The sequence below is a fragment of the Pteropus medius genome, unplaced genomic scaffold, assembly GCF_902729225.1.
Source record: "Pteropus medius unplaced genomic scaffold, Ma_sr-lr_union100, whole genome shotgun sequence".
Taxonomy (NCBI): Eukaryota; Metazoa; Chordata; class Mammalia; order Chiroptera; family Pteropodidae; genus Pteropus; species Pteropus medius.
This window is the reverse complement of record NW_024352785.1, coordinates 20,559,921-20,632,009: the sequence shown is the minus strand read 5'-3', so window position 1 is coordinate 20,632,009 and position 72,089 is coordinate 20,559,921. Positions and strand designations below refer to the sequence as shown.

General features: G+C 40.1%; 3 protein-coding genes and 2 pseudogenes across 16 annotated transcripts in view; 3 read left to right on the top strand and 2 right to left on the bottom strand.

The window, feature by feature from the left end:
- Positions 1–23,503: 23,503 nt before the first annotated feature.
- On the top strand, positions 23,504–24,448 carry LOC120590946 (olfactory receptor 1361-like). Its single transcript, XM_039848665.1, has one exon. The coding sequence runs from the start codon at positions 23,504–23,506 to the stop codon at positions 24,446–24,448; it is 945 nt and encodes a 314-aa protein (XP_039704599.1).
- Positions 24,449–35,820: 11,372 nt separating this feature from the next.
- On the bottom strand, positions 35,821–46,568 carry ZSCAN25 (zinc finger and SCAN domain containing 25). 13 transcript variants are annotated; one of them, XM_039848650.1, is made up of 8 exons: positions 46,468–46,549; positions 45,273–45,384; positions 43,963–44,383; positions 43,644–43,726; positions 42,817–43,018; positions 42,125–42,216; positions 40,779–40,905; positions 35,821–37,637 (listed from the first exon to the last, which is right to left on the bottom strand). In XM_039848650.1, the coding sequence occupies exons 3-8, from the start codon at positions 44,351–44,353 to the stop codon at positions 36,805–36,807; spliced, it is 1,728 nt and encodes a 575-aa protein (XP_039704584.1). In that variant the 5' UTR covers positions 44,354–44,383; positions 45,273–45,384; positions 46,468–46,549; the 3' UTR covers positions 35,821–36,804. The 13 variants fall into 13 exon arrangements, with proteins under 13 accessions (XP_039704584.1, XP_039704587.1, XP_039704583.1 ...); XM_039848653.1 differs by having other exon boundaries at positions 46,458–46,475; XM_039848651.1 differs by lacking the exon at positions 46,468–46,549 and adding an exon at positions 46,267–46,402 and having other exon boundaries at positions 35,926–37,637.
- Positions 46,569–53,698: 7,130 nt separating this feature from the next.
- On the top strand, positions 53,699–53,817 carry LOC120590976 (uncharacterized; annotated as a pseudogene).
- Positions 53,818–54,334: 517 nt separating this feature from the next.
- Positions 54,335–72,089, bottom strand: part of TMEM225B (transmembrane protein 225B) — a 45,614-nt gene continuing 27,859 nt past the window's right edge. For both annotated transcript variants that reach the window (XM_039848667.1, XM_039848666.1), the window contains exons 2-8: positions 68,780–68,970; positions 67,283–67,361; positions 64,641–64,851; positions 63,017–63,163; positions 62,043–62,180; positions 54,737–54,943; positions 54,335–54,533 (exon numbers count right to left, since the gene is read on the bottom strand). In XM_039848667.1, the coding sequence (XP_039704601.1) occupies positions 54,774–54,943; positions 62,043–62,180; positions 63,017–63,163; positions 64,641–64,851; positions 67,283–67,294 (678 nt within the window). In that variant the 5' untranslated portion in view covers positions 67,295–67,361; positions 68,780–68,970 and the 3' untranslated portion in view covers positions 54,335–54,533; positions 54,737–54,773. The remainder of the gene's footprint in view (positions 54,534–54,736; positions 54,944–62,042; positions 62,181–63,016; positions 63,164–64,640; positions 64,852–67,282; positions 67,362–68,779; positions 68,971–72,089) is intronic.
- On the top strand, positions 71,084–71,202 carry LOC120590975 (uncharacterized; annotated as a pseudogene).

Sequence of the window (72,089 nt, the reverse complement as noted above, 5' to 3'; positions counted from 1 at the left end):
GTTGGAACAGAGGATATATTTAGAGGGATGAAAGAGCAGGAAGGAACAGGGCAATAGCTTGAGTGAGCACTCCAAGAGAAGTCAAAGAGTCAAGTCTGATTCTGGATTATCTCTTTGCAATCAGGGGCCACCTCCAGAGGTAGAAAACAGGTGTCAGAAGATCACAATGCCAAATGAATAAGACCCAGGCCTCCCATCAGCTTTACCCAGAACAGCTTTGTAAACTAGGCTAAGCATTCCCACTAAGAATGCAGTCAAGGGCCACAGGGGGTCTCTGAATCACAGAGTAACCTATGGACCTCCTATGCATTGAAAGCATGGAATAGAAAGCAGGAAATGGCAGATCAGACTAAACATACCATTATAGAGAAAATGAAGAGACAATTGGAACAGTAGTTTGGGGAAGAAGTCATTACAGGAGTCTAGACCCCAGGGTCCCACTCCAATCTGTCATTTACTTACTTGACTGTGGACGAGACCTGTCCACTCTCAACTCCCTGTCTGTCACATAGGGTCATTGTACTACATGTTCCCAGTGCCCAGGTACTAGGTTTCTATAAACTAGTCCAAAACTTCCAAGGTTGCAGACCTAGTAGACAGAGATAGAAGGCAGGGTGCTAGCCAAAATCAATAGCTAGATAGAACATGTTGCAAATCAAATTAACTCGCCAATGACATTATCTTATGTTTTCCTACAACACTGCCTTGCTGGCATAATCTTTGTTAAATATTAAACAATGACCTCAGTGTGGCACATAAACCTTAGGAAGTTTATGTTATAATCGGGCTAGTTAAGAGAGGTTGAGAATATGAACTCAGCATACTCAAGGAACACACTATTATGAGGCAACTCTAATGCCTGCTGCTAAGAGTCAAGATTTCTTTGGCAGTATCAATTCTCTCAGAATATATACATTAAGTAGAACATAAAAGATTGTTACTTGCATGCCCAGAAATTATATTCACCAAAGAAAAGGCCCTATAGAAGCTGACTGAAACATGACTAATTGATACCCATTAAATTATCTGGGGGACTTTAATCAATAAAACCTAGTACTGGTGAAGTTGCTTTATCAATGACAGAAGCCAGAATTTTTCAAATACCTCTCTGGAAGGGGGCAGGGACTGTGTAACATTTCCTTAGTACTGGGATAAGCTGGTAGAAATAGATTCTCCCTTTTTTTCTATACAGTAACTCAAAACCATATAAAAATATATGGTTTTCCAGTAAAGATAAATATATGAACAAATATTAAAAACCTGTATTATTGTAATTTGGGTTTGTAACCTCACATTTTATTCTATTATAGGATTTAAAAGACAAACATATAGAACTCAGCTTGAGGAAGTCACTCATTCAACAGCCACTCCTCTCATTATGTTTTTCCCCTTATGAAAACTGATTATGTATATGTATATGTGTGTGTGTGTGTGTGTGTGTGTATAATCAGTTTTATATGTGCACATACACACATATACATACATACAATGACTGAAAGGAATTAATTTACTGCATCCACTGCCTGTGTTCATTTACAGCTCTTTTTTATAAAGGAACTTAACCTTTAGCTGTCTTTTCAAGGACTCAGATGTCACACTGCAATCCAGTTATGTTTAAAGAATCTAAGTTCAATACAAAAAGAAATTTTTAAAAATATTAAGCATATTGATGAATATATGAACAAAAAGTAGTGACTCAGAACTGTTATTTTTCTCCCCATCAGAAATGTAGTAATCAATCTAGGCAGTTATATCTTCAGATCCTCAGGTTTTAATAAAGCATCTCATCACTATGGTGAGGATGATCAAAAATATTTGAGAGAAGGGGGGTTCAAGTTGATGGCATAGGAAGACCCTGAACTTACCTCCTCCCAGGAACACAACAAATTTACAATTTCATATGGAAAAATTTTCCTCTGAAAATGACCTGAGAACTAGAGGAATAACAAAAGACAAAAGAGATGCATTGAGAAGGGTAGGAGAGGCAGAGACATGGCCTCACCCAAGACTCTATCTCAGATGCTTATGTGACCCACAAGCTAAGGGATCCTTTATTCAAAGGAATTCTCTCTCGAGAATTGAAGGGATTGTGCCTCACATCAGGTACTCCAATCCTGAGGGCTGGCACTGGAGAAACAAGTCCCCAAAACATCTGGTTTTGGAAAACAATGGGGATTAGACCAGGAGAAATAAAACTCTAGGGAATGGAGGAACTTCTCTTAAAACTTGCACATAAACCCACTCCTCCTGAGATCCAGCATAAAAACAGCAGTATGAAAAGCTCATAGACCGTAAGTGAGGGAGCCGTACTTACTAACTTCAAAAAAACGCTGAAAAGGCAGGAACTTTCAGGGACTTTATCCCACCAGGGATAAAAGTGCTGGTGGGATACATTTTTGACACATTTTTGCAATTTCATCCTAACCTTCTGGTAACAGAGATGATAGGCACCGCATTTGAAGCCCTTCCTCTGGCCTGCTAGCACCAGATGGTGTGCTCCATCCAGCCTGAAGTAATGGGGCTGGATGAGCATCCCACACCTCAGTCATCTCACATAGCACCCTGGTTGAAACCTGACCAGGTGAGTGCTGCAAATCTTGCTGTTCTTGCGTAGGGTGATTTCCAGAACTCAGCCTGGAAATCACCCTGAGCCTTGCTCTCTCCCTTGCAGGGTGGGGCCCTGAATCTCACCCATTCCATGCAGAGACTGTGCTATAGGCAGGGATGAGCAAGTGTCCCCAGACACCCTCTACACGCAGCAGTAGCATCATAACAGGGCCAGATGAGCACCCTGAGATCCACCATCCATGTGCAAGAGCCAAGCCTCAGCTGGACTGGGTGAGCACCCTAAGCCCTGCCCTCACTATGCAGTGGTCTAGCCACAATCTTCTGGGTGAGCATCTAGAGCCCTGACCTCCCCACATAGCAGCCATAACTCTACCACAGCTGGTGGGTACATGCAGTACACATGAGTGAAGCTCAGAGAGTGCCTGGCTCTGGTGGACAGGGAATATTGTGCTTCTAGGATATACAGAACAGCTTCTACACAAGATCACTCCTTCAAGACTAAGGGAGGTAGCCATTTCACCTTGTACATATAGTCAAACACAGAGAAATAAGCAAAATGAAGAGACAGAGGAATATGTTCCAAATCAGAAAAGAAAGCAAATCCCCAGGGGATTTAAAAAAAAAAAGGACCTTAATGAAACAAAAGTAAGCAACCTACCTGATAAAAAGTTCAAAGTAATAGTTATAAAGATGTTTGGGAGAATCCAATCTTGGAAGAAGAATGGATGATCACAGTGAAAACTTCAACAAAGAGATAGAAAATATAAGAAGGTACCAAGCAGAAGTTATAACTAAACAAAAAATATATACTAAAGGGGGAGTTCAACAGTAGAATGGATTAAATAAAAGCAGGAATCAATGAGCTAGAGGACAAAGCAATGGAAAATATCCAAACTAAACAGCAAAATTTAAAAAAAAAGAATTAAAAGAAGCAAGATACCTTAAGAGATCTGTGGGATAACACCAAGCAAAATAACATAGAGGTCCCAGAAGTAGAAGAGAAAAAGGTTGGGAAAAATTATTTGAAGAAATAATGGCTGAAAACTTCCCTAATCTGGGGAAGGAAATAATATCCAGGTCAAGGAGGCACAGATAGTTCCAAATAAGATGAATCCAAAGAGAAACACACTGAGACACATTATAATTAAAATGATAAAAGTTAAGGATAAAAAGAATTTCAAAAGCAGCAAGAAAAAAAAATGATGTATTATGTACAAAGGAAACACCATAAAGTTATCAGCAGATTTTTCAGCAGACACTTTACAGGCTAGAAGAGAGCAGCATGACATATTCAGAGTGCTGAAAGGGGAAATTTTCCAATGAAGAATTCTCAACCTAGCAAGGTTATCATTCAGAATTGAAGGAGATATTGAAAGTTTGCCAGATAAGCAAAAGCCAAAGGAATTCATTACCACAAAGCAAGCCTCAAAAGAAATGTTAAAGTAACTTCTCTAAGCTAGAAAGACAAGATATTAGTTAATAATAAGAAAACATACAAAAATAAAAACCACATTGGAAAAGGTAAATAAATAATACAGCTAGTAAATCAATCACTTATAAAGCAAGTATGAAGAAAAAAAGAAAAAAGTGGTAAAATTAATTAAAAATACAATTATTAGTTGAAGGATATGTAAAATAATAAGATGTAAAATGTGTCATCAAAAAAAAATAAAACATGGGAGAGAATGAAAATGTAAAGTTTTGGAATGTGTCCAAATTTAAGTTACTATCTACTTAAAATAGATTGTTATACACGTAGGATGTTATATGTAAACTCAATGATAGCCATACACACACACACACACACACACACACACACACACACACACACACAGAGGAGTGACATCAGAAGCATGGCAGAGTGAGAGAGTCCCTGAATCTCTCCCCTTGAAGTAACGATAAGCTGAACATCTAAAACTCAACAAATAACATCCAACCTGCACACAAGCACATCTGAGCAAGTGATCTTGCTCAGAAGTGGGAGTCAGGATGTAGATTGGGAGGAACAAAGAAGCTACCTCTTGCACCCAGAACTCCCTACAGGAGGAGCAGTTGCAGCCAGTTCCTGCCAGAGAAATCTATGAGCTCCACGCAGCAGAGCCCAGGGAGCAGAGCAGAAAGCAGAGCAGAAACTAACTGCAGAGCAGTGACAGCTGGTTCTTAGCAGCCACTGTTGCGAAGCACTAGGCTGAGACACAGAGATAGTAGCAACTCCCACCCACCAACCCAGAGGGCACCCTCACCCCCCATATCCTCCAAGACAGAACACCGCAGAGCCCAAGGGGAATTTGAGCAAATGCTACCAAAACTGTCACTAACATTGACAGGATATTCTGTGTTCATAGATGATTTTTTGTTCTATCTCTTTAAAAAATTACATTGGGGTTTTGATGGGGATTGCATTAAGTCTATATATTGCTCTGGATAATATGACCATTTTAACTATGTTGATTCCTCCAATCCATGAACACAGAATATCTTTCTATTTATTTGTGTCTTCTTCCATTTCTTTTAATAATGTCTTGTAGTTTTCAGTGTATAGGTCCATCACAAAAGACCCCCAAATACCCAAAACAATCCTAAGAAAAAAGAACAAGTCCAGAGGTATACACTGCCTGACTTCAAAGTATAGTACAAAGTGACAATAATCAAAACAGCATGTCTATTGACAAAGAAGACAGTAGGGTCAGCCCATGCACAAAAAAAAGCTCCTCCACTGGTCATGGCCAGTCATCACAACCAATCATCCCAAGGTTCAATCCCTCCCATTGATGAGCAAACAGCAACCAAGGCTCAGCTACAACAAGAGGTCACATGCCAGATAAGCAAAAGCCATACAAGGGACATACATGGAACTTGGCTTTGGTAACCAGGGAAGTCTATGCCACTGGAACCCACAGGATACCTATTACATAAGGCCACTCTACTAAGACTGGAAGTCCTACCTAATACATAGAAACAAACACAGGGAGGCAGCCAAGATGAGGAGACAAAGAAACATGTCCCAACGAAAGAACAGAACAAAGCTCCAGAAAAAGTACTAAACACAAGCTACTAGATGCCAAGTTTAAAACACTTGTTGTAAGGAAGTTCAATGAACTTAGAGGAAGAGTAGAGAAACTCCATGAGAACTTTAACAAAGAGATAGAAAACATAAAAGTGGAGACAGAAAACATAAAAAAGAAACAGTCAAAAGTGAAGAATACAATAACTGAAATGAAGAATATCTTAGGAGGAAATAATAGTAGATTAGATGAAGCAGAGGATCAAATCAGTGATTTAAAAGATAAGGTTGCAGAAAACAGCCAATCAGAACAGCAACAAGAAAAAAGAATCCAAAAAATGAGGATAGTTTAAGGAGCTTCTGGGACAGCATCAAACATAACAACATTTGCATCATTGGGGTACTATAATGAGAAGAGAGAGAGCAAGGAATTCAAACCTATTTCAAGAAATAATGACTGAAAACTTCTCTAACCTGGAGAAAGAAATAGACATACAAGCCCAAGAGGCACAGAGAATTTCAAACAAGGCGAACTCAAAGAGGCCCACACCAAGGCACACCATAACTTAAATGCCAAAGGTTAAAGACAAAGAATCTTAAAAGCAATAGAAGAAAAGCAGTTAGTTACCTACAAAGGAGTTCCCATAAGACTATCAGCTGATTTTTCAATAGATACTTTGCAGGCCAGAAGGACTGGCAGGAAATAGTCAAAGTAATGGAAGGCAAGGACCTACAACCAAGATTACTCTACCCAGCAAAGCTATCATTCAGAATAGAAGGACAGATAAAGAGCTTCACAGAAAAGAAAAAGCTTAAAGAGTTCATCAACACCAAGCCAGTATTATAGGAAATGTTGGAGAGATTCTTTAAGAAGAATAAAGAAGAGAAAAGATAAAAAATATGAATAATAAAATGGCAATAACTACATAGCTAGCAACAATTACTTTAAATGTAAATGAGTTAAATGCTCCAATCAAAAGATAGGGCAGATGAATGTATAAGAAAACAAGACCCTTATATGTGCTGCATGCAAGAGAATCACTTCAGAATGAAAGATACACACAGACTAAAAGTAAATGGATGAAAAATGATGTTTTATGAAAATGAAAGAAACAAAAAAATGCCGGGGTAGCAATACTTATACAAGACAAAATAGACTTTAGAACAAAGGCTATAGCAAAAGACAAAGAAGGACCTAGTAATCCCAATTCTGGGTATTTATCCAAAGAAACCCAAAACACTACTTTGAAGGGACATGTGAATCCATACGTTCATTGTAGCATTATTTACAATAATCAAGATATGGAGACCACCTGGGTGTCTGTCCATCAGTAGATGAATGGATAAAGAAGAGGTGGTACATATGCACAACGGAATGTTACTCGGTCATAAAAAAGAAGGAAATCTTGCCACCTGCAACAACATTGATGTACTTAGAGGTTATCATGCTGAGTGGTGTAAGTCAAATAGAGAAAGACAAAAGCCCTATGTGGAATCTAGAGAACAGAATAAACAAACAAACAGAAACAAGCTCATATTTACAGAGAGCATTTTGATGGTTGTCAGATTCAGGAGTGAAGGGATAAGTGAAATGGGGAGGGGATTAAGAGGTACAAATAGGTAGTTACAAAATAGTCATGGGGAAAATAATCAGTAGTATTGTAAATAACTATGTATGGTGTCAGATGGAACTGGATTTATCAGAATGATCACTTATAAGTTATATAAATGTCTAATCACTGTGTCATACACATGAAACTAATATAATATTATATGTCAATTATAATTGAAAAATAAAAATATAAAAATTTTAATAATCTAAAAAAATAGAGAGAGCCCAAATAAATAAAATCAGAAATGAAAGAAGAAATTACAATTCATTTCACAGAAACACAAAGGGTCTTCAGAGGATACTATGAAATTATACACCAACAAATCAGACATTCTAGAATACATGGATAAATTTCTAGAAACATACAATTTTCCAAGAGTTAATCATGAAGAAATTGAAAATATGAAAAGACCAATTACTAGTAATGAAATTGAATCAAAAATCAAAACACTGCCAACAAACAAAAACCCAGGTCTAGATGGCTGCATTTGTGAATTCTACCAAACATTTAAAGAAGTTAATACCTATCCTTCTCAAATTATTCCAAAAAATTAAAAAATAAGGAACACTTACAAACTCATTTTATGAGGTCAGAATTACCCTGATTCCAAAACCAATATCCTTAATGAACAAAGATGCAAATATCCTCAACAAAATACTAGCAAATCAAATTCAATGATACATTAAAAAGATCATACACATGATTAATTGGGTACAAGAATGGTTTAACATTCTCAAATCAATCAGTGTAGTATACCATATTAACAAAATGAAGGATAAAAATCATGTAATCATCTCAATAGATGCTGAAAATCACTTGACGAAATTCAACATCCATTTATGATAAAAATTCTCAACAAAGTGGGTATAAAAGGAACATATTTCAACATAATAAAAGTCATATATGACAAACCAACAGCTAACATAATACTCAACAGGGAAATGCTGAAAGGGTTTTCCTTAAGACCATGAACGAAACAAGAATTTCTGCTTTTATCACTTCTATCCAACAAAGTCCTAGCCACAGCAATCAGACAAGAAAAAAAATAAAGGGCATCCAAATAGGAAAGGAAGAAGTAAAGCTGTCATTATTTGCAGTTGACATAATACTACCTATAGAGAACCCTAAAGAGTCCACCAAAAAACTAAATAATTAAGTAAAAAAGCAGGATACAAAATTAATATTCAAAATTGGTTACATTTTTATATACCAATAACAAACTATCAGAAAGAGAAATTTAAAGAAAACGATCCTATTTACAATTGCATCAAAAAATGCTTAGGAATAAATTTAACCAAGGAGGTAAAAAATCTGTACTTGGAAAATTCTAAGACATTGAAGAAAAAAATTGAAGAAGATACAAATAAATGAGATCATCTATCATGCTCATGGATAGGAAGAATTGACATTATTGAAATGTCCATACTACCCAAAGCAATCTATAGATTCAGTACAATCCCTATCGAAATACAAATGGCATTTTTCACAAAACTGGAACAAATAATTCTAAAATTTGTAGAAAACCATAAATGACCCTGAATAGCTATGGAAATCTTGAAAGGAAAAAAAAAAGAAAGTTGGAAGTATCATGGTACATGATATCAAACTATACTACAAAGCTATAGTAATCAAAACGGCATGGTACTGGCATAAAAACAGACATGTAGATCAATAGAACAGAATAGAGAACCAGAAATAAATGCATTGACTATATGATCAATTAATCTACGACAAAGGAGGAAAGAATACACAATAAGGTAAAAACAGTCTCTTCAATAAATGATATTGGAAAAACTGGGCAGATATATGCAAAAAAATAAAACCAGCCAACCTTTTTACACCATATACAAGAATAAACTCAAAATGGATTAAAGATTTAAATGTAAGACTAAAAATCATAAAACTCCTAGAAGAAAACATAGGCAGGAAACTCTATTGCTCTTAGTAATATTTTTTGGACATGTCTCCTCAGGCAAGGGAAACAAAAGAAAAAATAAACAAATGGGTCAACCTCAAACTAAAAAGGTTTTGTACGGCAAAGGAAACCATGAATGAAACAAAAAGACAATCTACTGAATGAGAAAAAGATGTCACCAATGAAGCACCCAATTATGGGTTAATATCCAAAATATATAAGGAATTCATGCAACTTATCACCAAAAAAATCACACAATCCAATTAAAAAATGGGCAGAGGACCTGAACTGACATTTCTCCAAAAAGTACATACATATGTCCAATAGACATATGAAAAGATGCTCGATGTCACTAATCATCAGAGAAATGCAAATTAAAACTACAATGAGATATTACCTCACACCTGTCAGAAAGGCTATCACCAAAAAATCAACAAACAAGTGTTAGCAAGGCTGTGGAGAAAAGGGAACCCTCATGCACTATTGGAGAAGTTCCAAATTAGTGCAGCTGCTCCAGAAAACAGTATGGAGGTTCCTCAAAAATTTAAAAATAGAACTCCCATATTACCGAGCAATCCCATTTCTAGGTATTTATCCAAAGAAAACCAAAGTACTAATTCAAAATGACATATGCATTCCTATGTTCACTGCAGCACTATTTACAATAGCCAAGATATGGAAGCAACCTAAGTGTTCATCGATAGATGACTGGATAAAGAAGATGTGGTACAAGGCATATGTAGGAGATTCTAGAAAAAATGGTGGAGATGATAGAGGCTATGTTCATCCCTTTTGCAACCAAATCAAAATTGTGACAGAAACACGAACAGCAAGCAAAGTCACCAGGGATCTAGATGGACAAAAGCAGTATGAGTAGGTAGAAAAATAATTAATCAACCTGCGATAGTAGAAGATAGGAGGGGATGAAGACATGAGGTTGCCTGGTCCCTAACGGCTGAGTGGGACAGAGGCAGCGGCAGCCAGCAGCTGCAGATGCCTCTTAAAGGGGCCATGTCTGCAAGCAGACTTTTGCGGTAAGGGACCTGCTCGCTCTGAGCACCAGTGCCAGGAGGGGCACAGGCTGGGGCTAAATTTAGCCTGCAGCTGAACTCCTCTCAGGACTGTGCCACTGGATACCTACTACACAAAGTTATGCTAATAAGACGGGGGGAGACTTAGGAGCTTTGCTCAGTACATAGAAACAAACACAGAAAGGCAGCCAAAATGGGAAGACAAAGAAGCAGAAACCATAAGAGAGAACAGAACAGAAATCCAGGAATAATGGAGTCACACAATCTAATAGGTGCCAAGTTCAAAGCGCTGGTTATAAAGATGCTCAGGGAACTTAGAGGAAGTGTAGATGAACTCAGTGAGAACTTTAACAAAGAGATAAAAAAAATAAAAATAGAAATGGAAATTATGAAAGAGAACCAGTCAGAAATGAAGAAAACATTATCTGAGATGAAGAATATGTTACAGGGAATAAACAGAATGGATAAATAAGAGGATCGAACCACTGATATAGACAAGGACACTCAATCAGAATGGCAAGAAAAAAGAAGCCAAGACTATAAATAATTTAAGGAGCCTATGGGACAAATTAAATGTAAAAATATCTGTGTCATGGGAGTACCTGAAGGAAAACAAGACATTGACGAGCTATTTGAACAAATAAGGATGGAAAACTTTCCTAACCCAGTGAAGGAAATAGACATACTCTAGGAAGCTCAGAGAGTCCCAAGAAAGAGGAATCAAAGGAGGCCCATACCAAGACATATCATAATTAAAATGCCAAAGGTTAAATACAAAGAGATTATCTTAAAAGCAGCAAGAAAAGCAGTTAGTTACCTTCAAGGGAGCACCCATAAGATCAGCAGTTGACTTCTCAAAAGAAACTATGCAGGACAGAAGGGCTTGATACAAAATATTCAATGTGATGAAAACCCAGGATCTACCACAAAGAATACTTTATCCAGCAAAGCTATCATTTAGAGTTGAAGGACAGATAAAGAGCTTCCTACACAAAAAAATAACCTAAACCTAAAGGAATTTATCAACATCAAGCCAGTATTACAGGAAATGTTGGAGGAATTTCTTTAAGAAGAAAAAATATGTATCAAAACCATGAATAAAGAATGGTAGTGACTACATTCCTATCAACAAGTACCTCACATGGAAAAGAATTAAGTGCTCCAACCAAAAGATAGAGTGACTGAATAGATAAGAAAAACAAAACCTCTACATATGCTTCCTAGAAGAGAATCACTCCCGATTAAAAGACACACACAGACTAAAAGGAAAGAGATGGAAAAAGATATTGCCTTGATGGACCTAGAGGGTATTGCGCTGAATGAAATGGGTCAGATAGAAAAAGACAAATATCGCATGATTTCATGTACATGTAGAATCTAAAGAACAAAATAAACAATAACAACAACAAAAATGGACATAGACTCATAGTTACAGAGAATATTTTGAGGGCTACTAGATGGGAAGGGGAGGACAGTAAAAAAGGGGCAAAGGGATTAAGAAGTACAAATGGATAGTTACAAAATAGACATGGAGATATAAAGTGTAGCATAAGGAAAATAGTTTATAATATTGTAATAAACATGTAAGGGGGAAGAGGAGTACTAGATTCAGTGGGGTGATCACTTTGTGAGTTATATAGATCTCTTATCACTATGCTGTATAACTGAAACATATATTATTGTATGCCAACTATAAAAAAACTCACCGAATTGTACGATGTAAATATGAGCAACTAATTGTCTATTATATTTCAATAAAACCAGAGGGGAAAAAAAGAAAAGATGTGGTACATGTATACAAGGGAATATTACTCGGCCTTAAAAAAATAAAATCTTACCATGTGCAACAACATGAATGGACCTAGAGAGTATTATGTTAAGTGAAATAGAGAAAGACAAATACCGTATGATTTCACTTATATGTGGAATCCAAAAAACAAAATAAACAAATAAACAAAACAGAAACATACTCACAGATACAGAGAACAAACTGATTGGTACCAGGTGGGAAGAGGGTTGAGGGGTTGGGTGAAAAGTTGAAGGGATTAAGAAGTACAAATTGGCAGTTGCAAAGTAATATCGGGGTTGTAAAATACAGCATAGGGAATATAGTTAATAATATTGTAATAACTATCTATAGTGTCAAGGGGTTCTAGACTTACCAGGGGGATTGCTTCATAATTTAAGAAGGAAGGAAATAACAAAGATCAGAGCAAAAGTAAATGAAATAAGGACCAAAGGACAATAGAAAAATGAACAAAACTAAAAGTTGATCTTCTGAAAAGCTAAACAAAATTGACAAATTTATAGCAAGACTAAGAAGGAAATAGGTCCTAAAGAAGTAAAATCAGAAATGAAAGAGGAGACATCACAACTGATACCGCATAAATTCAAAGGTTCCTAAGAGACTACTATGAACAACTATACACCAGCAAACTAGATAACCTAGAAAAAATGGATAAATTTCTAAAAATATACAACCTTCAAAAGACTGAATCATGAAGAAATAGAAAATCAGAATAGACCTATAACTAGTAAAATGATCGAATCAATAATCAAAAATCTCTAAACAAAGAAAAGTCTAAGACGAAATGGCTTCACTGGTGAACTCTATTAAACATTAAGGAGAAATTAATACCAATCCTACTCAAATTCTTCAAAAAAATGAAGAGGAGTGACTACTTCCAAACTCATTTTATGAGGCCAGCATTACCCTGATAAGAAAATTACAGGCCAATATACCTGATCAATATAGATGTAAAATTTCTCAACAAAACACTAGCAACCCAAATTTAATAGCATATTAAAAGAATTATACACCATGATCAAGTGGGATTTAACCCTAGAATGCAAGGATGGCTCAACATATGCAAATCAATCAATGTGATACCCCATATTAACAGAATGAAGAAGGGAAATAATTTGATCATCTCAACAGATGCAGAAAAATCACTTGACAAAACTTAATATGCTTTCATGATAAAAACTCTCAACAACTTATGTACAAAAGGAATGTACCTCAATGTAATAAAGGCCATGTATGACAAGGCCACAACTAACATTGTACTCAACAGTGAAAGACTGAAAGCTTTTCCTCTAAGATCTGGAACAAGGCAAGGATGTCTACTTTCACCACTTCTATTCAACATTATACTAAAAGTCTAAGCCAGAGCAATTAGGCAAGAAAAAGAAATAAAAGGTATCTAAATTAAAAAGAAAGACATAAAATTATCTCTTTTCACAGACAAAAGAATCTTATATGTTGTAAACCCTAAAGATATTACACAAAAAATATAAGAACTCATTAACAAAATTATAGGATACAAAATCAAAATAAAAATCAGTTATGTTTCTATATATTAACAATGAATAGTCTGTAAAGGAAATGAGAGGACAATTTCATTTACAAGTGCATGATAAAGAATAAAATACTTAGGAATAAACTTAACCAGAAAGGCAGAAAAAAATTATATACTAAAAACTATTAAAAAGTTCCTGAAAGAAATTATAAACACCAATAAATGGAAAGAGACCCAATATTCATTAATTGGAAGACTTATTGCTAAAACGTCAATACTACTCAAAGCAATCTATAGATTTAATTCAATTTCTATTAAATTCCCAATGGCATTTCTTTTCAGAAATAGAAAAATCCATCCTAAAATTTATAAGGAATCTGAAAGTACCCTGAATAGCAAAAATAATCTTGAAAAAGAAGAAGAAATTTGAAGGTCTCACACTTTTTTACTTTAAACTTACTACAAAGCTACAGTAATGAAAACAGTGTAGTACTAGTATAAAGATAGACATATAGATCAATGAGACAGAATAGAGAATCCAGAAATAAACCCTCACATATATTGTCAAATGATTTTCTACAAGAGTGCCAAGAATATTCAATGGGGGGCGGGGAACAGTCTTGTCAACTAATGATGCTAGGAAACTGGATATCCACATGTAAAATAATGCAATTGGACCCTACCCTACATCATATAAAAAATTCACCAAAAATGGATCAAAGGCTTAAATGGAGGAACTAAACCTATAAAACTATTAGGGAAAAAATCAGGGGAAAATCTTCATGACATCGGATTTGGCAATAATTTCTTAGATATGATACCAAAAGCACAGAAAACAAAAGAAAAAATAGATCTCAATATCAAAATTTAAAACATCTGTGCATCAAAGATCATAATCAACAGAGTGAAAAAGAAACATATGGAATGACAGAAAATATCTACAGATAATATGATAAGAGGTTAATATACAAAATATATTAAAACTTCCTACAACAATATTTTAAAAACCTGATTTAAAAATTGACAAAGGATTTAAATAGAAATTTCTCCAAAGAAATACAAATGGCCAACAAGCACATGTCAAAATGTTCAAAAGAATTAATTGTTGGGGAAATGCGAATCGAAGCCACAATGAGATACCACTTCACATCTATTAAGATGGTTACCAATATATACATTATATATTAATATATAATAATATATTAATTTAGAATAATATAATATATTAATATATATATAAAATATCCACTCCACCTCCTTCCAAGTTGTATAAAATAATTACAAGGGTTTTAATTATGACTAAAAACACCCTAGACAAAAGTAATTCCACCTTCAGATTAGACTGCCTGTCCTAATGAGGTGTTTATACATTCATGTTCAACGCCACTAGAATAAAAATTAAAAATTAAATTATTCGCAGAGGGAAAGAATAAGCAGAAACCAAAAATCACAACTAGGGAGAAATTTCAGGAATCTAGCATTACATCTCTCCTGGTGACCCACCACTGAATTCATGTCCTTTGAACTCATGCTGGTGCACTGAGTTCCCTTTGGTAGGACAAAGGTTTAGCTCCTTGACCATAAACTCATATATAGAGGCATTCAAGTCTTAACAACCCTACTATCCTCACATATTCCTGCTGACACTGTGATCTGTGACTCTCCCAACGTTTCACATGTATTTTATATTTATTAATGTTTCCTCCACAGATTCATTTCTTTCTGCCTAATTATCTTTAATAAGAAAAAAAAAGAAAATAATAAGTGTTGGTGAGCATGTGAACAAATTGGAACCCTGTGTAGTATTGGTAGGAATGTAAAATGGTGCGTCTGCTATGGAAAACAGTATGGCAGTTTTCTCAAAAAATTAAAAATAGAACAATTACATGATCTAGAAAGTCCACTTCTGGGTATATACCCAAAATAATTAAAAGCAAGGACTTGAACAGATATTTGTACACCCATGTTCATAGTAGCATTATTCACAATAACCAAAATGTGGGGACAACCCATGTCCATCAAGAGATGAATAGATAAACATAATGTAATATATATACATATATATATTCTAATATATATATACACACACATATATATATATATATAAAAGAATATTATTCAGCCTTAAAATGAAAGGAAATCCTGGAATATGCTACAACATTGATGTACCTTGAGGACATTATGCTAAGTAAAATAATCCAGTCACAAAAGGACAAATACTGTATAATTCTGCTTATATGAAGTACCAAAAGTTGTCAAATTCATAGAAACAGAAAGTAGAATGGTAGTTGTCTGGGGCTGGGGGGAGTGAGGAATGGGGAGTTGTTTAATAGATACAGGGTTTCAGTTTGGGAAGATGAAAAGAGTTTTGGAGATTAGTTGCATATAATACGAATGTACTTAATACTACTGAACTACACACTTTAAAATGGTTAAGATGGTAAATTTGATGTTATGTGCATTTTATCACAATTTTTTAAATGACCATCAACATAAACCTTGGAGTTCTGATCTAATAGAATAAACAAGATAAATTCCCTGGAAAGAAAATTAAAAGTAAAAAAATATTAATATTTCCCTGTAGACAAGAGTGACAAATTAAACCATGGAAGGCAAGAACTTTCCAGTAGAAAAACCCTAAAGAGATGATGTGTCTGGAGCCCAGGAGATTTGGGTCCAGCCAGACCCAAGGCAATTACTACACATTTATTTTTAACAATGCCCATTGGGTATTGCTCCCTAGAGGCCAAGAGTAGCCCTGAAAATCACCTAAGTGTGAGGCCCATACACCTCTCCTTGGCCCAAGAATCAGGGGATGGAGCCCTGCTCTCTCAGCCTCCTTGCTCTCCCTGCCTTCTACCCACAGACTTGCTCCTATTCTTGGTTGGGCCCCAGGGTAGAGTCTCTGACTCTAGGCTGCTTATGACCCATCTTCCCCTCCTTATCAAGAAAAAGCAACTCAGGAAGAAGCAGTTTCTTTGGGCGGGATTGGCAGAAATCAGACTAATTGGACAGGTCAGTGCCAACATGGGTGTAGGTGGAGACACTCCTCTCTCAATGCCCCAAATACAAGCATAAAGACACCTGCCCCTCCTCCACTTCTCAAAGACAAACAGAGCCAGAGACTTGTAGGAGACCTTGGAAATCATGTAGGGACCTAATCTCATCACTCTAAGGACAAGAAAGCAGAGTACAGACTTCCTAAAATCACACGGGATTAAATTCCCAGACAACCCTTCTCAGCCCTGCCCTCATTCCTGACTATGGAATTTCAAACTTTTCTAATGCTTATCCTTGGCAAAGACATCTGAAAATGTTTGCCAGTGCTAAGACAGGCTCAGAAGCAAAGCAGCTGACTGCATACAATGGCCTAATTTTTATATCATGTCAAACGTAAGCAATTTAGCAAGGAAAAACTAGTGAAATTAAACCTCAAACTGTTCTTACTTTCCAAATTAACATTTTTGTTAACAGATGTACAAACATTCTGGCATAGATGTCATCTATATGTATATGCTAACTAATGTTCTGCTTTTAAAATCTATATCATAGACAAATATCCAGAAATCGACACTTTCATTTTTAATATCTGTATAGTGTTCCATTTCATTGATACATTATAGTTGCAAAGCTAACATTCTATTATTTGAACATTTCCTTGTTTTAAATCTTTTTTTAAATTTAGGAATAATGTTTCAACAAATATCTTTGAACAGATTATCTTCTTTTTCTATCTGATTTGCTTCCTGCTCTAAGGCCTCGAATGTAAAATTCCTACATTTATATATTTACTTAATTTCTATAAAGCTCTGTAAGTTAGATTATAGTACCTACCTATAGAGTTTTGGGTAAAATTTAAAAGCTAATATTTAAGTACTTAGTACAGTGCCCTCTATAGAGTGCATATTAATTAATTTATTATTAATAATAACATCTATACGCTTACTGGGAAAGCATGATCATCTGAATATATTTAAACCTTTCAATTAGAATCCATATCTTATACAGTCCTTTATTTTATACATTATAATTTTCTTTGAAAAAATATTTTCACTTTCCAAGTTCAGTTAAAATCCAAATATTCAGTCAGCTTCTTCATCAAGGACAATGAAATTACCTTTTCATTCCTTTTTTTTGAAGGAGGGTATTTATTTTTGATATATCAGCAAGCAATTTACTAATTTTTGTGTGATATATCCTGCAACCTTGCTCGGCTAACTTTATTTTTAACAACAACTTCATTTCTTTTAATAGCTTAGTTATAGATAAATGTTTTGCAAAAAGTTATGTTTTTATTTCTTTTTTTCTTTTCAGGTAGCCATCGCCAGCATTTCTAGTGAAATATTAAATAAAGAATGATGACAGAGGCCACTCATATCTTGTTCTTCCTTTTCGGAGAAAGTTTAAGTCATCAATAAATATGATGTTGACTCTCGTATTTTAAATACACAGTTGATCGTATGAAGGAAAAATATTCCTAATGTTTTAATCTATAATAAGATGATAAATTTATCTGGATGCTTTATTTGGATTTAATTACATTATTTTTGACATTTTGTTTGTGATAAACTAGATTAATAGGTGTCTGAGTCCAGGTATTTATAGGTTACTGCAATTTTTCCTGGGTTATAGAGCCTGTCCTATACAATTAGCACAGAGTCTGAAAGTTGGCTGTAGGTGCTTTACAGAGATGGAGACAAATAGCATCAAATCACATGGTAAGAAGGGAATTCCCTTTTAATGTGTCATTTTCTTAGTTTGCAGATATTTTATTTGAGATATTTGCATCTATGTCTATAAATCAAATTGGTCTAAAATATTCCTTTTATTGTTTTTGTTTAGTTTGGGTTTAAAATCACATTTGCTTCTAAAAATGAATTGCATAATAATAATAGCCAAGTTATCTGGGTGCTTACTATGCACAATGCACTGTTCTAAATACATTATGAATATTTATTTCCTCATTTAATCCTCACAACAACCCCTTTAAGCAGATATTATTACTCTACCCATTTTTATAGATTATTAATATGTTATAATTCTCTGTTTTTAAATTTTTTATTACTGAATTAATTATTGGTTCTTGGAAATTCAGATTTTCTTCATTGGTGTCAGATGCCCTTTTAAAAACCACTTTATAACTTTACATTTCTTTCTCTATTAGCATTATATTTACATTCTCTAATTCTTTGGGTGGATATTTTATATATTTGTAAATAGTTTATATATTTGTAAATAGTTATCTATTTTATTTGATAAAATGTATTAGCTCATACTTGAAAATAATATTCAACTTAAATTGTGAATTTTTTACATTAGTTATTTTCCAAATCCTGACTTCATTTTAATTTTCATTCTCATTTGTTTACCGAAGTTAATATTGTTTATCAATTCTTTTTCAAAGAATCAATTATCAGATTTTTGACTAATTATTTTTTCTTTTTCTACATCATTTGTTCTATTTTTAGTTTTATATCTATATCTTAATTTGTTGTTTCCCCTTCCAAATTATTTAAGCAGAGTTAATTATGGCTCTATCATTTATACAAAAATACAGAAGATAATTAAACATGAGGACCCCAAAGTCAAAGGCAAGCATTTTATCCGCCCCTTGGGCTTTCACAAAATAAGTCCAGTGTTTAAGCCAACACAAACTCCAGAGCTTTGAGAGTTACCAAAGAGAGATGTGGAATTGCTACCATTGAAGCAAGAAAACAAGGTTAATCGTATGTTGGCTGTCCAACGATCAGGAACAGAAATCAGACCTAAACGGATAGGTGTCTGAGTCCAGGTATGTATGAGTTACTGCAGTTTTTTCTAGGGTGTAGAGCCTGTCCTATACACTTAGCACAGGGTCTGAAAGTTAGCTGTAGGTGCTTTACAGAGATGGAGACAAATAGCATCAAATCACATGGTAAGAAAGTGATTCCCTTTTGAATTTTCTCCCAAGCCTTCTGACAATTTAAGAGAAATACTCAGATTGGTGCTATTTCCCTAATTCCTTTCTATGACTTTACATTCTTTTTATGTGTCGTGGTGTACGAAAATTTTTAATAGATGAATTTCAATTAACAAAGTTAGTGAATTAAACAACAGTATTAAGGACACAATAATATAGGTGATAAGTAAATATGATTGACTTTTGGGAGACATTAGATTAATAGCAGGTGAAGGAGAACTATCTTTAAGGTCTCACTCAACCTCAAAGACATAAGGTCACAAAGGGGAACATTAAGAACAGTTATCCATCCTGTCAACAACAACAGCATAAAAACACTGAGTGTCTCATGTAGTCCAGGCATGGTTCTAGAAACTGAGAATATAGTAATACCTGATCTCATGAACTTATATTCTAGAAAAATAGAAAAATAGTTAGATGACAGATGATAGACAGACAGACAGACCGACATAGATTGACAGACTAATATATAAATGGTGCTGAAAATAAAAACAAACCAAAAATAAGGAGGAAGACAGAGACAGGAGTACTATTTTAGATAGGTGGCAAGGGGAAACCCTGAACAGAGATGACATTGAACAGAAATCAGAATGAAGTAAAGGACTGAGGAAAGCAGAGTGGTAACAAGTGAAGAGGCCCTGAGACGGGAACGTGTTTGATGTGTCCAGAAGCAGTGAGGAGGCGATCGTGGCCAACATATGGAAAGTAAGGGGGCGATAGAAGGAGGAGAGAGCAGAGGTCTGGGTCCCGCATAGCCCTATAGAATCTGGCAAGGACTTTGGGTTTTGTTCTGAGCGAGATGGAAAGCCATTAGAGGATCTTGAACAGAGAAGGAACATGGTCTAACTTACGTTTCTTAACGTTCACTCTTGTTGCTACATAGAAACTAATCTCAGACCATTGGAGGTAGGGCAAGGATAGAAACAGCGAGCCCAATTAAAAGACTAAGGCAATAATCTGGATGGAAATAATCATTATTTGGCCCATCAAGATAGCAGTGGACATGGAGTGAAGGTGGTCCCATTCTTGACATATGTCAAAGGTAAAGATGACAAGATTTACCAACATACTGGATGAGGACAACAACAACATAAAAGAGTTAAGGGTGGTGCCAAAGTTTTAGCTTGAGCAATTAGAATAATAAGGTGAGATGACTGAGGAAGCAGCAGGTTTGAGGAGGGGATGGTCAACAAGACAGACTCAGACAAGTTTGAGGTGCCTCTTAGACATCCAAGTGGATGGAGGAGTAGGCAGTTAGACGTAAATAAGTTTGAACTTCAAGGTGAAAATCCCAAAATGGAGATAGAAATTTGGATGGTATTTAAAGCTTTGGGAGTATTGAGACCACTTAAAGAATGAGTGTAAATAGAGAAGAGCTAGGGCTTGAGGAGTCGATGAGGCATCCCAACAGCTGGAGATCAGAAGAATGAGGATGAGCAAAGGATGCTGAGAGCGAGCAACAGTGAGGCAGGAAAGGTGCCAACACAAAACTGTGCTTCAAAACCAAGTGAAGAACATGTCTGAAGGAGGGAGTGCCCCACTATGCCAACTCTGGTTCGTTGGTTTTAGTAAGATGGAGCCAGAGAACTAACCTCAGGTGTAGTAATGGCAGATTTGACAGGGGAAGTTTCATGGCTTAGCGGGGAAGCCTGAAAAGGGGGCTTCTTGAGAGAACAGGACGAAGAGAACTGGAGAATGAGTCCTGACCACATTCCGAGGACTTTTGTGGACAGGGGAAGTAGAGAAATGAGCTGACAGCTAAAAGGAAATGTGGGTGAAGGGTAGATTTTTAAAATTGAGAGATGTCTGCATGCTGACAGGAATGGTCCAGAAGCTAGAGGGAAAATCCTTTCAGTTTTAAATTAGACTCTCTTAGCTTCTGTTTTCTTAACATAGAAGTACTTGGAAAGAGTGTTTTCCTGAACAGTGAGAAGTAGTAACAAGAAAATTTTCTTCTCTCCTATCAGGGGAAGTGGGAGGATTGGAAGGAAAAGAGAGGATGGAGTCACTCTGGTTTGAAAGGAATATAGTGAAGGAAGGAATATAGTGAAGAGCCTTTGTTGCTACACACACTGCCACTCCCGTTCACATGCTTTAGTCAATCTCAGAATCTGCATGTAGCCACATGAACAGGTCCTTTCTCTCCAGACAGGACAGTACTTTTCCACCGCGCCCCTGCTTTACATTCCCTTTCTCTTGTCTCAACACTGGCCACTCCAGGAATCTCTGATCCTTTTACTCAGGTGACTCAAGTTTAAGCATGCCCACTTGTATGTACTTCTTAAGTCAAAGCAGTGAAATTGAAGGAATATTGCTTTGAAATCAGACTGACCTGGAATCAAATTGTGATGCCTTCGGGAAATTATTTAAACCCTCCCAGTCCCAGTTTACTTATCCATAAAATAAGAATAATAATGCCTCTTTATAGGTTGTTGTGAGGATTAAATTAAATACATGCACTTGCTTAGCCCCATAGCTCAGCAAATGTCAATTTCCTAGTCTAAGGGCGATTCCCTATGTGAACATTTTACATTTCATAGAAGTTTCTTGGGAATGAGAACGATGTCCTTTGTTGTTTCCTTATCTCTCACACCACCCAATAAAGAGCTCTTTTAATAAGAACTGATCAAATGAAAATCTCAGTAACATTAAATGTTTCCCTTCATTTTTACTTTTCACCAGATTTCCCTCCTCTTAGGTTCCCGTGCTCCTACAGTTGTCCTTTACCTGAAGATTTCTGCCTCTGGATTGTCAAACACTCGAATTCTTTTAAAAAAAAAAAAAATCAAATCAGTAAAACATTAATTCAAAATGAGCTATTTATCTTCCATGGTAAGGAATTGCTCTCCACACAGGCAAAGAATTCAGTTGGGACCTGCTACATAGCTGAAATCTCCATTCCCCTGTAACCTCCCCAGCTGCACTGGTAAGTTCCTTTGCTCCAGGCAGCCTCTACCTCAACAAAATGGCAGACTGGACAAAGTCCTCCCAAGACAATTCCCGTTTATTTCTCCCTACCCAGTTCCCAGGTGGGCCATCATCCTGTCCCCATAGCTTTTCCATACTGATTTTCCCCATCAGCTCTTCCCCGCAGCCCCAGGAAGCACACTAGCTCCAGTTCTTTCTTTCTCTCCTCCCTGTTTATGATTTATATTCTCATAGGACTCAAATCCCAACTATGTCTTATGAAGCAGTGAAAAATAATTTATATTATATCTAATAAAACTTCAGCTGAGCTTGCACCAAACGATTTTGAAATCCAATTTAGTGGGGTCCCTATGTTGTCCTGATGCTGACTCTGTTACTTTGGGAAATGTTATACCTGTGGTTTCTCTTTGTTATCTGCAGGGGCAACTCTTACCCTTCAGAAGCAAGTCCCTTCCTAAGTAAGCCCAGACAGAAGGGCTGGCTGAGCTGTCCCAGTCAGCAGGCTCTTCTGTCCAGGTTTGCTCTGACCTCCTCCATTGCACAGCATCATCACCAGGACCAAGGTGGCCCAGAGTCAGTGATGAGTGGCAGCTGGAGCACCCTGAGCTCTGGGCTCTAAGTGGGTGGGGAAACAAGAGCAGACAAAATATTCAAGGGGAAGGAAAGTATATAAAAATAATGTCCTATGGTTCTACATATGTGCCACTGTGGTTCCAGAATTCTGCAGAGAAAGGGCCTTCAGGTGGCAATCTTATCAAGAGTAGGAAGAAACTATGTTTCTATAGCTCTTTACTTAATATTGAGACATCAGTTCCTCATATCAGAGTGAGAGTATGACAGAAATTTGGGGGACAAAAACACCCTAAGCAGCCCTCTCGTTGTTGCCACCACTGAGTACCTTATCATATGTCACAAGGATTCTCCTTGGAGGAATGTGAGATGGGGCTCAGGACCAATAGCATTTTGGTGGTGAAATAATGAAAACCCTGACTTTGGGGTCTGTTGGAGCCATAGGACTTTCCTTTGATAGGTGGAAAACATTTTTTGAGGTTTGTACCAAATGAACACAGAGGTGAGGCCAGATGTGAGCTGAGAAACTGTGTAAAAGAAGAAGGGAGACACAAACACCTCTACTCTCTCTATAGCCTGTGCCTGGTCTGGATCTTCCAGCAGGACCAGTAGAGCCATGGAGAGAGGAAACCACACGAGTGCCTCTGAGTTCATTCTCCTAGGGCTCTCCAGCCAGCCTGAGAGGCAGGAGCTGATCTTCTGGCTTTTCCTGGTCATGTACCTGGTCGGAGTAGCAGGGAATTTGCTCATCATCCTTGCCATTGGCTCAGACTCTCACCTTCATACACCCATGTACTTCTTCCTCAGCAATCTCTCCCTGGTGGATTTCTGCTTCATCTCCACCACAGTCCCCCAAATGCTTGTGAACATCCAAATGCAGACTCAGTCCATTTCCTATGGTGGTTGCCTAGCTCAGATCTACTTCTGCATTTTGCTTGCCAACATGGACAACTTCCTCCTGATGGCAATGTCTTATGACCGTTATGTGGCCATCTGCCACCCCCTGCACTACTCCACTATGATGAGTATGCAAACCAGTGCCCTGATGCTGGGGAGCTCCTGGCTCATCGCCGGCTTTCATGCCTTGCTACACACCCTCCTCATGGCTCAGCTGGAGTTCTGTGCCAGCAACATCATCCCTTACTTCTTTTGTGACCTTGTTCCCCTGCTCCAACTCTCCTGTTCCAACACCCAACTCAACCAGCTCATGATTCTGCTGGTGGGAGGCTTGATCGTCCTCATTCCCTTCCTTGGCATTCTCATCTCCTACATCCACATTATGTCTGCTGTGCTCAAGGTCCCATCTGCCCGGGGCAAACAAAAGGCCTTTTCTACCTGTGGCTCCCACCTCACTATAGTCATCCTCTTCTATGGGACCATCATAGGGGTCTACCTGAATCCCTCATCCTCCAACTCAACTGACAAGGATTCACTGGCTTCTGTGATGTATATGGTGGTCACTCCCATGCTGAACCCCTTCATCTACTGCCTGAGAAACAAAGACATGAAGGGAGCTCTAAGGAAACTGTTTGGTGTGAAGATTTTATCCTGTGGGCTGTGACAGCAGAGTTCCCCCTCCGAGCCTTTGTGCTGGAAAAGGATGAACCCCAGGGACAAACTGCACATACAGAGGGCAAGAGGAACACAGACCTCATTATCCTGGGTTGTCACCATGGCCATGATTCCATAAGTAATTTGCAAGTAATTTCTTGGCCCCTGCAAAGACTGCTCAAACTACTGAGAAGGGAATAAACTCTCTCCTAAAGACAGAACCACATAAACAGATGCAAACTAGCTTTATCTGCAGACTTTCTGAAGAGAGCTGAAAAGGCTATACATTCCACATGAAAAAAGATGAACTCATAGAACTCTGTGACCTGTGCCAATACCTCTGTCAAAGGGATTCCCTCTGAAAGCCTCACTCACCCCCATGTTCTTTAAATCCTTAACCCTCATGTATCCCAATTTCCAAACTCTTCTGCTCCACCCCCACTTCCTCAACTATCATCCTCACATTCTGAGTTGAATCTAGCTCTGGGGACAGGCTAATCATCCTCCCCAAAGCTGTCCTACTATTGGCCCTGACCCCTGCTGGACAGAGTTCCATAGTTCTAGATACTTGTATCAGGAATGCCTATAGTGACTGTCTCATCTGAGCACCTAAGCAGACCCCACACTGTCCCACTCATGTGTTCTCTTTGTTTCTTATGAAAGAAAGCTCTGCCATCCACTTGGTAAAGAGAGAAGAGAGGCTAAACTTAGAGTTGATTCTCTGGGTATGAAAAACATGAAGGGAATAGGCCACCATAATCCTTATGAATGTGTTTCTCTACAAGTACATGGAGAAGGAGACAAAAAGGAAAAGCCTCGTAAAGAGGAATTTATGGCTGGAGAAGTTGCATGTGGCTTCCTGTCCAATAGGGTAATACCCTAGGCTACAAAAAGTATGGTAGAGATGAAGAGAACATTACACAGAAAGTTGTAACAACTAGCTTCTAGTCCTGGCCCCTGCAATTACTGGCCATCTAACTCTAGTCCATTTGAAATTCACCATTCCACCAAACACACTATGCTTTTGCAATTCCTACTTATGCTGTTCCAACAGGCTCATCTTTCCCATTTCTATCAAAATTCCAGTTGTCCTTCAGGCTCAGACAAAATAGCATGCCCTTCATGAAGCCACTTCAAGCCTTCCCAGCCAAAAGAATTTCTCTCCTCTGGAACTTCATATACTTCAAATTCTATTAAAATCCTTTTCATATTCTACTTTGCATGATTTATGTTCTCCTAACTCTACTCCAAGCAGGATTGTTGGGTCCTTTTTAAATTTTACAAAAGGTCCTGTTCATCTTAACAAACATATCCTCAGAAGACCTTATCACAGTGCCTGGGTTAAAACAATGACTCAATAAAATTATGCTGCTATAGATTATGATGGCAATTACAATGACAACAATGGCAAACCCCAGAGAAAAAACACTTACGGCTTTTCTCCCCATGATTTTGCCTTAACCAGTACCTTTTGTTTCCCCACCCTCCTCAGAGGAAGAAGGGTCGATATGATCAGAGCCCAAAGAGTTCACTGGCCCATATCTTACCAAGGGCAGTGTGCCCTGAAGGGATAGAACTCAGGGCCAGGCTGGAAGGAAGCTCCCTTCCTTCCAGCCTGGCCCTGATTAGTCTTCTTCTGTTTGTGTCTGGTTGGAGTCCCCACATGGGGTCCAAACACCTCTCCCCACCTCTACATCATGCCTGAACACACAGGTCCTCAATTTACATCTGGGGTTCTGAGAGGGAAACAAGGTAGGCCTAGATTATTTTCCAGCTCATTTTTTACCAGTGAGCCCATGATGGAATTTTATTGGGTGTAACTTTTACAAACGAAGTGGTACTTTGGGCTCAAAGTTTGCTGTTCTTCCTGGAGCACATTGTTTCCTTGGGAGCCCTCAGGAGTTGGGATGATGGACAGGGTAGAATTTAGGCTGCTCTGGGTCTGACATAAAATCACAATAAAAGCAACAAAATCTTCCCCCAAATGTATAAAAATGATGTGGAGAAAAATTGATGTCAACATGGAGAAGAGGTCTTCCTTAAATGTGCATTTGCTATAATCATAAAATATACAAGGACTCTCAGAACCAGAAGGAAGGACATAAGGTAAGGGAATTTTTCTCTTATGGAAAACACCTTTTCAGACTGGCTCTCACCCTGGCCCAGAAGCTGCTTGCTGATGAGTAAATGGAGAGAAATATTCTCTTCCTCATCCTGCACATACGTCAACTGTAAAAAGTTCAGAAGCTCAGCCACCCAGATTTGGTTGCATTAACCCTTCCTTTTCCTTCAACAAATCAGCACATTCCTTTATTTTAGTCAAGCACAGAAGAATTACATCTTAAGATATCTCACTAAGAAGCCATGGTAAAATAAAACAACACCTTATTCAAAAGAAAGCAATCAGGAAGTTTTGGGGGTTTGTTTGTTTGTTTGTTTGTTTTCTTGAACAGAGATTTCAAACAATCTAGAATCCAGTTCTGTCTTCTGTTGAATCCGGCTTCTGGATTGGGACTGATTCTCAATCAGTCACAGAGGCTGTGTTCTTTCAACCAAACTCTCCTGTATTATTTCAGTGTTCTCCTCATCAAATGCTCTCAACACCCTCTGAGTCCTCCTCTATAGTTATACAGAACAAAGAACTATCAGTTTACTTAAAAGAATATTGGTAAAAGGTAAATTTTACTGACACAGATTTCAAAACAACTTACAGATGTGGTTCTGTTAACCCCCTCCTATTGAACCCTTTGCAACACTCGACTCTCCCAGTTCCATCACACCTGCCTTGCTGTACTCTCCACACCCAGTCTAGCATCCAGATAAGCACAACCTTATCTATACCAGAATTCAAGTGTTTTCCATAGAGCTGCACTCTTGGGATGCCCAAAGGAAAGTGCTTATCTGCCTCCTCCACATAGGCACATGAAAATGGAGTAAAGCAATGACAACCAGGAAAATTAGAGAGGGGGCACCAGGCAGAGAAGAAGATAATAGTTAACCACTGTAAAAGGAATCTTTATTAAGCAGCCTTATTAAGCTGGGCCTTGTGCTGAGTACTGAGACATAGCAGTGAATGGAATTCAGATGAAATAAAATCAAAATCAAAGTCTTTTTCTAGTGAGAGATCAAGATGAAACTATCCTGAAGAGATTCACGTGTTGTGGCTACTAGCTGAAAGTCATAAAATAGCACTTGCTGTGAAGATCACACCTTGCCGTCCATGTAGAGGGCCATCTTTTATCTGCTTTGGGCTTGTGCGGGGAAACTTTATGATCTTTTCAAATGTTTGAATGAGTACTCTGATGAAGTCACAGTGTTTAACCAACAGAGCAATCATTCTCAAAATTTATGTGTATTATTAGCACCTGAAGAGTTGGGTAAAATGAAGATTCTTAAGTCCTAGTAGAAAACTGCTTTGTCCCCAAATACATTTTAAACAAGTTCCTCAGGTGATTTTGATGTAAGTGGTCTTCAGACAACGCTTTGAGAATCACTGCTGAAAAGCACTGTTAAAAGATAAACTGTGGCATACTTGAAAATGTTAAGAATTTATTTGAGCACAAATCGTAAATGGTTAACAGTGCTCCTCCCACATTATAGAGAATACACTGAAGTAAAGCAAGGAAATTATTTGGCTGTAGCTTAAGTTTGCCTTATATGGAAAAGCCTGTTGGCTGTTTGTGATTGCTTGCCCTTAGGTTTCCATTTCATAACCTTGAGGCATTTACAGGCTTAGTTTTTGGTTTGCCTATGTAGGCTGCCAAGGCATTAGAACCACTTCGGTCTAATGGCCTCCTTGTTTAATTAATTAACAGCATGAAGGACAAAATCTTGATCTAAAATATCCTAAGAGTAGCTTTCACTTGAGCAGTAAGTATGACAGAGACTTGCCAACTCCACCACTAGCAAATTTGTAAAAACTTATCAGCAAGCTGATAGAGCTGGTTTCACTGAGTCTTGAGTACCACCTAGAGGTAGCAATATCCTCTACAGTATCATAAAAAGCAGGGAAAAGTTCTAGGACAACAGAGCTGGATCCTATCTAGATCTACTACATTGAAAGTTTTGAGTCAGATGTCATTATTCTATGAGGAAATTATCTTCTAGAGCAGGGGTCCCCAACCCCGAACTACAGACCGGTACTGGTCCGTGGCCTGTTAGGAACCGAGCTACATAGCGGGAGGTGAGTGGTGGGCAAGTGAGCGAAGCTTCATCTGTATTTTCAGCCATTCCCCAGCACTAGCATCACTGCTTCATCTCCACCTCAGAGCCTCAGGCATTAGATTCTCAGAGGAGCACCGGTCCCTGGTGCCAAAAGTGTTGGGGACTGCTGTTCTAGAGTCAAACCCCACATGATCTAGTTACCTGCCCCACTGCTCCTTTGAATTACCTGAAGTATGAAGTACTTCAAAGTACAGGTATGATCAGAGCCATTGGGCACATTTGGAGTAGGGGAGGGCAGAGAAGCTAGAAACAGTGAGAACACTGGAATGTTATGGGTCTCTAGGTACAACAGCTCCTGCTGATCTAACAGTACATGAAAATATTAGATGTGGGCTACAGCTGAGTTCCTGCAAGGTTTCTTAGGGTCTGGTGTTCGGGGAGCTTCCAGATGTACACCCACAGTCACTGGGTGGTACATGAGCTCTATTACAAATGAGGGGTGTCAAGTTGATGCTTTCTGGGTACCTAATTCACAGTGTATCAGCTGAATTACACACACACACACACACACACACACACACACACACACACACGTATTTCAACCCTGACCTGCCTTAGGAAGACCAATTCTCAACATCTAACAACACTTCTGTTATTTAATATTCAACAATTTTAAAATTAAACTTCCCCCTTTAGTGTCTGCTGCTCAAATGTTACCCCTCCAGATTTCATTTATTTGACCATCAGTTTTGTTCTGTGCTAGAGTCTGTCATGAGTACCAAGTAACTCACAAATTGTGAAATAAATCATTCTAGAACATTGTGAGACTTAATTTCCACAGAGATATCTGCATGTATGCATTAACCATAACATAAATTAATTACCAAAGATGTTCACTGACACAATGGTCTGAAACCAGAGTTTTGAGGAAAATGCTGTCTAATTTGGGGCAGGAGCTATAACATGGCTGAAAGCACCTGTAGAGGCCATGAAGCCTTAAGCCTTAAGCAAATGATCATTCTAAAGGTTGTTGAGTTGAAAGTATTCTGTGAGGACACCAACATAAAACCAAGGCCAGGAATGAAGAAAGACACGGAAATGAAAGGAAGCTGCCAGAACCAGATGTCCTTTTTTAGTCAACATGTCAATGAGTTTGGCCAACCATGTACACAGTGATAACATTACGGGAATACATCTGCAGCTCTTGTGCAAGAGGAGGTGTGATTAAATCAGTACATCTTGTTAGTTACATGCTGCATCACACTCCCACTCCTACCTCAGGGCAATTATCATCTGACAAAGACTTGGAACACTTTTCCTCCCACACTCATAACTAGCAGATCCTGTTCTTTTTACACTTTTATATAAAAATAATTTCAACCTTACAAAAAAGTTGCTATATCCTTTATCCAGATTCACTTATCATTAATATTTTTATTTTTACCCCATTTCCTCTTCCCTCTTCTTTCTCTTCCTCCTCCTCCTCCTCCTCCTCCTCCCCTCCCCCTCCTCCCTTTCTCTCCTCCTCTCTCTCTCTACACACACACACACACACACACACACGCACGCACGCACGCGCGTGCACATGCCAAAGAAATTCACTTGGGCTTCCTACAATTTTGTATTCCTGTTTTTTTTCTTTATTATCTCAGTGAATATACACACACACGCAATAGTCCTTTATCCCTAAATACTTCGATGTATATTTCCTAAGGGTAGAAATATTCTTACATAACCAGCAGGGTTATCAATCTTTATGTTTAACATTAATAATTTTATCTAATCTAGATCCATATTTCAATTTTGTCAGTTGACCCAATAATACTTTTTTTAAGCTGCATGATAGTCCATTAAGTGTATGTGCCACAGTTTTTTCAATCACCTATCGTGGATATTTAGGCAGTTTCCAATATTTTTGCAGTTACAAAGAATGCTTTATGCATATGTATTTTCATATTGTTAGAGATGTATCTTCAAAGTATATTTTACATAATTTTGTTAGCTATTATTAAATTCCCCTCCACATGAGGTCGTACCATTTTTCATTCCATCAGCAATGCATAACATGAATTTTCCCACAAACTTATCAACAGCATGTATTGTCAAACTTTTATTTTTGGCCAATCTGATGGATAAGAAATATCTCAATGTAGTTTTAATTGGCACTTATTATGAGTGGTTATATTTCCATATGTTTAAGAGCTATTTTTATATCTTGTGAATTCATTTGTCTATTTTTCTATGAAATTTGGGGTCTGTTATCTTGGCTCATTTTTCAAAATAGTTTTTGGAATATTAGGAATATTAGACCCTTGTTTTATGTTGCAAATATTTTCTCCCAATCTGTCATTTGGCTTTGCTAATTTTTTTTGTAAGTTTTTAAAATTTTTTATGTAAGTATTCATCAATCTTTAATTGTAGCTTGATTTTGAGTCAGTTTGAAAGTCTTTCTCTGAACCCGCGTTTCAGAGGCATTCAACCACACTGTCTTCTAGTACTTGTATAATTTTTTCACATTTAGATACCCGATTCATTTGGAGTTTATTCTTGAAAATGGTGTGAGAAGTGGACCTATTTTTATATTTTTCCAAATGGTGACCCAATTATCCCAACACCATTTTTTAAAAAAAATCAATCTCTTCCGGTGACTTGAGATATTACCTTTATTATATTCTAGATTTCTATACAGAACCAAGTCTATCTGAACCTTTTTATTCTGTTCCATTGGAATATGTATGTGCTAGCACCACAGTTTTAACTGTCAGTTTTTTCACACTTATTTTTCATTTCTTCCATTAGCAGCACCTTAGTCCAGGCAGCAGGAGCCTTTAGAAATGGAGACTGGAAAAACCTAGTGAGAAGACTGGCTCTCAATAATAAACTATTTATCATTCATTCTACTTACATTGTTCATATGACATGTTGTGCCCTTTTGTGGGAGCCAATGAAATTTCTAGGATGATATATACCCTAGGTGAATTTTTCAGACACATAGTATAATACTCAAACAGCTTCTAGGTAGGAGTCAAGAAGGCAAACAGACTTCTTTTTTCTCCCAATCTCTATCTAAAAGCTAATCTACCACCTCTCAAGAGACTGAAGTTTTTACTGGGAAGGGAAAACATGAAATGAGCTCTTGGATTTGCTACCATTTCCTGGTTTCTGGCCACTTAGATGATGAAGCTGTGACTAGTACACATGGCAGTGATGGCAGCCCTTTTACTTGTCTTCATGACAAGTTTTTAGTGAAATTTTATTGATGTCAATACTGGGGATGGGTTGAACACAATGAATCTCTAGAAGTATGTCCTTCACTGAGATAATAAAGAAAAAAAGGCAAGATAGGAGTACAAACTTGTAGAAAGCCCAAATGAATTTCTTTGGCTTGTAGAATTTCTAAGTGAATTCAATTTAACTGCAATTAGTGGCACTATCAGAGATGGCTGCAGTTTGGGAAACCACTAGGGGGCAACCTGTTCCAGTGTTCCTTCCTACTAAGGCACCTGCATTGAGAGCCTTCTAGCTAACATGGTAGAAATCCAGGCCTTTCATTCAATTATTTACTGTCTACTGTGTACCTTGAAGACCTTATTATGGAAGAAAAAAGACTCAATAACTGAGTCTTTTAAACCAATCCACTGAGCTTAAGTTGTCCCCGCTACACACATGTGTTTACTGGGGAAGGTAAATCTAGGCACCAAGCAAGAGTTCTTTGTGATACAGAGGCTTCACGGCAGCTGCTCACCTGAAAGAAACCCAAAGCCACAATCCAGGTTGCCTGCACAGGAATCACGTGGGGTGTTTATTATAGATTTCCAGACCCCTATCCTGAGCTTCTACTTCAAGAGCTCTTGGCTCTGCTCAGCAATACTAAATTTAAACCAAGCGATCCCTAATAAAATTGTTTTCTAGAAAGTTGGGCTGGGGCTTTAAGCTTAGCAGGAAAATGCTCATCCTTGGTATGCCAGTCCTTTCTTTCAAGAGGTAAACCATCTAATTCACTTTAGCTATTATCCTGAGTGTTGAGAGTGTAATTCTCAGCTGGGTCAATTTTGCCCTCCATGCGGTATTTTGCAATGTCTGCAAACCCCTTTAGTTGTAACAGTTGGGGGATGCTACTGGCATCTAGTAGGTTGACGCCAGGGATGCTGCTAAAACATCCTACAAAGCACAAAATGGCCAGGACTGCCTCCAAAACAAAGAATTATCGGGCACAGAATGTCAATAGTGCCGAAGTTGAGTTTAAAAGAGCAAATAGATGCGAGAAACATAGTCTGCAAGTTACTGCTCCTGCCTCAGAAGCAGAGTAAGTCAACTTGTATCACAAGGTAGAGAGGGATGGGACTTGAAACAAGCCTATTTTTAAAAAAAACGAAGGTTCTACTTGCCCCTAAGCTGGGATAAAACAGGTACTAAAAGTATTTAAGCATAATTAATCAGCCCACAGACAATATTCATGACATACATTTTGAGAAAAAATAAATTTTAATGCAATTGCTCCCCAGGACAGAGCTTGAGCAGAAAGTTACCTTGTTCTGTCACCACCCAGGGGATAAAAAGAGGTTTCTCTTACAAAGATCATATCCCCAGAGTTGGCACTCTTCCTCATCATCACAGCAGCATGGTACATGGAGCCAGGCCCTGCAAGTGCACAGCATTACTCGGTGTGAGGCAACTGCAGGCACCTGATCATTACAATGAGGGCTGTAAGGTGACCAAATTGTGTCTGCCCTAACGTCCCAGTTTACACTATTGTCCTGACATAAATAGCACTTCCCTTCACTCTCAAAAGGGCAGGTGATGTACAGGAGGACCTTGTAATGCCTTGTCCCACCACAAAGCTTCAAAGAAGCTATCAAAGATGATTAAAGTTGTCAAAAGGAATCAGGAGCCTAGTTGAAGAGGTTCCCACAGGCCAAAGGTGAAGTTATTTGAGCGTCAGAAAGAATAATCGCAGTGGATTGGTTTAAATCCATGAATACATTTTGATTTTTAAAAAGCGATTGATCATTTTTACGGGAAGCAAAGAAACCAGATCGTTATTGTGAAAACAGGTTAATAAGAGGAAAAAAGAATTAAGCATTTCCTTTCCTCTATGAGCCATATCTTAGAGGAACCTAATAGTTAATGATGGGAAATTTCTTATAGCATCCCAGCTAATAAATGAAAAATCATTTATAGAATGAAATTGATCCTAACATTATGTAAAGAGAAACCACCAGACACACCACCATCTATATGTTCTTGCCACAAAGTGAAATATGAATGATTACACCTCTAAATCTGTAAGTTAATATAGAGGGCAGAGAACTATGTTAAATAATGCCATGGGTGTATAAACAACAAAATTCAAAATGTAAGAAACTCTACAGGATAAATAACCCAGTTGTTTCAATGAATGAATTTCAAGGGGGATAAAAAAGAATAAGAACTATAATTTGACTTAAAAGACAAAGCAACAAATTACAATTTATGAATCTTATTTGGATCTTGAAGTTTCTAAAAAAGTATGTGGATTTTTTAAAACACTGAGAATTAAAGAATTGTTAGTTTTTTTAGGTATAGCAGTATTATAATTTTTTTTTAGAGTCCTTACCCTTTAGAGGTAAACAATGAAATATTTATAAACATTTGGGATTTGCTTCGAAATATTTCAGTGAGGGAGAAATATGGGGAGGATGGGTTAGAGATAAAGACTGGCTATGAGTTTATAACAGTAAAGTTGAATAATGAATACATGAAGGTTCATTTATATACATGTTTGCAATTTTCTATTATAAAAAAATCTCTAAATAGAATATAAAAAATATTTAACACGAATATATATTAAAAAATAAGGCTACTACAATTACATGGAAAAATTCTCTTTTGAGACATTTCTGAAGTATCCATAAGCTTTGGTCTGAAAGCAGACAGGGAAGCCACCCACGGGAAAAACAGCAAGGCCCAACTCCTACTGAAGCTTCTCTCAAGAGATTCCAACCGGCTGAAAACTCAAGTGTCCTGTTTGGCTAAGCATATGATCAAAAAGAATCTACAATTTAGTTCAGGTAAACAGAAAGACCATTGATAAGGAACTCCCAGTTCATGATGGCCCCATGCTCCTGCCCAGCTTTGGAATATGGACCTCTTAGAGAAGGCTCAGCTAAAGACAGTTAGCCCCCAGGTCCTACAGACCAGAAGCCAGAGGATTAGGAAAAGCCTTCTACTGAGCCTGGCTGCCAGGTGGCCATAACCTTTGCCTGGCTTGTATGGGAAGTAGGGAAAAAAGAGCTGATTTTGCATCTGGACCTCGCTGTTGCTGAGAAGTAGCAGCAGCCCAGCACCTCAGACAGCGGACGTTTCAAGATACATTCTGATTAGTGCAGCCTCATGAAGACACCTGAGGGGCCAGTAGGGCATTTGCTAAACTGAAGTTAAACGCCATGGCTATCTACCAATAAATGACTGATAAAATGACGTGTTCCAAAGTAAACTGAGTAATGCAAATCTTTGAGTTAAAATCATTACAATTTCTTATTTACAATGAAATGGAAAGTGGGGGGAGGAGTCTCAGTAAAAAAATATTAAGAGGCGTCATGTGACAAATACATCTTGCAATTATAGTACACTGTCAAAAGACTAACTTACAGTACACTGTCAAGACTTACTCAGCAGCCAGTGTTCAGAGGCACAGCATTTACAATACCGCAGTGTAGTCCATGTGAGTTACGGTCTCCAGAATTTCAAAGAGAAATCCTTTAGTGATGGCAAAATAATATAAGAAAGCTTAAACACAGCTGCAAATACTGCCATCTTCTCATTTTTAAAGAAATGTATTATTTAAATGCCTATAAACATCTTTATTTTTCCTAAATTGGCATTCATGCAAAACAGACTGCTACCATCTCATCTCCAGCTGGCATTCAGGACCCCAAGCACCTCAGATGACAACAATCTAGATGCATTAAGGACAGAGATTACTAAGAAGTAGGTGGCAAACACATTTAAGGGCAAGAAGCTGACAGGACCAAGGCACAGGCTCAGATCCCAGGTCCAGAGGGCTCATGAGAGCATCCACGGGTTCCACCTTGGGTGATTCTGAAGATCAAATACATTCACTGAAATCCATCAAGTCATGAATTTTCCCATTTTGTTCACTGATATATGATCACCTAGAAGAATTCCTGGCACACTGCTGAGTGTCAATAAATATGTGTGGAATGAATCAAGTAAGGATACAGAGAAAAACATTTTATATACTATAAAGTGACATCAAATACAGAGTATTAATACTAGTTCATCTTTCAGACTCATCTAATTAGATCTTTATACAGAACTGAATGGTTTTTAAAATACTCTGTTTATTCAGTTGATCCATAACAAAATACTTATTTCCTAATACATGTGTAGACAGCTGTTACAGTATAAGGAATGGAATGAGGCAACTTTACAGATGAGGGCAGAATGTTACAAAGGGGACTACAAATAAAGTAAAATAAACGAGGCTGCCTGAGTGATCCCAATCAGGGAGGGAAAGATCCAGCACCCAAGCGGGCAGGGCAGAATGAGTGAGCATGAGAAAAGTACCCTCCCACACAACACTCATCACAAATGTAACTCAGAACACGAGAATTAGTGTTTTCATGTGTGCTTCCAATGCTAAATCACAAGCTCTGGGAGAACAAGGTCTCATTTGTCTAGTTAACCACTGTATTCCCAGTGCCAGGTGTATAGCAGATATTTCATAAATATTTGTTAAATGGAAAAGAGAGTGGGGTGGGGAGGGAGAATCTATCTTTGCAGGCAGGATACAGACCTCAGAAAAATTAAATTCAAGCTGCCAACACTGGACGAAATTTTGCCTTGACTACCACCGGACTTGCTCAGGAGGTGGATATGAATATTCCACCGAAAGAGAAAAACCTCAACCTGAATTGAAACTCAGAATATTGTTTCCCCAGAAGATGCTAAGAAAAACTGTTAGCACCACTTGCCTGAGAAGCTGGGGACTCAAAATAAATCAGGCCTCACCCTTTTCCCTTTGAACAAGAAGAAAATGGGTCCAAGGGCCTTTCTGCACCCCATCATCTCTCAGCGCCCAAAGCCCTTCAGTGAGTAAAGATGAATGACATTCTCCAGTGAGGTCTCCCTCTACTTGGAAGGTTCCACCTTCTCCAGCACCTTCCATCAGCAAAAAAGATGCATTTCCGCGGAGCACCCTTACTGCATTTGGATCTCCTGGCGATGCTGAGTTTTCTGGTGCCGGTTGAGGATGGACCTCTGGTTGAAGCTCCTCCCACAGGCAGGGCAGTGGTAAGGCTTCTCCCCAGTGTGGATCCTCTGGTGTCTGACCAGCCGCTCCCCTTTACTAAACCGCTTCCCACACACCTGGCACCCATAGGGCTTCTCCCCAGTGTGGGCCCGCCGGTGCACAGCCAGGTTAGCATTCCTGCTGAAGCTCTTGCCGCACTCACAGGTGTAGGGCTTTTCCCCCGTGTGAGTTCTCCGATGCACCTGGAGATGCTGCCTCCGGCTGAAGCTTTTCCAGCAGTCTCCACACTTGTAGGGCTTCTCCCCTGTGTGACTCCGCTGGTGGACTTCGAGGTGGTGCCTCTGACTGAAGGTTTTCCAGCACTCGATGCACACGTAGGGTCTCTTTCCCAGGTGGGTTCTCTGGTGCTTCATGAGGTACTCTCTCAGAGTAAACCCTTTCCCACACTCAACGCAGCCATAGGACTTCTCCTCTTCATGGGTTCGCTGGTGTCTGACGAGATTTGAGCTCCGACTGAAGCCTTTTCCACACTCGGGGCACTGAAAAGGCTTCCAGAAGGAGCCATGGGTCGTGAGGTCATCGGGCAGGGGTAGGATGCCACGCTGGGGAGGAGGCGGCCCTGGCACATTTCCCACAGAGCTACTGGATTCCTGCTCACAGGTTCTTCCAAGCTCAGGGCTCTGGAGAGCGGCTTCCCCAAACCTCTCTGACGTCCCCTGAGCAAGCGCCCCCTTGAGGTCTGCCGGCTGAGTTTTGGCCTCCTTTTCTTTGCTCCCACCGCCTATAGGATGAGATACAGACTGATTCTGTAGCAGCTATGAAAGTAAATTTATGTTAGAACTTGGCTTCTAAGGGTGTCCCATAACAATTCCTTCCTTCTTTTATCCTTTGACCAAAAACCTCAATACATTTTACTTTTACTGACCCTAAAGTCAGAATTTCCTTTACTTCCTTCCATTTCTGTCATGGACTGAATGTTTGTGTCTACCCCCCAACCAAATTCATAGCTTAAAGCCCTAAACCCCAATGTGATGCTATTAGGAGGGCCTTTGGCAAATAAATAAGGTCATGAGGGTGGATGCCCCACCTTTGATGGGATTAATGTCCTTATAAGAAAAGGAAGAAGGAACCAGAGAACCAGAGGAAGAGAGAACCAGAGTTCTCTCTGAATAAACACAAAGAGGTCGTGTGACTATGATCGCTCATGATGGGATTAGTACCCTTATAAAAAAAGAGACACACACACACATCTCTCTCTCTGTCATGTGAGGACAAGTCAAGAAGGTGGTTGTCTGCAAGCTAGGAACAGAGCCCTCACCAGACACCGAATCTGTTGGCACCTTGATCTTGGAATTCCCAGCCTCCAGAACTGTGAGAAATAAATGTGTTGTTTAAATCATTCAGCCTGTAGTATTCTGTTGTAGCAGCCCAACCTAAGACAAACTCCATGCCTTTTTACAGAATAATCTGCCACATTTTAATGTCTTCAAACTTAACGTTCTAATTCAGACTTTTATTTCCTTCAATACCTAACTCATTGATTTCCCCTAACAAACACACCCTGATTGTTCTTACCCTGGGTCTCTTCAGCACACATGTATTCAATTAGCACTTTGTTTATTCTGCACTTATTTATGTGACCTTTTGTAAATGCTACTTTACATTCCTTCCAAATGTTTTGCCTTCCTTAGTGATTATAAACCTATTCCAGCAATGAACTACTTGCAGTTCTCCGCATCCTCTATTCAGCTCACTATCCCCGTTCATGCTGCTCTCTCTACTTGGCCTTGTTTTATTAATCTGGATCTCCCGGGAGCCTGGCAAGGGACTGACTCAGGGAAGATGCTTAATGACTGCTGGATGAACAAATGAACTCAGTCTGTCACTGACGCTCTTGTTACAGGTGGTCTTGTCACAGACCACATCCACGTTACCATCTCTTTTAGGACCAAAATGAATGTGAATGATATTGAAATGCCTTGCCCTTTCTAAAAGTCCTTCCTCTGATCCCTCTTACACTCTAAGTTACCAGAACACTTGTTTATAGAAGAAGAGGAAAGAGAAGATAAAAAAAAAATGAAAAAATGTACCAGGAAGCAAAGAAGCCAAGAGAGAAATGATAAGTGGCACTTAAAGGGGAAAAGAGTCCTTTCAGACAAGACGATTAAAAGAGAAAAAGAAAACAAACATTACATTCTTCCTAATCTGATAAAAATATGGACACGGTTATTACCTCTGATGTACACTTTTTATTTTATAAACTTTTCATGAAAGAAAAAGTGTATAAAACATAAATGTAGAGTTCAAAGAATTTTCATAATGAACACAACCATCCAATTCAAGAAATGTTACCAGCCCCCAAAATCATCCCCTCCAGTGACTATATCCTGCTCTCAGGATAACATGCCATCCAGACTTTCATCACCATAAAGTGCTTTTGCCTGTTCTTGAACTTTACATAGTTGATTCACACATTGTTTCTGGCTTCTGCTCAATAATATGCTTATGAAATTCACTCACATTATGGTGTGTAGCTGCAGTTACTGCATTCTTTTTTACTGGTGTATAGTATTATACTTTAAGAATATATGCTGACCTATTTATTAATTTGACTTATGTTCATTTGGGTAGTTTCTAGTTTTGAGGCATGTTGCACAAGCTCCTGAGCTCTGCAGTTATCTCTGAGGGTTTCCACATCCTCTGCCCTCAGAGAAACCTTACATCTCTTTCTCATGGTGTGACAACCACGTACTGGACCTAGGTCTCCTGAGCCCCCTCCCTCTAGTGCCCCTTACACTACTCCGTAAGGACCATTCTTATAGGCACCTGGGGTCTTCACTGGACCATTAAAGACTGTAAAGGCAAGTGCCTTTATTTTTAACTCTTCATAGTGACTAGCAGAGTGTTAACCACATGGTAAATGCCAAATTTACCCCATGGGTTCTCTCATGTCCCAAAGGAAGTACAATGATACTCACTCATCCCTCAACATATTTCAAGATGAAAAAAAGCCAGGAGGAGTCAGGACATATGAATGATCAGTACCTACCTTACAAAGAAGTTATTAAAGGAAAAAGAATTATAGGGAACAAAGGTGAGGGCTATTCCCAACCACGTTTGTTTTCCTCTCCCTACTCCACTCCCCATTCAGCGCACAGAGATTTTTCCACGCTGCTCTTCACCTTGACAGTCTCCAAGCCCCTACAGTGGCCCCTGCTGGCTTTCCCAGAAGGGCTTTCATCTGAGCTTCCCTCTTTCACTCTCCCCTCTGTTCTCCTGCTGCTCCTCCGCCTCCTATGAACTCCTCCCACGTGTGTGATAGCCAAGTCCTCCCAGCTTCCTCCTCATATGAGACGTGCCCGACCAAGGCTGTTTGCTCTGTGATATGGGCTCACACCCACCCCTCCTGTCTCTAAAATCCTACTGTAAGCTGTTGTGCCCTCCTCTGCACACACCACATGCTCCAAAGGTTTCACTTTCGTTAACCCTGCCCCAACACAAAGCTATTAACATGGGGCCTGCATGCAGGAGGCACTCAATAAATACCTACTGAATGTACGAGATCTGGGGATCCACCTTCTGCTGCTTTTCTCTTGCTCTCAAGCCCTCAGTATATTCAATTGTGGACACAGATTAGGTGCTCAGGGAATCCTAATGACCAACCTGTCTCATCACAGCTAGAATAACTACCTTGTGTTTTCTTGCCCTTGTCCATTCCTCTCCTGACAAAGAAATGCACCTAGCCTGTTCTCACATCCTTGATCCATGCTCTTACCCTGGTCCAGTTTACTCACCTGCCATGAAATCCCCTTCTGTTGTCAGTATAGCATCGGGTTCTAAAATCTGGGGCAAGGGCAAAAACTCTAAACTGTAGCTTCCAAAACACCTCAGAGTCCTACCTATGGGATGGAAACAGTCTTACCTGGAGGTGAGACCCCACAGTCCTGTGGTTCCACGTATTCCCCAAAGCAGTCAATCTGGGCTGGGGTCACATGCCTCCACTCTTCCTCTGGGAAGGCCAGAGCCATATCTTTAAATGGTCCCAACCCCTGAAACAATAGGAGATTTCTATGGATAAAGAAATAATCCCAAAGTAGGAGCAGTCTAAAAGGAGAGAGAACACAGGGGACAACACTCAATAGAACAGAGCAAGAAGATGGAAGAAACCACGGTCCTTAGATGGGCCCAGGAGCAGAAGTGCCTACCTCTCAAGAGTTTAATAACAGAGAATAATGGACTTGTTTGAGCCACTTTATTTGAGTCTCTGCTGCACACTTAGCTTGTATCTAACAACCACGACACCTAATTTCCACTTTTCAATTACCTCCACTCAGTCCTCAAGCCTGATCAAACCTGGGAGCTGCTATTTATCCTCTCATTTCAAACTGATTTTCCCTCAAAGATAAGTAAAAATTTGGGCAAGCCCTGTCTTAACGATGCCATGTTTAAATAAATGCACTGTCATTCGTGACACCATGAAGAACTATTATGGTAGACAGGGAGGGTCTGACCAAATTAAAACATGCTGTCATTCTGCATTTCTCCAGACCCTGTCCTTAGAAAACAGGAATAGGAAATGACACAGGCGTCAAACCCTAACTAGTACTGCTTTAGCTATATCAGACTTGACTCACTTTTTTTTTTTTTTTTGCCAAATTATCTCTTTCCTTCTACAAGGAACTCTTCACTGTAGGACTCGTTGTCCCCTTCAGAGAGGTGCCACACTGGAAATCCCCCACTTCCCTGGTAATGCTCAGCATCTCATGGAAGAGACTTACACCGTGGCAAGAGTACCCCATCTGTGCTCTAGTTACTCAACTCATGGCAGGCTAAGACATACAAACAGGCCAAAACTCCTGATGTGACCAGAGTAGGGGCCAGAGAAACCAGTCTGCTCAGCACTTCTGGGAGCTCCCAACCATGAGTCAGCTGCCTTCCAGCTGACATGGCAAGAGAGGAGGTCCAGAGGAAGAGCAGCAGCAGAAGTATCCAATAAGGCTATCCACAAAGGGGTACTGATCTGGCCAACCACCACAGCCTAGATAATACAAACAAGTGAATTTAGCCTTATGCCTGGACCCTAAGGCTCGATTCAAATAACTAAGGGTGGTAAAGTGGAGAGAACAAAGCTGTCATGCCCATCAGAAAAAGAAAGGTAGAATAATTCAATTTTGTGGGTGGAGCTCTGTTGTGCAGAGAAATCTTGGGAGAAGTGAGCCTCACTGAAAGCAATATCATGATCACCAGAAGGGTAGAGGCACAGCTTACCTGAGATCCAGCTGAAAGGAATCCAGCTGCCATCTCCTGGTCTCTGGTGTTCACAGTGGAGAGGCTAGGACCAGCCTGAAGAATTGGCAGAGCTGAGCAGAGGCGAAAAAAGCATGAGCAGTATTAGTGTTGTCATGCAATTAGCTCACAAAGGTGTCCACTGCCTGACACAAAAAAAAGCAGGAACCACAAGGAGACTCCAGAAAGACAGGGGTTTGGGTGTACCCTACCCTGTTCTCAGCTGGGAGATGGTCCAACCCAATACACTCTGCCCCTTCAAGGCTATTTGTGCTCCCTACCCCAGGAATAACTCCCTTTGAGATTCAGCAGCACAATAAAGTCACACATTACTTTTAGGGATACGGTTTGTCTGCCTACTTAAAAAAATATATCTCTACATGTTAGCTGCATATTTCCTGGTGGTTTCTAGAAGAGATGTGAGGAAAAGGAGAAGAAATGACAAGAGAGCATGATCCCAGATATCCCCTGCAGAAAGCAAAGAGTCAAGGTATAGAAACGATTTCACTTCATCTGTTTTCTACTGAAGTCAATAAAGTAGCCAGGAAAACTTAAAATTATACCTTGCAGGTAACTTTAGTTTATCAACTGCTGGGTTTGTAAAGGAAAAGGCGAGGGGGAGGGCACAAAGAACCAGTACCTATGCCCTTGCTTCCTTATTGCTTGCATCTTACCCTGCTCCTGGAAGGTCTGCGTCCCAGCTCCAGGGGCCTGATTGAGCTGCTCCTCGGTGCCTTGGTCTAGGCTTTGAACTCCTTCCCCATGGGACATCCCCCACTCAGGCTTGACCTCCACTGGCCCCAGGTCGACACCTGGCTCCCAAGGACCTCTGCAAAGTGCCGTCTCCTCCTGCTGTCCCTGCATGTGGCATGGAACCTAAGAACAGTCCCCAACACCTATTAGAACAAGGCCTGGTAAGGCTATTATGAAGGGAGTTGAATCAAAACCTAAAAGTAGAGCCAAGAAAAGAACCATCCCAGCTGCGGGGGAGAGGAAGACAAGCTGGCTCTGTTCTTTGCCAGGACAACAGTGAGAAAGTGAAAAGGAAGCTAAACTAACTTTCTCAGGCTCTGAGCAACTTTTATGTGTCCACGCCATTTTACAAGAGTCCCTTCTGTCTGCCTCGATACAAATCAAATTCCACCAGGAATAACATCACAGAGAGCCTAAATATTGAGAACTTTAGCCTAAAACACTCACCACTAGGAAAAAAATTCCCCAGTTAGATGATAAAAGTAAAAAATAGAAAATTCCGACTCTTCAGTGAATTAGCTAGTAAGAAAAACTTGCTATCTTCTTTCCTAGCCAATAATCAGGTGACTGTATAAGAGAGTGACAGAGACATGGCCAAGAGTCCCAAGGACGTATCTGAGGCGCAGTTATTTGATGTTACCAGAATACCACCACAGCATTGCTATGTGAGCCATTTGGGCCAACATCTCAGATGTGGAAACAACAGTTACAGATAACTCTTAGTGAGATATTCACCAAATGGACTTCCCTGCGTCCCCACATACAGCTCTGCCCCAAAATGAATGGGTGTAGGAGGGACTTTGAAACCCATCGCAACTGCCTTCTTTGGGCCTGAGGGTCACAAGGGAAATAAGGCCAGGCCTCTGCCCTGATGACCCAAAAAGAAGCCCTGGGAATGGCTTTTCTTGCTGAAAACTCCATTGCTTCCCAAAAAGTACCTCAGGGAGTGTGGGAACAGAGGAGAGAGATTCTGTATCTCATCAACTCCCACTACTTCCTCAAACCTTTCGATTCTTTAATTCTCCCCTTCCCACGCCAACAAAACAAGACCCGAGACCCCTTCTCACCCACCGCCTTGGCCTCCAGTGCTCTCTCTGTGAAGTCCTCCACCATGGCCACCAGGGCCTTGCCACTGTCTGGGCTATGCTCCCGAATCCAGGCATAGAATTCTCGGGGCAGGATGGTCAAGAACTGCTCCAGCACCAGCAACTCCAGAATCTGCTCCTTGGTATGGAGCTCAGGCCTTAGCCACTGGCGACAAAGCTCCTGGAGTTCCCTGAGGGCTTCCTGGGGACCGGCTGCCTCCTGATAGCGGAACTGCCGAAACCTCAGCCGAAAAATCTCAGGACTAGGGTCCTCCCTTCCCCTGCCCCATGGCAATTCTTTCTCCAATTTTACCACAGGAACACCCATCTGCTGCTGAGGATCTTCTGCCATCCCTGGACGCTCTTTAAGCATCTTCACACTCCCACCCAGAAGACTGACGGTCTGTTGGGAAGACCAGACAGATAATAAGCATAAATGAGACAGGAAAAATCAGTCGACCCCAGTTGTCTCTACATCAATGACTATTTTGCTATAGTACAGGGTTATTACCTTCTATGAGGCATTTTCAAAAGACTGAACATATACCTTGAAAATCATGTCAATTCAATTCAGTATTTGCTAACTACCTAGTATGAGCAGAAAGTAAATACAAAATGTACAGGATTTAGCTTATTCCCGCAAATACCTTAGGATGCCATTAGGTAGATAACACTACAATCAGAGAATAATATGAGATGGGTGATAATTAGGTCAGTCTCCACAGCCCACTCTCCAACACTACAGGAAATATACATTCAACACATATATGTGCCAGGCCCATAGAAACTAGAAATACAACAGAGAACAAGAAAGACAAGGTGCTTGCCCTTTGAAGTGCATACGTTAGTAGAGCAGACAAAAAAAAAAATAACCAAATAAATTAAAATTTTAAATAGGAGTTAAGTTCTAGAAAGCAAACAAGTAGGGTACTCTATTCATAGAGAACAAAGTTCAAGAAGACTTTTCTGAAGAGAAGACACTTAGGCTGAGACATGAAGGGTGAGAATGAGCCAGTCATTTAAAGAGCAATTGAGGCTAGAAATTACTCTGTGTCAGATAAGAAGCCCAAGTACAGTGTGGCTTCAGCAGAGTGAGTGAGGGACAGAGCTATATGAGAAGTGGTGGCAGAGGTAGGGGAAAACCAAATTATCCAGGGCCTGCGTCACATTAAGAATTATAGGCTTTACTCTTATTTCTTATTTTAGTGCAGAGCTACATGTTTTACAAAGTCGCTTTGCCTAAAGTGTGTTGAGAACAGATTAGAAGGGAAAAGAAGGGAAGCAGTACTTACAGTGATCCAAACAGGACTTAGATCAGGATGGTGGCAAAGCAGCAGACTAAGTCAAGACATATTTTAAAGGTAAACCCAACAGATTTACTAGCGGCTTAGATATATGCTCAACCTAAACAAAACAGAGCAACATATATACCATTATAATTGATAGAAAGATTTCTAACTTGTGTAGGTTTTACCATTTAGAAAGCATGTGAATACACACACTCATTTAATACAATACTATGTGAGTACTACTTCCCCTACTTTTCAGATGAAGAAGCTGAAGATCTAAGAGGTGAGATGTCTGGCCAAGGTTAGCCTCCCACCACATATGGTTTAGATGAGAAACATGGGAAACCAAAAAGAGAAAGGGAAATGTAGATTTAAGTACTCATGAGAAAGAAGATGTTTGTACTAGACTGGAGAATGAGAACTATTTAATTCCACTGGGGGTTAGAGGAGGTGACCTAGGCTGGGAATCAGATCTGGAAGTCCAAAGCGGTAAGGGGCTCCACTTTCGGGATGGGGGAGCGGGAAGGATTACTCTAAAGGGAACAATAAATGAGCAACTGGCAGGAAGCACCTGTGAAGCTTCTGCTTAATATTCTATCAGGTGTTTGTGTATTTATCTACCCTTCTTAAAACTATTTTACATTTTCAGTCTATTCATTTTCTCTCCTGCATCAATTGAGATTACTTTTTCATGACTTGCTAACTATTGCATTTAACACACTATCCCGCAAATGTTTACCAATGTGTCTGTGTCTACCAGATTCCCTAAAGGCAAAAAAGGTTCTCACTCATTTTCTATCTCTGAAACCTGACAAACAGAAGGCGTCCCATTGCTATTCGTCTAAGGAGTGTCCTACGTCTTGCTCTAAAATAACTACTTTGACTTTCCAGAGAGTTCCATTTTGGTTCAAAGTCTCGGGTTCGTGGACAGCACTGCGTTAGACCATCCCTGCCCTGGCGAGATCGGCCTGGCGGGATCATCCTCGCTCTCTCCTACCTGAGCCTACTGCAGGCGCCCCCAGTCACCCCAGGTCCCGGCCAGCCAGGCCTCGATGCCGCAGGAGGCAGCTCCGAGGAGACGCGCCGCCCGCAGCGTGGGCGCCGGCGCCGAAGCCCGCAGCTGCACCGCAGCCCGAACCCTGGAGCCCCGACCGCCGCCCTGCCGCGCCGCGCCGCGCCGCCACAAACCGGATCTCACCCGCGGCGGGGTACCCACGCCGGAATCGCCAGGGCCCTCGGCAGACCGGAAGTGGGCCGCGGACGCTGTCAAACAGGTGTGTAAGGAAAAGGCTTTTCCGTTTCCTCTCTAGGACTCTCGGAGGTCAGGGCGTCTCGATGGTCGCTCGTCCCCGGGGACCGTTCAGAGCCTGCGCGGGACCGTGAGGATCTCTTTTCCAAGATAACTGCTCTCTTCGGGGCTCTCAGTCACCAGGCCCCTTTTCGCCTCTATGTCTTTGCACTTGCTTTCCTTCTGTGGCAAGGACTCTCCAGGCATACATCGGGCACAGTGCCTCCCTCGAGGAGCTTTAGAGTCCAGGGAGTCAACTCGTGTTCATTCTACGCACCAGGGTATTTTGTGGGAAGCATGGGAGCCAAGGGTGACGGGGCCAAGGGCACTGAATATTATAGGTTCACAAAGAGGGACCTCGACCCCAGTAATTGGGGAAGGAGGGGGAAGAGCTGGCACCTGAGCTCAGATTCGCAGGGTGGACCAAAAGATGAGGTAAGGGTGTCCCCAACCGAAGGAGTGCGATGATCCCAGCGAGTTGGGAGGTATTAACGGCATGACCACACCATCAGAGCCACTGGAGAAGACGGTTAACCTAAAGGCAATGGGAAGCCACGGAAAGGTTTAAAGACCGGAAAGCCGATTTTAGAAAGATGCTACTGAGAACCCTACAAGAAAGACTGGACAAGAGGAAAGGGAGGTGGAGAGATGAGAAGATTGCAGCCGTAAAATGTGGCCAAATAATGCAATCCAGGAGAATAATGGTGAGAGAGAACTGTTGATGAGACAGGGGATTGCAAGGAGGGTTTAGATATGAAAACTATTAGGGAAGTAAAATTGGCAAGGTTTGAGGATTGATTGGATCTGGAGAATGAGAGGGAAGATGGAATAATTTAGTAAATGACAAAGGCTATATCTCGTATCAATAAGATAAGAATAAACTTTAAAAGCAGACAACTGGTTGGTTATCTGGAAAGAGAAGTTGGGGCCATAACCTTCTATCACACCGGGGCCACGTCCAGGATCTCAGATTCTTTTATATTACAAATGAGACATTAACAGTCCATCTTGGAAATAGCATCAGATAGCCTCCATTTACTAACATACACTCAAATCCAAGAGGAATAAGAATGGAATTTACCATATAATTGGTAAATTTTCCCAGATTGAGCCAAGGGAATCTGCCTGGATTGGCTCAATCGGGAAAAATGAACTATACCTAGCAACACTGTTTTTTTAAAAAAAAAGAAAGCATTCTTCATCTCGTTGTGGAGAAGACATAGAGAAGAGGACATTCTGGAAGAGGCAGAAGGAGACTGGGTCAGATCACAGGTTTCTAGGTTGGCTTTGGAAAGGAGAAAGGGGCTCTCCTGAATTGAGAAGAAAAAAATCAAAGATGAGTGATGGTCTAGGTCAGGGGTAAGCAAACTTTTTCTAGGAAAGAACAGGTAGTAACTCTCCTAGGCTTTGTGGAACACATAGTCTGTTGAGTATCCTTCATTTTTCATAATCCTGTAAAAAAATGTGAAAACCATTTTTAGCTCACAGCCAGGGCTAGATTTGACACAAGAGCTACAGTTTGCAACTCCTGAAATAGATTTTTAGATTATTCTAGAGAGGTGTTTAAGTAGTTCATTCTTGGCCTCTTCTCAGTGATGTTATCTGCTGAGAGTGCAAGGGACAATGATAGGCTTCGAGCTTAAATAATGGAGCAAAAATTGGAATCTGTTGTGAAGAATGATGTTGGAAAAAATTGTAGGGTGAATGGAAAGATTGTCAAGCCACACTGAACACCCAAGTGAGACTGAAAACAAGTGACACAGTACACACAGTTGTTTGTACAATCTGGAGGGAAGATCTGCAGAAAACAAACAGCTGGACTAACCCAATATTGGGATTTGTCATGATGATTATGAAGAATGCCATGCGGGAGGTAAGGAGGGCTCTGGTGGGAGAAGGTTGTATTGAGTGACCATGGAATCTAAGCTAACAGAGAGGAGGGATAGAAACCAACAAGAAAAACAAGGAGAAGCTGAGGAATTAGAAGTAAGGATAAAGCTGCGAAGCAGATTGCAGGCATTTTTCCAGAAATGTTACAGGCAAACTAAGCATAAATTGCATATTTTCTCTGTTTTCCACAAAGAGAATCGTTCCATATTCTGTTCTGCACTTTGCTTTTATTCACTAAACCAGTTTAAAAAGTAGCAATAGAAACTATTGCTTATAGCAGCGGTCTCCAACCTTGCTGGCCCCAGGGACCGGTGTTCCTATAAGAATCTAATGCCTGATGATCTCAGGTGGAGCTGAGGTAGTGATATTAGTGCTGAGGAGTGGCTACAAATACAGATGAAGCTTCACTCGTTTGTCCGCTACTCACCTCCTGCTGTGTGGCCCGGTTCCTAACAGGCCACTGACCAGTACTAGTCCATGGCCCATGGCCCAGGTGTTGGGGACTCCTGCACTAAACAATATATCTTTCCAAGTCTATACATATTGGTCTACTGCTTTCTTTTTACTAGCTGCAGAGTATTTCTTTGCATGTATTTCTCAGGACTTATGACGCTTATTAGTGGACTTTTAGGTTGTTTCCAGCATTAGGATTTACCAGAAATCTGGGATGAACATTGTTATACATAATTCCTTGTGCACTGTTTGCAAATAAATCTGAAGGATGAATTCTGGGACATGGAATTCATGGGTCTAAAAGTTATCAGCTACTGTTGTCAAATTATCTTGCAAAGAGGCCGCACCAATTTCCACTCCCACAAACAGTGGGGGATAATATTCGTTTCCCCACAATCACATCAGCAGTGGATGTTATCAAACTTTTTCATCTTTGCCAGTGTGATAAGTGAAACAAATTCGCCCCACTTTTTAGTTGCATTTCTTAATTATGAGTGAAGTTCATTATTATTCCTACCTTCATTAGTTACTTGTATTTCTTTTTCTGTGAACTAGCTATTTTTATCCTTTTTATCTTGTTTCTGTTGGGTTATCTCTTATTAATATGGGGGGGTTTAGTCATTAAGAGAATTAGCCCTTTATTAAATGTTTTGCAAATATTTTCCTATTTGTCTTTTGTCTTTTTTAATGGAACTTCATGCATTGCAAGATTGTTTTATGAATTCAAACTTATCTTTCCTTTTTCTTTGAATATTTTTTCACTTCTATACTCCAAGATGATTTTTTAAATCCCCATATTCCCTTCCAATATATTTAAGGTTTTGTTGTTAAGTTGAAATCTTAGTTCTGTCTGAAATGCATCTGATCAAAGAAAAAAAAATAGAAGTCCAGCCTCCATTTTTTTTTCAAATGTCTAGCAAGATTTCCTCAACCCTATTGAAGGATCTATTTTTTTCTTTTTGATTTAAAAGGCAAATTTTATCAAGTATTATATTCCTATGTAAAGTTGGCTCTATGTTTGGACTTTTATTCTATTCTGTAACTTGTCTGTACCCTGTGTCAGGACCTGACAAATTGTTTTAATTACTGCAGTTTTATAATATCTTTTATATTTGGAAGAGTTTTTCCACATCACTTACTCTTCTTTCCCACAGTTTAAAAAGGAGACTTTTGAAGAAAAAGTCATCTGAAAACCACAAAAGAAACCAGCCACATTCCAACCTCAAGCTCCTGGCCCTGAGAGATCAGACTATAACCAAGAGAAATAGCATCAGCCAAAAGGAGACAAATTTCAGAGAAGGTGAGCTCTGCAAAAATGAAGCCTTTTTTTTTTCCTAGCAAACAAGATGCTACTGAATAAATTGGGAGCATTGTGAGGGCCTGAGAAGAAGAGGGAAAATAAGAAGGGAAAGAGAAAAGGACAGAGGGGTAGAGGGAGAGAGGAAAAAAAATTATCTGACTAAAGAGAAAAGGGATGAGGATATTGAGTGAAATACAGAAATAGGGAAGGGGGTGCTAGAGGTTGTCATTACCATGGAGAGGAAACAAGAGAAGAGGCAGCAGAGTTTAGTTAACCCATTTCTCATTTGCCCTGAGAATACTGGCTGGTGGCACTTGTGACAGCAGCGTTTACCCCAAGATAACTCAGGGATTACAGTCTTAACCTTACCCCCAAAGTTTGCCACGATATATCTCACTTTTATTATTTTTGCATCGCTCTAGGATATCGATAGTCTTTGGAAACAAATGACATCATTCTACATATACATTGTTTTTGGTAGTTGTATTTCCATTTACAAAATATAGATAATTCTCAATTGCTGAAAAAGTCAAATCCTAGATGTTCTGCTTTTGTGTTGTTCCGTGCTTTGAAATTTACCACATAAAAAAATTATTAAATATTGACCATGATATGCATTTGTTATATTTGGATTAGAGACAAGTTCTGTTTAGAAATAACTCCAAGAACAGTTTTCATATTTTACTTTCACATCGAAAACCAGTCAGATTTGCTTCAGCCTCAAAGAGCATGTTTATGTAAAATTAAATTAACGCTGGCAGCATGCTGTACTTTTTTTTTCTAAACAGGAAATGGGTTAAAAATAAAAAATTTAAAAACCTGTACTGAACACCAAAGGGCCTGGGGGGTCAGGTCTGGCATTGGAGTAAACATTTCACCTCTCTGTTTCTTTATTAATATGGGTAGAATATCAGGCCTGTCTTTAGCAGGACGAAGTAAAATGGCAGAAGTGAACATTGTTGTAGCATTAACTACAGAAATGAAGGTCATAGGAGTTCAAAGTGCTGGTATCAACAGTTTGGGATATTTGACTTATATTACCCAACTTACTCTTAGAAGATTTAATATGAATTTTCAATTGGTATATTTACATGGTTCAAGAGTCAAAATCATATAAAAAGTTAGAGAATTATTGCTTCTACCTCTGCCCACTCCACCCGGCCCATTCCTAATCTACCCCATCTCTAAAGATTTATTAGTTTATTGTATCCCTTTAAGTGTTTATTTACAAATACTAATATTTGTATATTTTCCCTATCTTTTCCTCCTTTCTTATACACAAAAAAGTAGATACCTTGCTTTTTATCATGCATTATGTCCTAGAAAATGTTCCACATCAGTACATAGAAATCTTTCTCATTCTTTTTTTTTAAGCTAGTGTGCATATAACATAATTTAACATCTCCTGTATTGATGGATATTAGAGTTGCTTCTAATCATTTATTACAAACGCTGCAGCAATTAATACCTTGCACCTATGTCATTATTAAATGTGTGCAGGCATATTCGTAAATTGAGAATATTGGGTTAAAACATTAATGCTTCTGCAGTTTTGTAGATATTGCCAAATTCCCCTCAATACAGATTATTTTGCACTTCCATCCACAACATATAACAGTGCCTGTTTCCCCACAGATTAGCCAACAGAATGTGTTGCATGAAATGACATTTTGGTATACTTTTCTCAACTTTTTGGAAATTTTACATTTCTTCTAAGTTGTGAACACATTAATAACTTAATAGTGGTTAAAGTTTGTGTTTGATAACCCCAATATTTGGATCATCACAGCATCTGCGATTGTTTTCCGTCAGTCACGTTTTTTTGCATGTCTAGTAATTTTGCATTGTAAACCAGTATTTGAGAATAAAAGAAGAGGTTCCAGGCCTCCCATGATGGGACAGTCCTTTGTTCCAGAGTGTCTATTCCAGTAAAAAACAAAGCACTGCCCCAATCATGGAAGTTTACCTTTTTTTTTTTTTAATCAATTTTTGCAAGTAAATGTAGACTCCTTTTTGATAGAAAGGAACTTTCAGTAAAATTTTCTTCAATTTTAGTTTTAAATATTGTTCTATTTATTTCCGTTTTCCTCCTCAGGGACTCCAATTATACATACGTCAGATCTCCTTTACATGAGTTTTATAGCTTTTACTTTCACTCTAAACCTTTTATTTCATTTTCTTCACTTTTATTATTCTTAATACTTTATGTCTTACTGTTCTGGTATCTATTCTCCTTGGTGTTTCTTATAATTTTATCTTTATTTCTGACTCTTTCCAGTTCTTTCTTGAATTCTAACAGTTCCTATTTCACATCTCACTGTATTCCGGCCCTCATCTTCTGTTGTCAGGACATTTCTTCTCTAAATTCCTATAATTCTGATTTGTGGGCTTTTCTTTTTCCTACCTGCAATAGCTTCATTAAGTTTTTTATCTTGGAATATTGGATTATAATTTTCCTCTACTTTGTGGCAACACTTTTGTTGTTTTCTTCATATCCAGACTTCTTCTTCCTGTGCTACCCTTGAATTCATATTAGTTTTACTTTTATTTGAATGAGTTTGATATTCCTGGACCAGCTATTTGGAGAAGGATACTGTGAAAAAGGAGTCAGGTAAGTAGAACATTCCCAGTTTCTCAGTGCCAGGGCTTTTTCTTCCATGGTTACATTGAGGGATACTTTCTTTAATATATAGTGTAGCCAGGATTCCTCTGATTCTTATATCCCAATAGTTCAGAAGGGCTTGTACTACCACTTCCTTCCTTCCTGCCATTCTCCCCCAGTCATTGCTGTTGAGATACGTCATCTGCCTTCTGATCACCTCTTTTACAAGTGGTGCTTTCTTAAATCTTTCCCTTTATAGACTCCCATGCACTTTCCGTGCCTTCTCTGCCTCAACACACATGCCCCATGTTTCTTCTCTATCCTGTTCATAGCCATTCCTTCTCAAGGTGGGTCCTTTACAGACATCTGAAGGTTAATATTTGCTAATGATGTTTGGAATTTGCCCCTACTAGAACCCCTGTGTATTTTCTGACTCCTCCCTCTCAACTGTGCCCATCATGCCATTCTTCCAGTTGTGGTTTCCCATACTGGTCCTGCTGGTTTAGGGTGGTTTGGGCCACAATTACATATTTTAGAGTTTGTAGATTTTCTTTATTCTTAGTTTCACTGACAATTATAGTTCCTATGTGAATTTTGGGGGGAGGAAAAGTGAGACAGCTGGAAGTAGGCTGTCACCATATCTTTATAAGAAACTCTCAAAGTATCTTTTGGAGAGAAACATTAAAAACTAAAAATTATACTTAAAACACCTAGTGGCTGTTTTTCAGATATATATGTCTTAGCTCCTCTGCTTGGATGTGAGCCTATGGCAAACAGGAACCTTTGTGTACCCCCATGGTACAGTGCACAAGGTTAAGCTTAATGAACACTGACAGTCCCAATGGAGCCCACTTGACCAGCCACGTCCATCACTTCTCTCCAGAAAGACCTACGTAGTCTATGGCCATCCCACCCTGAATGTGTCCGATCTCGTCTGATCTCGGAAGCTAAGCAGGGTCAGGCCTGGTTAGTACTTGGATGGGAGACCACCTAGGAAGACTAACTGCTGTAGGCATTAAAAAATAAAATAAATAAATAATAGAAAGAAAGAACAAACGAAAGAAAGAAAGAACGAAAGAACGAAAGAAAGAAAATGTACTGCTTAAGTACTAGGGGCTTTTTCCACATATATTCCTTAGAGAGAGGAGTGGAGAGGCACTGTTACTTGGTATTGTTGAGATGAAGGGTCTTGAATCACTGTTCTGGCCCCCCACTGCCCCAAAGCATTTTCACTTCCCAGCTACACCCATCCTACCTGGGAGGCTGAGTGCTCCCCAGTCTGTAACCAGCATAAAGACTGGGGGGGTGGGGCATGTTAGAGGCATACTCAGGAGGCTTCTCACACTAGTAGAAGGATGGAATGCTGAGACATTGACTGGCTAACTTGCCTTATGTTTTTCCCAGAGGCATAGACTCATAAGGCTCAGGTTTCCAGACCTGGGAACTCAAGTTTGGGGACGTTTTCACCTTTAACACCACCTAGCCCTTCCCCCAACACATACTTAAGAAAAGTTTCCTGTACTGAGTCACACTTTTGTATGGGGACATCATTTTTTCTTTTTAATGTGACTAATTCAAACACCTTTTGTTGTGATTACATTCTGTTCAATTTTTGTTTTATGAAAGTTCACTTTAAAATTTTGTTATATTCCTGCCTCCCCTTCCTGCCCTCCAGGCTGGGTTTTTGAGGTATGGATTGATAGGCAGTAGTCCTCCTTTTATTGAAAACACCTGCAAAGAAAGGCAAGAAAATCAATCAATCAGGAAGCTCTGAAGAATTAAAAAAAAAAAAAACCTTAACAAATTTCGAATATGAGCGAAATAGAATAACTTTATAGGGAAGTGAAGTGTTAATTTGACATTTGAGAAGCTCATCAGAAATAGTAGAGACTGGCAGAGAAGGGGGCACCACACACCCACACACATGTACTCACACAGCTTGACAAATGGCAGAGGACAGACTCTTCTGGACTAGATAATTGTCTCTTCCTTCAATAGTGTCTCCTTTTGTATTGAGCTTAGTTCTTCCAAACTTTCCAGATTGTCAAGGTCCGAGATTTCTTGAGTCGCCTCAATTTTATGGGAAATGGGCAACAAACGGCACCTAAAGCAGGCTGTTTCTTGAAAGAGGCAGATGGTACCTAGATAACAGCAAAAATTTGGCACAGGTTAGAATGTTGCACTTCATGCCCAAGAGGTCAAGAACGCCCTCTAATGCAACTCCTTCTAGTCTGTACCTGCCCTAATACTCCTCTCCAACCTAGTGTATTACAGACACAGAGAAGAAACAGAATGCATCAGAAAACCAGGCATGCAAACAGATGGATAAACTCACAGAACCATGGCCAGTGCTAGAGCATCTTAGCAATTGTCTAACCATTAATAGGTGAGAAAACAAGATTTAACAGAGGAAAGTTAAACACAAAACCCAGGCCTCTTGATGCCCAACTCAAGACCTTTGGTAAAGTAAAGAAAGGAAAAAGAGAATTGATGTTTAAAAGAACAAATGGAGATACCTTAAGTGAATTGTAAATGCTGTATTAATGTTAACACTAAGATAAAGGAAAACTACTTTCAGCATTATACTCTCCCACTAAATACTAGATACTCTCTCACTAAAAAAAAATAAAAATAAAAAATAAAAAATTCTAAATAAAATATTTCTTGAAAAACTTATTTGCAGATGCACCATCATGTTAGCATCAGAGTAAGATAGTCTTAGAATATCTTTTCAAACCCATAATGAAAACAGGAATCTAGAGAGTTAATAAGCAAGCATACAATTAGCCTTCACCTTGGAGACATACTCAACCCAGGTGACTCTGGTTTTCTACTGTATTGGTCATTTGGGGCACAAAAAATAGCAGAAAAAGCCTGAGACCTGCTCAAGATGGAGAATTTACTAAGAGTCTGCCATATGAAGCTGGAACTTCAAAGTTACTTGTATTGAACAAGAATTCATAAACATAGGCTAGCTGTTATATGCATCTGCAGCTAAATTCATAATACCTATGTATTTTGTTTGTGATCCTAAGCTAGTTGTGTACTCACACACCAAGCAGAAGCAAATGCAGATCCTTTTTTTGAGGAAACATTTTCAAGACAGGCCTCAAGAATTTCCACCCCCCCCCCACCCAAAAAAATTCCAAGGAAAAAAAATTCACTGCCAAAAAACACAAAAGATACCACAACCAAATGCCTACAGAAACAGCAGCCAGTAGAGTCAAACCTGCAAATAATTTGCTAAACTTATAAGACACAGAATGTAAAATAAGTATGTTAAACATGTATAATGAATGTACATTTAGAAACAATTAAAAATATAAGGAACAAGAAAGTATAAAAAAGACAAAATTTAGAGGAAAATACCATTTCTAGTTATGAAAATAGATTGAAATGAAAATGTAACAGATAGGTTAAATCGCAGGTCAGGCACAGTTAAAAAGCAAATGGATGAAATTGAAGATATGTCTATGTAAGTCATTCAGAATGTAGCCCAGAAAGACAAATGAAGGAAAATATGAAAGAGAAATTAAGGCATGGAAGACAGAGTAAGAAGGTCTATCAGATGTCTTCCTAGAGTTCCACAAAGGAAAAAAAAAAGAAAAGAAAATGAGAAGATAAAGATGCTGAAAGACACTACTCAGATTTAGTTCACAGAACGAATTCTAACACAAATACCCATACTCTGCAAAATACCAAAGAAAGTCTAGAGAAAAGAAAGACCACCTTCAAAAGAATATTTTACAGAGACCCAACTTCTCAACAACAATAGAAGTGGAAAAATAGAATAATAAATATCTTGAATGCTGAAAGGATAACTGTCAAGTTAAAAATGTGTGTTCAACAAAACTAATGAACAAAAAATAAAAGACAATTTCATACAAACAAAATATGAGAGTGTGTCTTTAATTGACCATCATTATAAAGAGTGTATTTTCAAGCAGAAGGATAATGTTCTTAGAAGGTCTAAGAATGTTTGATGAGCAACTAAGTCGATAAATACATAGGAGAGTTTAACAAATATTAAATGTATATAATAATACCAAATGTATAGAATTTTTTAAAACCATGACAAAATTAAAACATTGGACAAAATAGCATATAAGTTGAGTGGCAGTTCTTGTACTATTTATGAAGAGAATAAATATGTTGATTATCTTTCAGCTTTGTTAATAAGCATTTTAAAATGTCAAAGGACAATTACCAAACAAATAAATATACACCATATAACTTCCAAACTAAAGAGATGACAAATTTAAAGAAAATTATATACATAAAATTCAGTCAATTCAAAGCAAGGCAAGAGAGTTAGGGGCAGGGGGAAACAAAAAAGAACTGAAAGCGCAAATTAAGGTGGTAGAAAAAATAAATGTAAATCAACTAAATGCTCTATTTAAAAGACAAAGTTTGTGGGGAAGCAGAAAAAAAATGGCATAGATGATAGAGGCTGTGTTCATTCCTCTGGCGACCAAATCAAAGTTGTGACAGAAACAAGGAGCAAAGAGCAAGGAAAAAATCACCTGAGATATGGATGAACAAGCCATACAACTAGGGAGAAATCTAAGAAATCACCCTGAAACGGCAGAAGGTAGGACAGGGCGAGGACGCGAGGCTGCCCGGCCCAAGCAGCTGAGTGGGACAGAGGCCATAATAGCAGCACGGCAGCTGCTGACGCCTCTTAAAGGGCCATGTCCGCAAGCGGACTTTCATAGTGACGGACCTGCTTGCTCTGAGCTGCAGTGCTGATTCAGCTGGGCATGAGGCACCAGAGAATTACAGTGGAACACTGAGTTGTCGGGGTGAGGGCTGAGGTGCGACTTGCCCTGTACAAAAGTGCCGGCGGTATCCACTGTTCCTCTTTTGAGACCTCCCTCATCCCAGTGTGCAGACTCAGTGCCGCCATAGCCATGACGTCATCAAATTAGATAACAGAGGTCACTCAGCCCAGAGGATTCCCTGAAACCCGCCTCCCCCAACTTGTGGCCCCACCCAAGACACATCCAGATGTGTCCTTGCTTAGTTGGGTGCCCCTTCCTGAGCAGTGTCTAGACTCACACAGGTGGCAGCTGGCCTTGGTTTCTGGTGTGGCCTTTGAGGCAACTATAAGCATAGCTTATAGATGGATTGCTTGCTGAATCTTAACAGGTGGCCCCGGAGGGGCACAGGCTGGGGCTAAATTTGGCCTGCAGCTGAACTCTCAGGACTGTGCCACTGGACACCTACTACACAAATCCACACTAATAAGACTAGGAGACTTAGGAGCTTTGCTCAGTACATAGAAACAGACACAAAAAGGCAGCCAAAATGGGAAGACAAAGAAGCAGAAACCATAAGAGAGAACAGAACAGAAATCCAGAAATAATGGAGTCGAGCAATCTAACAGATGCAGAGTTCAAAACACTGGTTATAAAGATGCTCAATGAACTCATGAGAAGTGTAGATAAATTCAGTGAGAACTTTAACAGAGATAAAAAAAAAAAACATAAAGATGGAAATGGAAATTAGAAAAGGGAACCAGTCAGAAATGAAGAACACAATATCTGAGATGAGAAGTATATTAAATGGAAAAAACAAAGTGAATAAAGAAGAGGATCAAATGACCTATATAGAGGATGGGAAAGCCAAGGACACTCAATCAGAATGGCAAGAAAAAGAAGCCAAGACTATAATAATAATTTAAGGAGTCTATGGGACACTATTAAGGGTAAAAATATCCATGTCATAGGGGATCCTGAAGAGGGAGAGCAATAAGTTGAATATATATTTGAAGAAATAATGATGGAAAACGTCCCTAACCTGGTGAAGACATAAAACGCCAGGAAGCTCAGAGAATTCCCAAAACCAGGAACACAAAGAGGCCCACATCAAGACACATCATAGTTAAAATGCCAAAGGTTAAATACAAAGAGAGAATCTTAAAAGCAGCAAGAGAAAAGCAGTTAGTTACCTACAAGGGAGCACCCATAAGACTGGCAACCGATTTCTCAAAAGAAACTATGCAGGACATAAGGGCTTGACACAAAATATTCAATGTGATGAAGACCAAGGATCTACAACCAAGAATAATTTATCCAGCAAAGCTATCATTTAGAGTTGAAGGACAGATAGAGCTTCCCAGCCAAAAATAAGCTAAAGGAATTTATCACCACCAAGCCAGTATAACAGGAAATGCTGGAGGGACTTCTTTAAGAAGAAAAACCATGTATCTAAAACAAGAATAAAGAATGGAAATAACTACATTCCTATCAATAAGTACCTCAAATGAAAAAGAATTAAGTGCTCCAACCAAAAGACAGAATGACTGAATGGATAAGAAAACAAGAGCCCGATGTATGCTTCCTACAAGAAACTCACTTCAGATTAAAAGACAGACACAGACCAAAAGGAAGGGGATGGAAAAAGATATTGCCTCAATGGACCTAGAGGGTATTGCTCTGAATGAAATGGTTCAGATAGAGAAAGACAAATATCACATGAATTCATATATATGTAGAATCTAAAGAACGAAATCAACAACAAAAACAAAAGTGGAAATAAACTGATAGATACAGAGAATATTTAGAGGGCTACTAGATGGGAGGGAGATTGGGGAACAGAAAAAAAAGGCAAAGGGATTAAGAGGTACAAATGGATAATTGCAGAAGAGACATGAAGATGTACAGTGTAGTATGGGGAAGATGGTTAATAATGTAATAAGTATGTAAGTGGGAAGAGGGTACTAGATTTAGTGGGGTGATCACTTTGCGAGTTACGTGGATCTCTGATCACTATGCTATACAACTGAAACTAGTATATTATTGTATGCCAACTATAAGTGAAAAAAAAAACTCATTGAATTGTACAATGTAAATACAAGCAACTAATTGTCTTATATTTCAATACAGACAAAAAAAGAAAAAAAGAAAAGACAAAGTTTGTAAGACAAGATTTTTAAAAATCCAATCATACGCTATTTATAAGACATGTCCAAAACATGAAGATAGAGAAACGTTTAAAGTAAAAGATTAAAAAATATTAGTAAAAGATTTAAAAAAACAGGCAAATACTAACCTAAATAATACAGAAGTAACAATAGTAATATTAGATAAAAACAGATTTTACAACAAGAATTACTAGAAATAAAACATTACTAGGAATAAAAAGGATTATAGCATAATAAGTTCAATTCACTAGTAAAATATAACAAATGTAAACCAAGATTTAAACATAATAAACAAGCTGATCTAATGTTTATAGGTAAAAGGTTGCATTCAATATGAAACGTGAAAACAGACCTCAAACTAGGCAGTAAGCAAATCTCAATCTGAAAATATTAGGATTATATAGACAACAATCTCTCATCAAATTGAAATTAAGTTAAAATCATTAACACAGAGAAACAATTAAAATTCTATGCTTGGAATTTTAAAACTATACTTTAAAATAATGCATGGATTAAAGAATAAATCATAAGAACTAGAAAATATTTGAAATAGAACAATAACAAAAATTACACATCAAAATGGAAGATCCAAGTAAAGCAATTCTTAGAGGGGAATTAAAGCTTTAAATGCCTACTCAGATCTTGATTTAAGAAGTTGGAAAAGGAATAGCAAAATAAATGGAAAAAAGGACAAAAAAATAAGCAAAATACTAAATAAGAATTCCTGAGAAGAGGAAACACAAATAGCCACTAAACATATGAAAAGATGTTCAACCTGTTTAATAATCAAGAAAGTGCATATTAATAGCGTGAAATACTATTTTACAACAATTAAACTGGCAAAGTTTTAAAAGTCTGATAATTTCAAATGTTGACAAGGAAGTGAAACAACATGAATTCTTTCACCCTGCCAGTAAGAGTGCAAATTCTCACCATCTCTTGGGAAACCTATTTGGCACCATGTAGAAAACTTGAAAATATGCATAATCTGGATCCAGCAAGTCTAGTACGTGGCATCTTGGAGACCCTCTTGCACATGTGCAGAAGGAGACATACACAAGAAAGTTCACAGTGTTGTTGGTAGTAGAAAAAATAAACTGGAAACCATCCAACATCCATTGACAGGAAAATGAATAAACTGTGGATTAGTTATACAATTAAATACTTAAGGTGGTTAATATAAATAAACCTCAGTTCCTTGCATTAACATGGAGGAATTTCAAGGTTATAATGTTGACCAATATAACAAGTTCCAGAAGAATATGTATATATTCTTTTATACGAAGCTTTAAAGCATGCAAATTAAATAATATATTGTTTATGAATATATATGTATAGTAAATATGATTAGCATAAATTTCAGAATAATTGGTTCTGGAGGGGAGAGAAGAGGATGAGATCAGGAAGAGCCACATGGGTAAGTGAGAGAGACTTCAAAGATACTTTTCTACCATATTTCATTAATTTTGACAAACCAATTTTTTTTCACATTTTAATATCTCTGAAATGAGGATATATCTTACAAGCTACAGCATCTTACAAGGTATAGCATCGTAGAATTATACTTGGTATCAATATTTCTTTCTTAGTGGTATAGGAAATAAGAGTATAACTTACAAACTATGGATTCAATGAAATATGGCTAGTTCTTATAGTATATGGTGGAAATATGTGTGTGGTTTATTTTTATTACTTATATCTTACAGATATAAGTATTCTTTATTATATATATTTATTGTATAGTAAAATCGAGTTAAAATAGATTATAATCATGAGTCAGGTTAACATAGCAAGAAGATTTAGGAGTAGGGACAAAATTAGATGCAATTAAGAACTTAGATGGTGATGGTATATAAAGGGGGTAGGGTGAGGAATAAGATCACAGATTTCAGGATAAAGATAGAGATAGGAATAGAAAGCCTTAGGAGGGAGGATGGTATAAGGAAGAGTATGAAAATTTGGAAGAGTATGGTTCCCAAGTCAAGAAGGATAAGAATGGGAAGGATAACACAGGGGATAGGGTCAAGCTCTAGAGCAGTGCTGTCCAGGAGAACTTTCTGCAAAGGTGGAAATTTCTCTATCTGTACTGTCCAATATGGTAGCCACTAAATGCCTAGTAATGTGGTTACTGAACATTTGGAATGTGTCTCTTGTGACTGAGGCACTGAATTTTTTACCTCATTTCATTTTAATTAATTAAAGTTAGCCACATGTAGCTAGCAACTGCAGTTTTGAAAAGCACAGCTCTAGAGCATCCACAGCTCCTGAATCTAGACAGAGGCCAGGGAGAGGGGCACAAGCCCCTGGACACTCACCAGCCACTATGAACAGAAGGGTGCCTAAGCCCAGGATGTAGTAAGGCCACTGCACGGAGAACTGGGGGGGACTGGGCTTCATCCTCAGACTCTGGATCTCCAGGGCATGCAGCAACAAGGCCAGGAAAGCACAGGCCCCTGCAGGGTCACAGAGAGGCACCCTTGCTCTCCTCCATGGTTCCTCTTTCACTCTAGCCCTCCTCAGACTTAAACAGACAGAGCCATGTAGCCTATAACCTGTATGGCTCCTGCATGAGGGTTCCTTTCTACTCAGAGCCAGTAAGTTCCATCCCAAATACCTGTCCCACCCTCTTTCCCAACTCATCTCAAAGCCCATGTGCCTCACCTCCCAGGGGCCCCTAAACCAGAAATCCCTTTCCTACGTATCCTCTGTGCCTGTGACCTCAGCTGACTCAGGCTGGGTCCTCTGGGTGTGATGCTTTGGATGAAACTGAACCTGATTTTCCCACTGTGAGCCATCTATCTCCTCCATCTCATAGGAGCCTCCCAGGAGACAGCCTCAGTCAGCGTTTTAAGGTCAAAGGTTCCAAAAGGCAGAAATGATCTCTTTTATTCATTCATCCAAGAAATATTTATATTTCACTTTCATCCAAGAAATATTTATATTTCACTTATATCATATATTTCATTACATTAGAATTCTATGCCAGATTCTATGACAGTCGCTGGGATAATTATGGTAAAAAGGCACCCAGACAAATGACTCCAAGCCTAGGTGGTAAGAGCTGTGCTAGCTGGAAGTGCAGAGTGCCGAAAAGCCCCAAAGGAAAGGAGTTATAAAGTATCCATCCTCACACTGGGCTTGAGAGTGGGATACTAGAGAAGGCAACAGAGGAGACACCTTAAAATCCTCTCTGTCCTGATATCACAGATACCAGCCCCCACCCCTGTCTTTGGACCCTCCCCAAGGTGGAGGCCTGCCTGAGGACAAGGCCTGCCTGCCCGTTTCACACCTGTGAGGAAGCTGATGAAGGCTGACACAAAATTGTGCTTCCGGGTCCTCGGAAAGAGCTGAGACGCAAAGGACACCATCATGAGGGTGGTGAGGAAAGACAAGACGACTGCAGAGAGCAGGAAAACTCGGCCGAGGATGATGTAAACTGCAGGGGAGGGAGAGCAGGCTGGCGCTGGGCACCCTGACCCCAAAGGGCAGAGCCCACAGAGCCTGGGCACGGTCCCTGGAGCTCTGCCACCCTCAGGTCCCAACATGTGGCCTGGGACCAAGTTTCTGGTCCTTCCACTTTGTTCCCAGGAATACTCTGGGCCCATTAAGTTCCCCATGACATGGAAGTATACCAAAAAAAAAAAAAGATGGACAAATGATGGTTTTAATAAAAAACATAAAATAAAACCCTCATGATAAAATTTGTTACATATGGAAATGTGAAGAATCACATCCGTATTGGTCACACTGAAATGAGTCACAGATGGTAAATCAGAACTTTGTGAGGTCAAGATGTTCTGAACTCTGTGGGGAACCCCTATTTAATTATCCTGGTTAATAGAATTAATGAAACAGACCAAAATAGCAGAGTCAGAGTCTTGAGAACATGGTGATTTATTCTCCTACTATTGGCATGATTCAAACCCATTTAAAATGAGTTTGTATACACTCCTGAGCATGCAGAGTGAGGCAGCTGGAGGTGGAACAAAGAGACAAAAGTGTTGCAGATTCAGAATTCTAGAATCGACCCTTGGGTTAAACCAGTGCTTTTCAACTAGAGGCAATTTTGCCCCTCACAGGGGATATTTGACAATGTCGAGAGGTCATTTTGGATGTCACAACTAAGAGGCGAGGGTTCTTCTGGTATCTAGTGGGTAGAAGAGAGCAGGGGTGCTACTAACCATCCTGAAAGAAACAGGAGAGACCCCACAACAAAGATTCTCCAACCCAATGTCAGTAGTGCTAAAGTTGAGGAACCCTGAATCAAAAAGCTCACACAGTCTGGCCCATCTTTCCCAAAGTGGCTCCTCTCACCTGTTACCAGGAAATAGCCCCTGGGTCTCCCAGGGTCACTTCTTTTCCAAGACAGACACCATCACAAACTTCCCAAATTCCTTATAAAACATGGTCTCAAGTACCTCCTTGAAAATGTGGTACCCAGGTCTGAGCACATTATCTGCAGAGCTGCCGCCCAGATTTGGACAGGTGTGTGGCCAAGGGGACAAGTGGAGGCTGAAATCCTGCCTGCACTCTAACCGAGCTGCTCCCCCAGCTAGGAGTCATGCCCACCCAGAAGGGTGCTATCTGGATGGGCTAATGGAGGCCAAAAAGTGGAGGAGCCTCACAGAGTAGGGCAGGCTCTTCGCCCTCATCACAGATAGAGCTGCTGCTTCCCCAGAAATAAACTTTGTTGCTGACACATTTGCTCCTGACTCTAGTGGTCAGCCTGACATCATTAACCCCTTCCCAGCCACCTACTTTCCTCTAACACCAAGAGAGTGGAGACTCAGAAAAATGCCCTTATGAGCGTATTAAATTCTGTTCTCTCTGCCCGCAGCCAGTCCTCTGTCACTTCCATTCCCAACACTAGCCCCATTTTCCTCTCCCCAGTCCCCACCTCTGTCCCTCCTTACTGGATAAGGGTCGAGGCTTCCAGCATTTGATATGAAAGCAGTTCTCAAACAGGCCACTGAAAAACACTTCACGGGACTCTTCATTCACAAGGCGTACCCAGAAAGGGAAGATGGCGACTAGGACTATGAGCAAATAACCCAAGGCGGTCAAGGCCGGGGCTATAGCCCATGTGTAGCCCTTCATGTCATCGTCCTCTAAAGTCAGCATCACCTGTGTAAGGGAAATGTGAGGGTGAGAAGTGGGATACCTACTCAAAATTCTCACGTGGCACAAGATAATGCCTGTGAAAATGCTAGCACACACATGAGGTTCAGTAAATGCTGATTTCTTTGCCTTGATAAACGATAGCCTTACAGACCTCTTCAGCTGACCTAAAAAACACATAAACCATTTTCTGTGCGATCTAACTCTCTGTGTGATCCTGGTCACATGGGGTCCATTCTCTGAGCCCATATCTCCACCTCTTTAAAATGAAGAGGTTGGACTAGGCCATCTCCAACCTCTTCCAGTTCTACAGTTCTAACCATTCAATTCTATTAATACCCACCCACTGACCACAGAAGAATCCCTTCATCACCTTCTTTCACAGCTATTTGCCTTTTGAGATTTCAGAATGAGGACCAGGGAAAGATAATAAGACTAGGGTCTGAGTATCCTTACTCAGTGACTGGCCTTCTTGCCTCAGGATCTGGGGTTTAGATTAGGAGGGGTCCACCTGGCCGGGAGGAGCCCTCCACTAAAAAATGAGCAGATCGTATGCACACAGTAAGTTTTACAAATAGTTTTTAGAGTTTCATAGACCCTCCTGAAGCCCTGGGTACCCTCTAGGCCTAGAGGTCAAGGCCCTCAGTTAAGGATCCCTCATATCTTCTCCTTTACCACCATCTGTCATGAAAGACGCCTTCTTTTGAATGAGCCCCTGTGATGTAGAAGAGCTGGCTGGACTTGCCTGTAGAAGCCCTCGACTGTCGTCCCATCTCTATCGTTTGCTAGCTGTATAACTTTGGGGAACTTGCTAAGACTCTCAGGAGCTTGGGTCTACCATTTGGAAAGGGAGGATATAATGCCTGCCCCGTGAGGTCACTTGGAGGATCAAATGAAATACTGCATACTGAAGGGTCAAGCACAGTGCTGGGACTCAAGTGCTTGATTAAAGTTGGCGGCCTTTAGGGGACAGACTTCTCCTAAGTGGGCTGGTGGCCATTTACAACCTAAAGGCAAATTTATTCATCTAGTCTGCTTTCTTTTCTGCCTTTGCCGAGCCTGGCAGCCCTGAGAAATGAGTTTTCCCAAGATGGAGAGGATCAAATGGGGGAAGGAAAGGAGTTGGGTAGGAGTCTGGGGTGCTGCAGGTAGGGCAGGCTTGGTCAGGAGGTGTCCAGATGGCACTGTGATGACCCTGGCCACCTGGTGGTACAGAAGGGAAACATCAGGAGGTGAGAAAGAGACATGACAAGGGAGGTGAGGGCACCCCAAGACAATAACCCTTCTTTCTAAGTCAAGCCCACAGTCAGGCCTGGAGACTCCTGAATAAGCAGGGTTGTACTTGGCAGCACCAAGGATTCAAGCTGTGCATGGTAAGTGCAGAAGACAGGGCCCTCGGAGGGAAGTAGCTGCTCTCTCCTCTCTACACCCTGTGCAAACACCCTTGCTCATGTCCAGGGATTGAGGCCTCTCCACTGTTTTGATGCAGAACCCCCTCACTGCTGGGGGCAAGGAGTATCTTTGAGGCCTTGAGTACTGATCGCTATAGCAGAACAAGCCTAATGGCAGAAGGCGGAGGTATGGGTACCCTCCTACACCGCCCATCCAACTATGCTGTTTATAAATGGGTAGAACACTGCTGCTCTTTGAACGTTGTCAGAGTGCTTTGGAAATGTTCTAATGTGCTTTCTCCTCCTTTCTGTCATTCACCAGATTCTCTTCTTTCAACCTGAAAAATTTGATCCTCCCTGCTCTCCAAAGCTCCTGTTTCAGTCTCCCTTCCATGACTGCAGGCCTGCTGATGATTCACCTGAACTTCAGGGCCTCAGTTTCCTTCACTTTAAAATGATGAAGTCTGTGGGACCAGAGACTGTAGAGTCCCAGCTCTAAAACTTTCTATATAGTAATCATGGTTACACCTTGACCCCATCCTGTGGTTGGGATGGAATACCCCAGACATTTTTATTTGATGGCCTGTGCCCCATTCTGTCCACCACCACCACCCGCCTCCCACACACATACACACAACCTCAACTTGTCTAAAACTGACCTGAGTGTTGTCCCTGTTTCAGTCATTCTCTCCATCACCCAAACTCTAGCCTGGAGCTCATGCTGGCTTCTCCCTTTCTCTCATGCTTCCAACTCAAGAGCCTTCCTCATCTTCTTAGTTTTCCTTTCACAGAGTTCCCTAACCACCCATCCTTTCTGCCCCAACACCTGCCTTGTCTCCCTCTAGTCCTGGAAAATCACAGTCAACCCCAAGCATCTGTAGCCTCCATGCCTGGGTTCCTTCCTTGGGGGTGCCCTCTCTGCTCTTACAGATGTTTTAAGTCCGACTTCTCCTGCAAAACTCAGCTTGGTCCTGGTCCACTCTGTGTAGACCTCCCAGCCACCAGCCATTATCCATTCCCTGCACAAAAATTAACTGTGCACTTACTGGACGTCCCATGCCCAGCTTAGGCCAACGGGGGCCGATTCAGGTATGAAAAAGACAGGAATTCACAGGCTCTTGATAACTACAGGGAAGAGAGACAAATAAACACCTTACATGATACAGTGCTTTCTTCTCCACAGATTGGGGTCACTGTGGGGCCCAGCATACCCCACAGTATTACCTCCTGTCTGCACCCCACCCCCACCCACCATCCTCCACCCCCCACCCTGCTCTCCAGTGAGAAGGACCTTGTTCAGCCTTTCTCCAGGGATAGGGCAGGGTCCTGCATGGAAACAGCCTTTTGTGCTGGGACTGGATGACTATGCCCCAGGGATATGCAGTTTGGGGGATGCACTGATACAGGCTGGACTGAAAGGACCACAGACATTTCAATATAAAAGGGGATTTGTAGATCCCTTAGATGAAAATAGAGAGCCACTGGTTCAGGATCCCACAGTGAATCTGTGCAAATCAGGGACCAAAAAGTCACATGGCTGGCCCCCTACCTCACCAGCCACCACTGGCCAGCAGTTCAGTTCAGTGATTCCCAAATGTGGAATTCTGTGGAACCGTAAATTTTTTCTAATAGATATGTTCATGTGAATGTGTGAGAAAGAGAGAGATAATGAAGGAATATAGTCTAGCCTTTTTTTTTTTTTTTTTTTTTGCTAAGGGCATTCAAAACAAAAAAACTGTCATCTACTATCATTGACTGCTTCAATTATTATTTAAAAAGGACCTACAACACTGGAAAGTAGAAGAGCTGCATACTCCTCTGTGGGGTCTGGGCCGGCATCTGGGAACCACCGGCTCAGGGGAGGGTCCTCAATCGGGTTCCTCTGGGAGAGTCACCCTGCAGCAGCAGCCTGAGGGCAGCCCTGTCACCTCCACAGGACCTGTGCACCCCCCTAGGAACTGTACTGGGGGATGAAAGAGGTGAGCAACATAAAGTACGCCTGGGTTGGAATGGGGACGAGACCGTGAGGGAACTATTCTGGGCTGCGGGCAGGAGCACTATTTCTTCCCAGGGACAACCTTCTTCTGCCCATCCCTTCTGTGGTCCCAAAGAGTGACATTTTCCAGACCCAAAGAAGGGCCCGGACCTGGCTATCCGCCCTCAGGCCACGCCCCGTGGATCCCAACAGGCCCTCGGGTTTTGTTTGGCCCAGGAGTGGCGGGTTGGGGTGTGGGCTTCTCCACACTATCCCCCTTCCGACCCGTGGAGCCACCTCCGCTTGCCCTCTACTGGTCTCCCCTCCCTCCGCCGGGGCACTGTCCAGGTCTCCAGGTCTCCTGGGCAGGGTTTCTCTCCTGGCGGCCCCATGGCTGCGGGGCGAGCCCTCTGTCCCTCGTCCTTCCCTTTGGCCGGCGAGGTTCGGGCTTCCGTTGGTACCGGAGGCCCTGCGCGGGCTGCTTGGTCTCTGGGCAGTCCCTGAGCCCTAGGGCCCCGCGGAGGAGGGCAGGGCTCACCCCTCGGGGACGGCCGCCCCCGCCGCTCACCTGGTATCTGGCTGGGGGAACCTGGCCTCTGGGGCTGGTGCGTAGGGACCTCGCTCTCCGGTGCGCAGAACCGAGTCGGAATTGGAGCAATCTAGAGTTGGCAGGATCTGAATCGGAATTCGAGCTCTGCCATTACCAGCAGGGTGACCTTAAGTAAGTCACTTCTCTTTCCTGGGTGTCAGTTTTCTCATCTGTGAAAGGGGAATAATAATAGTAACTCCTCCTGTTGGATGGCAGAAAGGATCCAATGAGAAGTGGCTTGAAAAAACGTCACAATCAACCCCACACAGAGAGAGCGGTGCACAAACAGCAGCTTCCACACGGAGCCTGAGAGAAGCTGAGTTTCCTGACCCTTCAGTTCACTCCGCTTCCCCAAGACCCTCGCTTCCAGCCTTTCCCAACCCCCACCCCCGCGCTCTTGTCTCGCGCATGCGCTCTGATCTCCTTCGGGCCTCCCTGCCCCTCACGTTCATTGCCCTTCTCTGCCCTCCCGGAATAAGGCTATCTGCACCTCATAGCACCGGGGCAGGTTTTAAACTTTTACAAGAGAGGGCACTCAATGGAGGCAGGGATAGCTTCCAGCCCAGGTGATCCGGGCGGGGAGCTTGTTTTAGTGGCAATAGCAGCCACACTTGGAGCCAGTTAAATCAGCCTTTCTTGCTCTGAGTCTGCACTCACCAGGAAAATACGTTTAAAATTCGTATTCAAAGGCAACAGGAAGGGATGAGAGTGTATGGACCTCTAATTTATTGAGTCATTTATCATGTGAAAGGCACATGACAGGCCTTGTGCTATTCATATTCTGTCATAAGATTCAGAACCCAATTTGTAAGCCTTCAGGCAAGAGAGCGCCTTTATTGGTTTAGCTGGTGCAGGGCAAAAGTACAGCTAGCGAAGACTGGAGCCAGGTCAGGAAGACCCCTAGACAACTCTTCTCTGCCCTGATCTCAGAAAGATAGCTTTGATCACCTCCACCTAATAGGCTTTCATTCTCCAGGTAGCAAAGGAAATAGTCACCCTCCAGACTCACATCCTCACATTCAGCAACCCTAGAGGAAAAAGAAGCTATTCCTCTCCCTATTCCCACCCTACTTGGTTCAAAATTTACCAAGGAAGCATTCAGATTGGCTCAGTTTGGGTCACATGCTCATTCCACTCTGGCCAGAGTTTAGTCGGCTGTGCCTCAGTGGCCAGGCAGATAGGGTCATCTAAATCTCCAGCAATTTGAACCACTTATTTGGAGCAAGGTAGAGAGAACTTTCTTAAAGGAAGAGGGATAGTGTTCTCAGAAGGAGAGAGAAATGATGGCAGACCATGATAGCATTTTCATATACACTCTTATCCATTACTTTTAAATGTCATTACATAGCAAATCCAAAAATGACAGGCATTATTATCCCCACATTGCAGATTAAGAAATTGAGTCTCAGGTTAAGAATTTGCCCAAACAATCATGGATGGTTGCTAAAAGATGATGATCACTAAAAATATTAGACTATAGAGGAATAGATTCTTTGCATGGTGCTGATCATCCTTGCAAATTTACTAATTGCGAAAGGAAGACATATCTTTACATAGGAGAGATCTTAAATAGTGAACAAAGCACTACTTTGGGTGGAATAATCTGACACCACGTGGCTCTGGAGGTTATACAATATGGAGACTCACCTGTGAGATATTCTTGCCAAAAATGTTTAATCAATCCTCTAAACCTCATTTCAGATTAGAGGAAATACAAAAGTTGAGGAGGTGGTTAAACACCACCACAAGAAAACAGAAAGCAGTTTTGTGGAAAATTCTAAAGGGTAACTTTTTTGACTGTTTTTGACTCCTCCAAAAGTATCATTAAAAAAACAAAAGGTGGAGGAACTGTTATAGATGAAAAGAAAGACATAAAGCCAAATGCAGTATGTGACCTTAGATTTTATTCTGATTTGAAATAAAATAGCTTTCTTGGGGCAATTGGGAAAAATCTAAGTATGGACTATATTTTAGATTAGTTATGGAATTACATTCTTTTTCTTAGGTATGTTAATAGTATTGTGATTATGTAGAATAACCTTACCCTTAAGAGAAGCATACCTTAGTATCTCAGAGTAAAGATTATATCCAAATTTACTTTCAAATGATTCAGAAAAAAAGTATATAGATAAAAAGCAAATATGGAAAAATGTTAAAAATTGTTCATCTAAGTGGAGGCTATATAAGGTGTTATCATACTATTCTTTCACCTTTTCTGTATATTGAAATCTTTCAGATAAAAAGCTGGAAAAAGAGAACTATATAAGAACACACACACACACAGTCTACAGCCATGCTACCCTGAACAAGCCCAATCCCATCTGATCTCAGAAGCTAAGCAAGGTCGGGCCTGCTTAGTACTTGGATGGGAGACCACCTAGGAAGACTAGGTGCTGTAGGCGTAAAAAAATAAAAAATAAGGGATTGTAACTTTACAAGGTCCTTGCAATGTGAGGTCAACCAAGGGTTGCCTTGCCTAAAAAAAAAAAGAGAAAAAAAAAAGAAGAAGAACACACACACAAAGCCGGAACCTAAATTCAGGTTTATCATTCAGCCACTCAATATGAGTGCTTTCTCTAATGACAGATAGTGTTTGGTGCATACAGTCCCTGCCCTCCTAGAGCTTGCCATCTAGCACAGAAGAGAGGCAAGTGACTAAATCATTTTTTGAAAAGTGTGATCAGTGCATGAAGGAAGTATAGCATGCTATGGGAATTGCAGAGCAAGAACACTTCAGTCCAAGGGAAGACCTGCCAAGGAGGCATCATTTAGATGGAATCTTATCCCCAAAAGAGGACTGCATTGTTCAGGTTTTCACCTGCTCTACGGGCAAGAAATACTGTACATCACATGTGTGTGCACCCACACACAGAACAAGTCTTACTTACCTTTGTTACATGCAATGCACATGGATGTTTTCTATTCCATTCTAGTCCTGCCTGCTTTTTTCTTTTACACTTAGCGCTGGTTGCAATTCGTTACAATAAATTAATTTTATGACCCACTATTGGCTTTTAACCTATAGTCGAAAAATACTGTGTTCATGGACCCAAGCAATTTCAAAATGACTGGGAGGAGTGGCCACAAGAAAGCTGGAAGTCAGTGGTCAGTGGTCAGAGCTGAGATGTGAAGGGTCTTATCAGATTTCATCCTGAGGGCCATGAGGGTCCTTTGAAGGGATTAAAGCTGTCACATTTGAGCACCAGTGCTAAAATTCATCTCCCTCTTCCTATCTCCCCTTTGCCCAAAGACTTCTACCTCTTTAGCCAGTGCATAGAAATGCCTTTCT

Coding starts and splice junctions, on each gene's coding strand:
- LOC120590946 (XM_039848665.1), top strand. CDS start 23,504: ATGGAGAGAGGAAACCACACGAGTGCCTCTGAGTTCATTCTCCTAGGG.
- ZSCAN25 (XM_039848649.1), bottom strand. CDS start 44,353: ATGCTTAAAGAGCGTCCAGGGATGGCAGAAGATCCTCAGCAGCAGATG. Junction 43,727..43,962: donor ACTGGAGGCCAAGGCGGTGG/GTGAGAAGGGGT, acceptor TGTGACCCTCAG/GCCCAAAGAAGGCAGTTGCG. Junction 42,217..42,816: donor GCAGACCTTCCAGGAGCAGG/GTAAGATGCAAG, acceptor GCCTCTGCTCAG/CTCTGCCAATTCTTCAGGCT.